Source organism: Hetaerina americana, unplaced genomic scaffold (genome assembly GCF_022747635.1).
Source record: "Hetaerina americana unplaced genomic scaffold, ioHetAmer1.1.p SCAF_1, whole genome shotgun sequence".
Classification (NCBI taxonomy): Eukaryota; Metazoa; Arthropoda; class Insecta; order Odonata; family Calopterygidae; genus Hetaerina; species Hetaerina americana.
This window is the reverse complement of record NW_027286069.1, coordinates 14,542,158-14,603,105: the sequence shown is the minus strand read 5'-3', so window position 1 is coordinate 14,603,105 and position 60,948 is coordinate 14,542,158. Positions and strand designations below refer to the sequence as shown.

Sequence of the window (60,948 nt, the reverse complement as noted above, 5' to 3'; positions counted from 1 at the left end):
AAATGCTAATTTTTATGGCAACTAACCCAGTAAGACCATGTTTTTATCTTAATTCGATACATTGCACTTTGGACTGCAAATACAGGAGGTTACGTATACTTGAAATCTCGATGCAGCCTCTTTAACTCCTTCGAGTGGGATGGGCTCTGTCACCTTTCTTTTGCACAGACACGCGAGAAAACGATCAGGTTAACGAAGATGAAAGGTTTATTAGAACAAAGCGTAGGAAAGCTCCTGAGGCAGTGGGGGGGGGGCATTCGAAATGAATGTTTCAGACGGCAGGGATACTGATCGGCGATGTTGTCCTTGCAGTGTTCGACTCGACCGGGAGGTACTCATCGCTCTTCCTCTTCGGCAACGACTACTTCCTCGGCTCGCAGTCCCTGTGCATGGAACTGGGGAGGAATGTCACGTCGCCGGAGCCGCCGTTCGACGACAGCAAGAGGGTGGGGGGCCCGTGGCGCGGCCCGCCCTCCTTCCTGAGATGGAGGGCCAACCCTCCGCCATTCGACCTCAGCTTTCACATCATCAAGCTGAGGGTTGCCCTGCCGCCGCAGAGGTTCCAGGGAAATGTGAGCACCCTGCGTGTCCCGGGGTCCCACTCGAAGCATCGCCGGGCACCGTCGATCCTCGTGGTAGCACTCATTAGGGGAGGGGGAAGTCGACGGATAGCTGAGGTCATATGCGCCATTAAAGAAATATGTTGGTAATTTGTTAGAGGTGCGATTTTCAGGTAATGTGGGAAATGTGGAGAGAAACCTGGCGAGGACCCACCTGACGGACGGCGTAACCCACTTGAAACACCCTCCGCAAGGCACCCCAAATAGGGATCGAGATACCTCTGAATGATCCTGCCACCTCTGGGATTTGAACCCGGTTTCAAGGAATGGGGAGCCATTACTACATTGGTCACCGTACCATTCTGATCCCTATCAGCCCGATCCCCATTCAATCGGAGCAAACACTTTCCTATTACAGTTGGAAATAAATTAGCATATCTACAAAATGTCAGTAATTCATAATCTAGGATTTATAAAGAAATGAAATCGATTACAGAAAATTCTGACACAACCTTCAACATCCAATTCTCAATTAAAATGTTCAGCATTCTGCATTTCCAGCCTCTTTCAGATTTCTCCCAATAATTCTCTCTCCTCCCCCACCATTGCTAGCACTTCATCATTTTTTTCCTTTCTCTCCATTTCACCTTCCCCATCCCTTTCCACATCCACATTTCAAAAGCCACTAATCAATGCCTATAGTCCTGCTGAAATGACCATGATTCCGCGCCGCACAAAAGTACACTCCATATCAAGGTTTTAACGAGCCATATCTTAACATCCTTTCTCAACGTCCCAGTCACCAACTTTCTCCTCAAGCTTCTTTGCCTGACACAATTTTTCTCCTTATATCTCCGCTACTTTGACCATTTTATTCCAAAACACCCCCAAGTTAGATAAACCATTCCACCTGCTCTAGTTTTTCCTCCCATTTTAACATGTAGCTTAAAATTTCTCTGTCTCGAGAACCGCATAACCTTTGTTTTATTAATATTGATTCTCATCCCATACCTGTCGCACTGAATTTCCAATTCACTCAGCAATGCTTGCAACCCCTTGGCTGACTGACAAACTAAAGCTTGGTTATCAGCAAATCTAACTGATTTTACGAATTCCCCGCCCACTTTCATTCCTACCTCCAGTTCTTCCCATGCCTCTTTAATCATTTCCTCCACATATAAGCGAAACAACACATGTGATAATGGACAACCCTGCCTCACACCTCTTCCTAACACTGCCCATCCGGACCCTCCACCCACCACTCGCACCTGAGCTGTCTGAGATATGTACAGGATATCCTATTTTCTGCAATATATTCATTAATTATACCCAATTTACTCTATCCAAAGCCTTTTCAAAATCTACGAAACAGACATATTCAACCCGATTGTGCTTTCTGTTAGTGACCTCATTATAAAACGTTTTGTCAACGGACGTTTTGCATTATTCAGTTTTCGGGAAAATAACAAATAATCGTTACGATGTGGGCTGGATACCTCAGTTTTGAATGAATGAAGGAAAATGGTAAGAATATTGAAAGAAGAATTACATAGGTAAAGAAGCATTGTGTTCAGACGAGGGAGTTGATGGCAAGGATCTTACTTCAGCATGTAAAGGAAAGATTTTCGACAATGATGATATTGAGTGTAGTAAATACGACGAGGAAACTTAGCCATTGAGGCATGAGGGTACTCGTCGATGGGGAGGCTATTAAGATGTGGTTGTGGAAGGGGGAAAATGAGGAACAATCCAATCGTCAGGGTGTGAAAACGGGCAAATTTTGATGAAAACCACCCCGTCTCTTTTTGTTTAATTTACTCTGAATTAAATGTATCATCATGCATCTTATGATAGTAATAACATTTATGCATCCTCATAATCATCGACGCTTAAAATTTTATCAACAAACAAACTAATGTTTTCGTTTGTTTCGGTAACTAAGCTGAACACGATAATTTGGTATTATGTTAAATCAAAATGTCTTCAAAACATGCTCAAACATATTTTCCTATCTACCATATTTTTTTATAAAAATTCCAGATTAGTGCAAAATTAGCATACTTTTTTGTATGATTTTTAATTTAAAAAATATACTCCCAAGTAAGTAATAATATAGGTAAATAATCTTCTTTTATTGCGTACGAATTATGTACCAGCCGGTTCTTGCAGGTGAAATAATTTATGAACAATCCAACTGCTAATAACCACTGGTGCTGACTTTCGATGTTTTACAGCAGGAAAATTTACAGGTGCAAGTAATGGCATTTTGCATGAATATCGTGTTCATGGGTATAAGTTTGAAGTCCGAATGAAAAAAATTCGTTTCTTTAATTATAATCACTTTGCACGCTCTTTATTCATTAAGTACTCTTTGACGTTCATGACCATTTAGAATTACCCCAAGGGCTAATTAACATTCAAAGTGCGCAGCTTGAATCTGCGCACTTTTCCAATGTCAGAAACTGAATATTAGAACTTGTAGGTTATTAACAATTTGAATGCTAATTAAATATAATACAACAGCAATCGGAATGCGCACACTTATACTACACGAGAATATTCTTTTTCCTCAGTGTGACCTTCAGTGGGTTATACTCTAAAAAATACAGAAATCTCAAGAAATAGGCTAATTTTACAATATTCTGAGACTTGTATGAAAAATATAATAGAGAGATAAACTAGCTAAAAAACATTTTGAAGTCAATTTGATCCAAACATTGTCTTCTAATTTAGCCGACCTGTGCGAACTATCTAAAACTGTTATTGATTTATAAATTTTTAAGCGATGTAAACTTTTTATGATGGCGAATATGATTCCGGGTATATTACGACCTCGTATGCCTACGTGCATAACTTACAGTCGATTTAAACAAGAATTGGGCTATATTTTCATTCGTAACCCCTGGCGACTGGACTAGAGGTTATAGGTCTAATAACAAAAGAGATAAGGTTGTACGTGTCAATTTAGAGAGCGTCGATGAAATGGATGTAGGGTATATTGAGTAGCAATGGAGTGATGAGGTTGTGAGAAGAATGTTGGGTAAGCGTGTACGAGTAGATGCGGGATAAGCTTACTAGGCGTGGTGAACGAAATGAAGGGAGTCAAAGAGAAAGAGGAGTTTTAGAATGGTTTATTCTAAGTCAGGAAATTAGAGCATTAGTACGGGGCCAATTACTTGGAAATGCTTATTCCCTGTATCCATCAAAAACCTACCTAGTTGTTACTCTAAAAAGTAATAACTTTTTCTGAAGCTTTAGGTGTAAAATATTTGAGTTTTTTGGATGCCTGAAATCATACTCATCTTTTATTTACAGACTGTCCGTAAATATGCCATCCAGCAGATGAACAGTGGTAGACAGTGGATCTATATTTAATACCACCTTGACCCGACTGCACCCAAGGTGTTCACCATTTAGTGGAGTTCAGTGTAATGGAGCAAACTTGAAGTGAAGTGAAGGGACACTGACACCCTGTCAAAATAGATATAATTCACCTTTCTGAGTAATTCACCTCTTTTGTCACTCAGCATCATAATGATGGGCAAATTGAAATGGAAATTAATTCAAGGCAATCGCTGTATCAAATGAGCACCCTTAACCCGCTTAGGGTTAACATCTCATTACCACCATTGTTTTAGACCTTGCAGGGTACGGGAGTCGGAGGTCTTCTCATCTTGACGTAATCGCGATAGATTTATCGGCGGTAAATGTGAGGTTGAACAGAGATAAATTAAAAAGTTTGGAAATTATAGAAGTATGTTGTAGGCTTTTCCGCTGCTTTTCATTAAAAACCATAAGTTTTTTTTCTTCTTTATCAAACATTTCATAAGCTTCACATTTAAAGCCATGACTGTGTAATACCTCGAAATACGTGAAAGTGGTAGTGAGAATGTGCCTTAAAATGGGAAAAATTTAATTAGCTAGTATATATTTTTTCCCGCTGGCGTTTTAGCTATGAGTGCGAGTGAACCACGACTCTCTTTGAACGCCTCATTCAGTCATCGATCTCTCTTCGTTGTTCACCCGTTAGCGTATTGCGATCTTAATCTATTCCCTCGGTATCGCATTTTATAATGATGAGTACCTTTCCAAAGATTTTAATGTAGAAAAAAAATCTTCTCGGTACAAACGTCTTGGTAATTTCCGTTCCCATATAAGAATGAATCACTAGGCCCTATTCTCCAAGCAGACCTGTGTTCAGAAAAGATTGGCGGCTACCATTAGAATAAAATTTATCTTGCGTTGATCAATCAAATACTTTTGCTGCTGTTAGCATTATTTTGCCGTGAAAGATTATTTTTAATCGGAGAAGACATATTACTCAATCATTCGGAGTTTTTACAGAGGCAAGATGAGACTGGATTTATGTATGCTACTCCAGTTGAGTGAAAATTAAAATTGTTCGTGAAGAGAATACACGAAAATGTAGCATTTTCATTTCACATTATTACACGAAGTATTCGATGAATTCGTGAATATAAAAAATGAAAATTATCGCATCGCCTAACAGGAATGCCAGATCAACAGAGGGTGGAGGGGAACTTTCTCTCGATGGCGACTTCCACCACCTTCACCCCGCACTCCACCCTACTCCACCCCCAACAAACCATATAAAGCCAAACGAAGCAAAAAGAGCAATAACTCAATTTTGATAATGTCTGTGGCAGAGCAGACGAAAGTTCGACGATTCGCCAAGGCGGCGCGGAGTAATCCCAAAAACTCAAGGCTCCATAAATGGACCGTGAAAGTTCCAATGAATTGAGTGATTGTACTCTAATAAATAAAAATGACTCAATAACATTAAAACATTTCGCTGAAGTATTATCGAATCATGGTGGTAATTACTGTTGGTACATATTAACTTAACCCAACACTGGTTTTAGACCGATCCACATCCAATATATTTGCGGATAACCTCTTCATATTCTTTTTATTCTCTTTGACCTCTGTCGTTATTTGGTTCATCCATCGTCTTCCACTCTTTTCTTTCATTTTCTCTCTCAGCGATTGCATCCGATAAGGACCCTAATCTCTGCCTCTTTTTACAGTTTTCATTCGCCTTATTTCTTCACCTACTCTTCGTCAAATCTATTCCTCAGCTTCTTTATCCTTTCGCTTGATCTTCATCAGCCTCCTGCAGTATCACATTTAAAGTGCTTCAAATCTTTTCTTTGCTCCTACTGTTGTTCTTTACCAAGACTCACCAGCATAGAGAAGCACGCTCCTATATAAACGAGGCTCCTGATATGACACTCCTTATATTTCAATTACGTGCTCCCCAAAGTCCGCATATGTAGTATCGCCGTTTCGTCTTTTCTTCCGGTTGAATCCTTCCTTTCTTGGCCTATGATGCTGTTTCCTTCACGCTTTTTCTGTTAACTCTGCCACCAAAAAAAAACATCCTTCCACTTCGGAGTGAACATAGCTGGGGTAAGTAGAAGTATTTAATGTTCATCATACCACGGCTAAATAAAACATACAATATAACTTGTCGGATAAATGGAGAAAGTTAAAATTAACTGCTCGTACTTTATTTAGCCATTGACAAATAAACTTCTTCCACTTCTTACACCATTAAATTACCCCTTTTATAAAATTTGCTGTCTCTGGCGTACCTTAATGGAATTTACAGAGCATATTAAAATTAAATGAAATTATTGACTTCGTAATTCCACACACTTTGTGTGTAATTACTAAGTCAGTAACCCTCAGTCAGTATTTCATTTCAATACCCCTTTTATTATCTATATTAGGTGACTTAATTAATTATTTAACCGAAAACTCAATTCAGTCACAATGTGACGGCATGTAAGCCATCAGTAATCTGCAATATTTGTTTATCCGATGTTTCTTTATGCAAATAGAAATTGGAAGTGTTTCGGTTGATCGTCAGGTTGTACTCATGAGGTTCCCTTTGAGAATATTGAACTTTCAGGATCAAATACCCTATATGCTCATCGTTAAAATATTTCCATTTTTGTTGATCGAACTCGTGAGTCTGTGAAAGCAGATAAATCCATAGGAACGGAACGGATAATGAAATCGTGATGTCAAAACCAAGTCGTGAATACACTTACTCTTTTTGGCAGAAATGGATGGTGTTAATTTAGTCTGAGCCACCTGCCGTAATTTACGCATGCGTGCCGTCCAGATCTTGCGATTCTATGATAATTTGACGCTATGACGAATTTATGAATGCGTTTTAATGCCGCTTTTTCACGTTGTGAGGTCGCGATCCACCTCGATAACCGCAAAAATATTTCAACGTGTCTGAAGAGTACGGTCTCGGGTGAATCTGCTTTTCGTGCCGGAAGCAAGATTCATATTCCTGTCATGCATACTTATAAGACGGTATCTAACAGTCGAGATCCCCTTTCCACTATTACTTCAAGGAACTTGCATCCAGGGAAGTGGTGTCTTTTTTGTTCAAACAAGAAAGTCCCGCTCTCCAGACTCGCTTTGTTGTTAGTCTATCTATCGAGAAAGTAGTGGCCTAGGTCTCCTTTCTTTAATAGGAGATTCTATAAAACGCCCTGTGAATTCAGTATTAATCATTAGTGACACGGGGAACAAGCAGAACGCGCGTGACGGAACACGCCAGTCACGCTCACAAAAAAAATAAAGAAAACCGTGGCAAGGTTCTTGATTTGGGATCAACTTTATCGTAGAAGCGTTATGCCATAAAAACGAGTTTTGAGAATGCGCTTAAAATCTAACACTGGAACCGCCTTGGAGAAGAAAACTTAGTGTATACCAAAAACGGAGATAAAATAACTGGTTTGAATACCAGTTGGACGAAAATTTTCATAACTTTATTTTCGTGACGTGAATGCAAATTCCCTCTGGGCTAAACAACACCTTCCAACTCATAATGTTTGATAGAAAGAAATCTCTTGGATCTCTGGTATACACGTTATTTCCTTTTCGTAATACCTACGGTTGATAATTTCGCATTTCTCTCGCAGGGTAGTCGCTCGTTGATGTATCATGTCCAATGGCAAACTATTATTATTTAGATGATAATCGGTGATACGGATGTATTCACTTCTAATTTAGCGTCCAAAAATCGGAACGAATGGGAAAATTCAACGGCAAATAGATACGCTCGAATTAAGGTCAAAAAATATTAAAAAAAGAGAAATTAAATTTTAACTTGGTTGATCGATCCCATGACATCATTACACATTTCTCAACTAAGCCATTTTTTGATAATCTAAAAATTCAATAAAATTTTGACTCCATTTGAAAGTAACGTTGGAAAAAATTGTCAAATGACATAAAAAAATATTTGTCCAAGAATGTGAAAAAAATAATCAAAGAACGCTAAAATATTGTCACATTACGAGAAAAAATTTGTCAAAAACGTTAAAAAATTGTTAAAGCACAGCAAAATATCGCCAAAGAACGTTTATAAAATTCGTCGAAAGGCTTTGAAAAAATTTGCCGACGGACGATGAACATTTTTTAAAAGAACGTAATATACCAAATGTGTAGTACTTCGGCGTAGAGTTACCGTACACTTGGCCAACTTTATATTTTAGTATTTGTACTCAATATGTAATTTATTTTTTGCTTAATATTATAATTATAATTTCAACATAAATAGGTAAATAAAGGATAACGCGCTTGATAGAGTTTTATGAGTCTAATTGGACTAAAATTAGATAATAGTCAAATATACTCTGTCTACCCTAAACTAGGGCTCATCAGATTCTGAAGAATTGTAATTGAATGAAACGAGTGACAATAGCCGCTCGATCTTCAAATTATTGAATACATCATTAATTCATATCCACTTCAATAATCATGAATAAATGAAAACTTTAAAGGCTCGTCTTATGAAAAGTCGAACGAGGAGCGCCAACTATAAAAGAGATCAGAATTAAAATATTTTCAAGTTAAAATAATTTTTTATGACCGACATGGATATTTTTAATGCGAAGCAAGAGTACGAGCGAGGAATCGCAGCGGAGTGTTCAATGCGATACGTGAAAGCATCGTTTCCATCTTGTTTTCAATTCAACTCACCAGTTCTCATTTGTTTAGCACAAGGTTTCACTTTGTGATTTGAAAACTGAAATGGTCTTCGCGGGTGGCGTCACTCCGTCTAATGGCTTGCTCCCCGACCCCCATCTGTGCTTCCATGCTGGGTGGCAGCCGCGGGAGGTGAGCTGGGGTCTCTGCTTGCCCGAGGGGTGCTCTCAGGAGGACAGCGCCATCATGGCCCGCCTCATGGCCGAGAGGCGGAAGGAGCGAGGCGTGGCGCCCACTTCCGCCGCCGTCGAAGTCATCTCCTCCAAGAGGGTCCCCGGGAAGTACTCCCTGTGGGCAGACCCCACCTTCCACGTCATGTTGTAAGTCGAAAGGGAAGAACATAGATCGAATCCTGAAGAATTTAGAAGACTGACGGAAGCGAAATCGTTTCCATTGTCGTCAATGAGTCGGTTTCCGCAACTTCCTTCAGAGGGATTTTGATTATAAGTAATAATGGGAGGTTCTATTTTACAATAACTAAGCAAATTTTAAAATAATAAAATTTTAATTGTTCACAGTGATTCATTCCGTGCATTTCACTGGCTATGCATCATCAATTGGAACAATACTGCGACAACAAGTATTGCACCTGATAATGGTGCCGCGATTTCCACGGATATCAACCCGAAGGTTGGTTTGAGAGACGAGGGTAGAGTTTACCTAGTACTGAGCCCAACGACGTGTTAAATTCACATATCAAGGTAATTAGGTGGTCCAGTTCATTACTCCCTGTGCCGCCTCTGGTTTCCTAGGAAGACGCGGTATCTGAAAAACCACAACTTGGAGAAGTAGAGGGTGCCCAGAGGCGCCATCCAGAATCGAACACGGGTTTTTCGGTCGGTATCCCAGCGTTCTACCTACTGATATGTCTCGTAACGATGATGGTGCATAAGCACAGACACGTTGTATGGAATAATTCAGAGTGGAATATGACATTTTTATCGCTGTACAACGCGGAAGTTTGACTGTTGACCGCATTTATAAGGATAAAAGCATAGACCAAATCCCTTGTGGCGACGCATATTTGAACAGAGAATTATATTACAGGGTTACCTCTAATTAGCGGACAATTTTGGCGGTATAATACTTGCCCGCAATTGAGAGAGGAACTTGGGTGCACCAATATTTTCCTGGAATTGAACGGATCATGTGTGACATATTAAGTGATAGCTATCGTTACATTCTAAGTTTCATTAATTTTATTTAAAAGGGGAACCTACCATCAGTGGGCACTCCTAGTGCAATAAAATTAGTTCGGTGTTGAGAGTAAGTCTTACGTGCTTTCCTCAAATGTTTCCTATCAGTTAAAAGATCAGACATTTTTAAAAGTATTTCTTATGTAGTACTTATTCCTACATTATATAGATTGTAAATTGTAATAAAAGGAGCAGAGGTGTCCATATGAACGACTAAACTTCAAGGGAATGAAGTACTCCTAATGAAAAGTAGTAATGTGAGTCTGTATATTTTAGCTAGAGTGTCCCCTTCTTACGAGTTAAGGATCCAAAAACATCCGTATTATGTTAACATACATGGCAATTAGGTTATAGTCTCCTTTATTGGTAGGTGTCTTCTACGTATTAGGTGGTGTACTTTTAAATCTTTATTTCCAATTTGTAATTATTCGTTGAGTCAATGTCTTCTGTAATCCCATAAGGGTGGCGAGCTGCATTGTGTTGATACTGACGGTGTTGGGCACGGCCTTGGACGTCATAGGCTCCCTGGGGGAGGGCTCGGAGAGGAGGGTGGGCTTCCTGAGTGCCCAGGGGGCGGAGGAAGCGGCTGAGGAGGGCTCTGGAGGTCGGAAAGTGCATGCCCCGCTGGCTGACGAGAGGAAGCGGTGCGGCTGCACTGGCCAGAGGACATTGTTCGAATCCAAGTGTGAGTATCGACGCCAGTAAAGAATGATTGCGTGCGAAAAGACAATGAGATGGATGTGACCGCCAAAAATTTAAAAGCACCTCTAACACCTGGTTTTTTTTGCACGGTTAACGATTATTGATTTTATGTGCGCCACGAAGGGGAGGACTTTAAGTGACGTCACGGTTTTTTTCCCCCTCACTGTCGTCGCTACCCTCCGTTATGGAAGAGATGACGACTCGTTCGGTAAGATCTTGTGCTTAGCATGCTTAGTACGCATGCATGGACACACATTGACGAGGATATCAGGGTGAGAGGTGTAACCGGAGATCGAAACTAACGATATAAACTCTTTAAAATTTTTAAATAATATGGAGGATACTCGAAAACTAAAGGTTGACATCAGAATAGCTTTTAAATAAATGTCAATTATACCAGAATGCAAGATGAAGTGCGCTTGAGATACTTCAAACCTTTTATCTAAATTGGCGAAAGTTTCAAACATTGAACAAATATTTTTGTGCGACCCCAGCTAAGTTCTTGAATAGGTTCTTCGGAGAAAATATCCTGATGATGTTTTTCACAAAGTTATAATGCCCTAAATCTAGGGAAAACTGTTGGAGTTGTGGTCAAAACTTGGAGAGGAAAAATACTCGACATTCCAGAATTTTGATGGACAGTAGTCTACACTTTTAGTATCTAATACGACAGTCAAGTGCGTTCCACTTGCGTTCTACACACTACTGCCTTGTGAGGATGAAACTTTTTTCTATGGACTTTAACTACTCTCAAAATATAACTAGTCAACCATATCAGCATGCACATTTTAAGTATTCATAGGACCGAAGCAAAACATTCTGGTTTCCATCGGTCTTAGAAAAACTCAGAAAACAACTCGGAAATTCTTGAAGGAAACGGAGACCCCAGCCATCGTCCATAACAGAGAAGAAAAGGAGAATGAATCCAGACTATATTCGTGAATTTGTAAGAGCCGTTGATGCCGTGTGATTTTCTTCTAGTTTCGATATTTTTGTAAACTTCTATCCTTTTTATCCTCTGAAGTAACAGCATATTTCCACTAGAGATTCATTTTTTTCGACCAATGTTCCGTAAACACTGCTTCATAATCAGATGAAGAGACCATGCATGAATGGACGGCAGCAGTAGCATCTCTTCCATTTCCACTATTTAACTCCTTATCCTTTTCAATTATTTCTCTAAGCTTCCCTTTCTTCATCTCTCCCATTTTCGCTCCTCAGTTTTTTTTTGGTGAAGACCTATTTCGATTTAGCTCAAACCTTAAAGATGGCCGCCAAGACGTTCGTGGGGCCAGACCACGAACTGTCCCCGGAAAATAAATAAAAAAATATGAAGGCTATCATATCCTGGAAGGGGGTTTCTGTGATGGCTCTTTAAATATAACTATATTCAAGCCAATATGTAGGAACTGGTTTTCGACTTGACGTAATGGAACTGCTTAATGATTATAAGAACTGTAAATACTTAGAAATAACACATTAAGATATGTATTGCGCCAATTGCTACTTCTTTAGATCTGCCGAAATCGTAATGATATTTAAAAATATGTCGTTGGCTAAAGCCACGTTGGAATCGTGATCAGGTGGGGCTGTAATTTATACGAAACTTTAAAATTGTTCAAATCACAATTAATAAGCGCACCTAGGGTCTAATAATTACATTTAAGTTAGTGAACCGGTCTATCAACTGTGTTATTCTTTCAGTGGCGTCCGTGTTGCACTGCTTCTCGCTGTCGAGGAACGCGAGAAAAATCCTGAGGGGGTCACGGGTCGTCATGCCGGACGGGCCGGGGGGCGAGGCTGGTCAGAAGGAGGACGCGTGCCGGCAAGGGAGGCAACCGCCCCTCGCCTGCCTTCACGGCCTCCGCTTCTTCTCGCTCGTCTGGGTGATCCTGGGCCACACATGCTACTTCTGCTTCCTCTACTCGGGTGAGTGGAACGAGACCCTGGCGCGCGCGCCACCGAGGGTCATCGGGATAAAGGATCCTAGGGTGGGGAGGCTGGGCTCGTGACGTCATCCTCTCCCCTTGAGCCACTCCCTCTATCCTCCCCTCCACGCACCCCCGTCCCGTCGCTCACATCGACCGACGCCGTGGGACTCCACCCCCACCCCCCCTCACCCCCCGCCCCTACGTTATTCATTCATCAATATGAACTCGGGCGCATCACCCCCAAAGCTCCCTCCACCGTCGCCCCTGGCAACGGGAGATTAACTTTCAATAACTGCGAAAGCATTTAACGCTACGTTATCCAATGACCTCACATGCATCTGGATTACCCGGTACTTAGATTTAATTAAAGGGGTTTGTGTATTTGCATTCCCTTAAGGAAGTTTTCGATGACAAAAAAGCGAGATTTTAGACAAATATTCTCCAGACCGCTGTCAATTAAAGTGGTTTTGTTAAATAAAAGTAATAATATATTTTAATTAATCGAAATAATTAAGTAGGAGGATTGCAAATGTTGCGAGCTTTTTTTGATCAAAATATATTAAAAGCTAAAGTGCAACTCAACAATACTCAGCAGTGTTCTTCTTGCATTAAAAAAATATTGCGTGACGGAGAGTACACGCCGTGAGTGACCTTGGTCATCTGGAAATATATATATCATACGAGCTTTCACTTCAATAGTTCTCACCGAGCAGAAATATGATCTAGCATTATATCCGTCTGAGAAAAGGGTGCCAGAGAAAAATATAGTAGTTTTTGAAATAAAATTAAAAAAGCCTTTCGGACTTCAAAAGCTTAATCAAAGAAAATGAGGACACATTCCGAGTCGAAAAAATGTCTGAGAATCTGGATGCAAAAATTCCAGACGACCGCGACAGGACTCGAACCTGCAATCTTCGGATCCGAAGTCCGACGCCTTATCCATTAGGCCACGCGGTCATGAATGCTTCAGGGGATGATATGGTCTATTGTGTTTATTTTGAACCCCTTCCCGCCCAAATTTAAAATTTAAGGTTTAGTATATTGTTGGCTGATACCGTGAAGTCTTTACTTACTGTGTCTTATTTCTCAACAGATAATAAACACTATCGCGGGGCGGTGGAGAGGGATTTTCTGTTCCACACGGTCGGCAATGGACCCTACGCCGTGGACACCTTCTTCTTCATAAGGTGAAATAATTTTTCTTCTTTCCTGTTGAGTTACATCAAACGCAATACCTTTTGAGCTCAATTACGGGGTATTTTCCACGCCATTATGTTCCATTGAACGGCGTATGATTTCCTTTGTATGTCTTACAACACTGCTCCTTTATTATAATAGTTATCCCCTCTTTACTTTTCTTTTCCATGAGCAAATTGTACCTAGATTCCATAAGTATTGATTGAACACATCCTGATAAAAAAATTATCTCCATGATTTTTCTCCCGGCCTGTCGTTAATGCTAATGCGAAATTTTCTAATTTCAATCCATATTTGAAATTGTGAGTTTATGAATATGAAATTTATTCATTCAAAACCAAAATTTACGTACTTGTCCATTAATGTTTGCTGACGGATATTCGTGTTTGTTTAGCAGTCGAGAAGAGAAAGGATTCTTATTTCTTCAAATCCCGAAATGATCTATGGTACTCTCCGCAGCCAGGGTACACTCGTAAGCGGCGAATTTGCTCAAATTCAATGACGTAACAGCGAGTACAATCTCATTTTCGTGCTGCGAGTCGGGGAAGGGGGAGACAAGTAGTAACCACCTGTGGCATAAGAAGTTGGCGCGAGTTATGCCCCGTCCGCTAGATTTTTTTTATCTTCTCAAATACGGCAGATTATTGGATTCCGGGATGGAATTATCATTACTTGATCTCATGCCGTTTAAGAGGTTTTGGATGGACAAAGACGAAACAACGATGAATTTCTTTGCCTCTCCTAATTAAGCACAACCTGAAATCCGAATCTATAATTAACCCTTCTTCAATTTCGCATAATTCCTTCCTCCCTCCATTCCGTCAAACGTGCATATCAAATTTCTACCCCTTTCTCGCCTGCCTAACGTTCTCACCTCCGTCATAATCTTCAACTTTCCATCCCCTATTAAAAGGCTCTGCAACCACCTTTCATGTCCCCTTTTTATTTATCTCAAAAATAAAAATTCCTCCCACCATAATTATCGCTTATTCATAGTAGGGGATGGAGTATGAAATGCACATTTTTCCCTCGTCTTCCTATCTTCCTCGCAATCACAATTGAGGATTAATGTTCCCCCTTGGATTCTGAAAATCCATTCAACTACAGGAGCGAAAAAATTTCCCACCAAAGACAAAAAAATTCCAAAAACATTAACCACTAGTCTCCGTTTCCTCGCTTCTCTCGGATATAATATTTTGTCATGGATGTCCCTTTACTTTTTTATAATAATTTTTCTTTTGAGATGTGGTTGTGGAGAAGTGTAGAAAAGATAAAATAGACGGAAGGGAAAACAAAAGCGGAAGCACTAGAAGCATGGCGGGAGAGAAGAGAACTTTGTTGGAAGAAATTCAAATGAGGCGGGAAATATGGGTACAGAGCATTTTGATTGACAATTTATGCTGCAGATTGTGAGAGTGGAGGGCATTAAGCAAGTAAGGTAGTGGGAGGAAGAGAATGGCCATGTTGGGCCGAATGAAGGGAGAAAGAAAGTATTTGACATTAAAAAAGAGATTATTTAAGTATGGAGTGTCAAGTTATGTCTCGCTAGGTGAGATTTATTAATATAGTGCAGATAATGCGTCCATCCAAAACCTACCTACAACGGTGATTTATAAATAATAGTAATAATATAATAATTTTCATAAATGCTTTCAGTTTCCCGCCCATAGTACCCCGAATTACTTTAAGTACCCAAGTCGGTAAAGAGAGACAAAAATTAGGTTTAAACCAGCATTGCTCATACATTCTACTCAATGTTTAACTAAATAACCCAAGGGGCATGCGATTGGAGATTTTATACGTTTTTTTTGTTTGGATTTATCTGGAGCTGATAAAAACGATACTTTTTTTGAAACTTCTAGTCTAATTTTTCTATACTCAGTTACGAAAAAATGAGTGAATGAGGACTTTCTTGTCATCACCTTCAAAAACTTGTGGAGATGGAAGACAAATTGATGATCAATTTAAATTTCGGGTTTTAACGTCTTCCGCGGAAAATTGATATGAAAGGTCGTCATAGATTTCAACTTTTTTCTCTACTAATTATTACCATAGCCGGTCAATTTTCCGCCACACTTGAGTTGTGCTCACATGGCAGAACTATTTGGAAATATACAGGACGTAAAAGAAATCATTGAATTCCAGGTCATAGAGTGAAATTCTGTAAAAGTTCACTTAGATTCTACGGATATCCATAAATATTTTACAAAAACTTTTGCAAAAAAAGCGCATTCAAAGAATGTTATCTTTCGAGTACCGATATGCAAATGTTAGTTGCAAAAAGAAACAGAAACCATGGTCTAAGGTCACTTTTTAACGGTTTCGTGAACCACTTTTTCATTTATATTCGTTGTTTATTGTTCAGAAATGCAAGAAATTGATGCAGTGGTATATTTTGCTTGGAGGGTAAAGGAAATGTATTATATGAAATCACACGAAAAATAATACATAATACTATAGTGAGTAAGACTCATTTGATAGCTCACCTGACACTTTCTGCTGTATTAGGTATTTGATTGTCAAAAAGAAATGACGGCTAAATAGCGAAGGACGTTGGAATTCGTATGATATTTTGGTGCTTTGGAGAATGTAATTTGTAGCAGTACTCGGCGGATGAGAAGTCAAAATCGGGTTATAAATGTCTTTTTCCTGAACGAACACCATGGGGATTATTCAAACCCTCTATGATGTCAGCAGTAAAGCTAAAGCTGCTAAGTTATATTTTCTGTCTGAGTAATGGTTTTATAATATGTTTTAGAGTATTTTTAGAGTATAACTAATTTATGAGCATAATTGAAGTTAAACGTATAACGTCGACTTGCCGGGCCGTTTGTGCGGACCACTACGCTAGTACTTTTCATGTGTAGTACCTTCCGTTCAAGAAGTTCCATTTCGGAACAGGCAAATTAAAAACATTCTTATCTATTACCAATATCCGGGACCTACTCCATACAATAACATCTATTCCCTCTTCTCCTAGCGTCCTCTGCTTCTTCTGTCCCTGTCTCGCTCATATTATTTCATGCATGCGCTTATGTTCCAGAGACTTCTGATATTCCTCGTCTCGACATTTATGCGTGAACAGAGGTTTTTTTCACATGGATAGATGAGCGATTATGTGCAAGGATCTTACTTTTTCTAAACCACAATGGATTTCATTGGCTTGGGAAAAAATGGAACAATTCCAGCGTCTGTATTGATTCATTCTCATTATATATCGTATATTATATCCATATCATGAACACCGAATCACTGTCCAAATCACCCTTCTCCGGTAAACTATGTTTTGCGTCATTCACTCTAAATAAAAAAGAAATGGAAGTTGAAGACGTCTATTAAGAACATAACATTATCAGAACATACAATCAAGATTTTATAATAAAACGTTTCTATTATATAGCAAAGCGTCGACCGTCTCACATAATTCACGACCATGAAACATGATTATCGGATCATTTCCTAATTCCAAAGCTATCTGCAGACAAATGAGCTTTTGGTTAAACAGGTTTAACTGTCGCTTCACAACATCACCCATCACTTTCTCGGTCGACCACTTCTTCTCAGTCCATTCAAACACCTTTTTTTTATAACTGTTTCGTGAATCAATTCTCATCAATCCCTCCCTTATGATGAAATCAGCGAGGTGTAATTCTTTCATATTTGTCATGTTTTCATATTACTGGTGAGTCTAATCCTCATTCTTTCATGACCCACTCATTCTTCGCTCTATCTTCCCTCTTTGTACCACAAATATTGCTCAAATACGTATAACCCACCTTATTTACTCGAAAAGTATGCTTACCCTTGAATTCCAAAGTTACGCTCCCATGCAATACGAATAGAATGAAAGGAATGGAGTCTTTAGACTGAGACTGCAATGTCAGATAAAAATTCGTAGCAGTAGTATTTGTACTAGGGGAGGTAACCTACCACTAAAGTCACTTGCGCATTGGGGATAAGTAGGTAATTCGGTAGGGTTACAGGATTTAGACGAAGGATGGAGAGGAATCCAGTGACGGAATTAGCCTACTGTTAATTATTTTAGCCCCATGACATCCACACGTTAACGTCCTCTCCAGCAGAGAGAGTGCTCCACTGGAACTGCTCTCCACATGACAACCCATATAGGGATTGGGATACCACTGAAAAATCTTGCCGCGTGCGGGATTCATACCCGAATTCCTTGGGTAGGAAGTGAGTACATTAGCCACTGCATAATATCAATCCTCTGAAAAAAATCCATTCGTGAATGCCTGTATAATTTCCTATCCAATCCAATTTTATTCCATTTTCTTCCTCATTGATGTGATATTTCCTGATATAATATATGCATTATTGAATTTTCCATTTTCAAAAATCATATTTATTTAATGACTCTCCAAACAGTAATAAAAAATTATATTATTAATCTGGAGTATGTTAGCCTTTTACCGACCCATTTATTTTAACATTCCTCAAGTCTCCTTTTCTTCGATTTTTGTTAACAGATATTCGATTAGTGTCCATTTCATTTGATTTCTGTCTCTTAGAAGCGCATTTAATTTCCTTAAGTATGAGTGAGATGGTTCATTTCTCCACCTCCTATCTAGGACACGGGAGACCACCAATCAAATTATAGCAATCCGTCCGTTGAAGTTCGCACTGCCGCCAAAATTTACTTAAGAATAGTCTCGATGCCAAAGGAAGTACAGTCTGTCCTACTCTGGTTCTTGTTCCTGATTCCTGCCTGGCCCCTAATTATCACCGAGTCTATGTTCTCTTGTTCAGCAGTCGTGCCCCTCCGCGAGCGATGTTCACGAGGGATCGGCCGAATTCGCAATACTTTCTAACAGCGTGAAAGCGCCGAGAGATTATCGTTTGGCCATTAATTTTAATAAATTTGCTGAGAGGCAATTTCGTATTCTCCTCCCTTCAGTGGCCTCCTGGTCTCTTTCCTCTACTTCCGGTCTGCAGCGGCGGCGGCTAGGGAGGTCGCCACCATAACTCCGACGATGACGATAACCAGCGTGACGCTACCCTTCAGCAAGCGGGCCAAGCAGTTCTTATACCTGATAGCCTATAGAGTGGTCAGGTGAGTCACCGAGTAATAAAAAATACTTCTCTTTAATTGTCCAATTGATTCTGGAGGCATTTCTGCCCGTGGGATGAGGTTTGATCTTCAGCTGTCTCCAAAGGGGATCCCAATGAACGAAATGAAAATATCAAACTCTTGAAAAATTGCTCTAAAAATTGGAAAAAATCCTTTGACATACTTAAAAAGCAGATTCGTCGAGAAAAAAGCCTTTAGAGACAAAGAAAATTTTAAGTGCAGGATATTGTCATTTAAATTGAAATTGTACAATATTTGCTTTCCCTGTTTTGACAAATCTTTGTGATAAAACAGCCATAAAGGTCACAGTGACCGCACAGACTTAGCTTCACTCATAATAGCAGCCTAAAATTAGTTTTCTTAGTCCCCTAAAATAATAACTCTATGCCCAGACGCAAATGAAGTAGAGTGAGGTATATGAATATTTATACATCTCCATGTACTTCATTCCTTTACATAATATAAATTATTCGAACGAACATAATATAAATTATATTATGAAATAAATATACATTTGAGTTTTTGCATGAGATAAACTCAGCATAATTGTTCAATGACCACATACCAAGCGATGAGGTGTGCTACTGATCTCATTATTTAAAAATTCCAACTCCGGTGTATTGAGAAGGATTTGGTGTTTTCCTGGCGTATGCTCACTATGGGTTCTTCTCGGAATTTTATCGGGTGATGTTCTGCGTTTTGTATTGATACGGACGTTTCAGCGTACGATTCATCCATCATCTTCAGGTCTGAATAAATATGATGGACCAGTCATCCGTTGAAACGTCGGTACCAATGCGGAACATAACCCAGTGGAAATCCCGAGAACAATGCATCATCCGACACCGGTGTTGTTTCAAATGATCAAATGCATCCCATTCGGCACAGGTTGACTCCGCCGTACCTCTTCGTCATCGGATTGGTGGAGTTGACGATGAAAAGTTTTCGTTCAGAGTCCGTTTTCGAGCCACCAACAGACGACGATTTCAACTGCCCCAATTATTGGTGGAGGAACGCCTTCTACGTCAACACGCTGTATCCAGTCAAGGAGATGGTGAGTGCTAAGATTACGACCTCCTATTCCATTGGTCTGCGAAGTAAGCTTATCGGTAGTCTGGCAAAATAAATTAATAAACATTCTGACAAGCTGGATCATTATGAGAAACTACATTGAAAAAACAGTGCCTGGCGGTTAAAGAAATCGGAAATATGCATGGATATAATATCCATGATTCTTGAAACGAGTGCAGTAACGAAAAGTGGTCCCAGTTACCGGAAGAGAATACTACTCGATACGAAGTAATTGACTCGTACACGTGATTGACATCATTACTTAGTATAATTGATGGTTTCTGGCGTAACTTTATGGAACCGATTCATTATAAATAAATGAAAGGACTAACTTTGTAATTCCACACGAACGATTTATTCACACGACCCGGGTTTCGAAGTAAAACTTCATCATCACTGCTCACCTGATGATGAAGTTTTACTTCGAAACCCGAGTCGTGTGAATAAATCGTTAGTGTGGAACTACAAAGTTAGTCCTTTCATTTATTTATAATCATTACTTAGCTTTAAAAAAAATTGCATAAATACGTTGACAGGATGTATGGGGGAAATTGATGAAATTTGATGGTGTACTCACTGTTTAATAGTCCTTGGTCGAGGAGCAACTGAGACGATTAAGTGATCCATTTTCAAAATCGAGTATTTAGTGACAGACAGATATGATTCCCAGTCACCAGAACGGCTGAATAATAACGTTCAGCGGCATAAATACCCCATTCCATTTGTTGGGACTGTTCTGAGCTCCTATATGGCATGAATAATATTTATTTCCATCCTAAACTAGACACCGACGAACGTTTTTTAATTGACTTGAAGCATGATGATAATTACTCCCAGCCAAAACCTCTCGCAATATACCAAAATGTATTTTATTTATTTATTTATTTATTTGGGATACATTGCTGTTAGGCGATAAGCCGGGTGGCAATGACATGATATAACAAACAGTAGTCATTCTTAAAACATATCACAGTGTCATTAAATAGTCGCCATTAAATAGTGTCATTTAACAATCCCATCATGTATACCTTTTACATTCACGCCTAAATGATTTAATGCTTTTGGGTAAGGGCTTAAAGAGTTCATCAGGCAGCTGGTTCCACTCTTTGATTCCCATATTTAGGAACGAAAACTTGGCGGTGTTTGTCCTTTGGGGCATGTATTTGATTTTAAGCGGGTGATCATTCCTGCCGAGATAACATGGCTTATTTACACTCTCGTTCAGTTCTTTCCAGCCTCCGTCAGCTTTCAATATTTTAAAAATGGCACACAGTCTATTCAGCTTCCGTCTGTTCTTTAGTGACCCCCATCCTAGTGAGCCTAGCATGTCACTTACACTGTCGGTCTGCCTATGTCGCCCTAAAACGTACCTGGCAGCCTTCCTTTGCACTGCTTCTAATTTTTTCACATGCCCTATTTCAAAGGGATCCCATACTGTGGTCGCATATTCGACAATAGGCCTTACAATTGTTTTGTAGGCCAATTCTTTAGTTGATTTAGTGCTTCCTTTGAGGCTCCGCATGACCCAGTGGAGCGATTTAAAGGCCTTGCCTACCACATAATCTGTGTGAAGTCCCCACCCTAAGTCTTTACTTAGGTGCACCCCTAGATATTTACAATTATCTTTTGTTACAATCGTTTCTCCCATTATTTTATATACCCTTCCCTCACCTGCCTTCCTTTTGGAGAATGAGATGTGGATAGTTTTTGCAATGTTTATCTCCATTTTGTTGATTTTGATCCAATTAGCCACGTTATCTATGTCACCCTGCAGAACGTCGCGATCACTGCTGCTGCTGATTTCCCTATAGAGTATACAGTCATCAGCGAACAATCGTATTTTGGAATTGACACATTCCGCAAGGTCATTCACGTAACAAAGAAACAGAGGAGGACCAAGCACGCTACCCTGAGGTACTCCGGATGTGACGCGGGTTTCTTCTGAGATTTTGTGCCCAACACGAACCTGCTGGGTTCTATCTTGTAGGAAGGCCTTCGTCCATAGTAGTACTCTTTTATCAATATTTAGTTTTCCAATTTTATCTAACAATCTGTCATGGGGAACCCTGTCGAAGGCTTTTGAGAAGTCGAGTATAACTGCATCTATTTCTTTACCTTTGTCTAAGCAGTCTGATATTTCCTGGCAGAGTCCAAGTAGTTGGGTTTCGCATGAGTACCCTTTGCGAAAGCCATGTTGGTATTTAAATAGCCAGTCCTTATCCTCCCAGAAGTCACGTAGATATTTTGCGACCTTCTTCTCCATTAGTTTACAGGTTACAGACGTTAGGCTAATCGGGCGATAGTTCTCTACACTGCTATTGGTCCCACCCTTAAAAATTGGTATTACATAAGCCTTCCTCCAATCATCGGGGATTTGATGATTATTTAACGTAATGTTAAAAATGGTGCGCAGATACGGTATCATTGCCTCTGACCCTAATTTGAGTGCGTCTCCAGAGATGTTGTCAGGGCCAATCGATTTGTTGACTTTAAGCTTTTTTACTTTGTCCATAACTTCGCGGTCACAGATCTTCATATACTTAGGAATAACAATATTACTCTTTGAAGGTGTGATGACTAGTTCACCCGGACATAATACGTTCTCCCCTTCACAAACATGAAAAACACGTGGGGGTAGGTTTCCACTGAAATCCTTGCTAAACACACTTCCATACCACTTGTTGAGCTCATTTGCTTTCCCTTCATCATCTGTTATAATGTCGCCCCCTTGGGTTTGGATCACGCCTACCTTCACCTGGCTGTTTTTTCGTCTTCTTAAGTATTTGTAAAATTTATTTGTATCGTTTTTAGTGAGAATGTTCACTAAGTATTCTTCTTTTGCTACCCTCTTTTCCCTATTCAGTTCTTTTACTATCGATTTATATTTGCACAGATATGGGTTCCCATACTTGATCATAGAGTGACTCCTCCTAGCCTTTCTCTTTAGTTTTTTTATTGCGCAGTTATAGTACTCGGGGTCGGTGTTACTTTTGAGAGTCATTTTTGGAACGAATTTTTCCAGCCCTTCGTTGACAATGTCTTTGAAACTGTTCCAGATGTCGTTTACAGTTCCCCCTGTACAAGCCCAGTCCTGAAAACGTTCCTTCAACAAGGTACGAAACCCATTGCTATCTCCTTTGCTGTATCTCCACACCGAATTTCTTACTACCCTATTCTCGGGTACCCGGAATTCCCATTGAATATTGATACATACCGCTGAGTGGTCGCTTATACCAGGAATTACCTCTCCTTCCGAGAACATATTGTATGGTCTAGCTAGAAACACATCAAGGATGTTCCCCTCCCTTGTGGGCTTGTTTACAACTTGGGTAAAACCCTCTCTTTGAATGAGACGATTAGCGAGCTCTTGGGCTTTGCCACCTCTTGCCGTGGGGCCACTCCAATGAACGTTGGGGAGGTTAAGGTCCCCCGCTATTAGGGTTCGACTACCTGGGTTTTCCGCGCACGAGGCGGCAAGGGCCTCTATTACCTGGAGGCCATCGGTGGGTTTTCTATAAACGGCAATGATGTTTAAGAAGTTTTTGTTATTCTCGCTTAATAATTTTACGCAGATCATTTCATGGTCCTTATCGGACCATTCTAGTACATTACGAAGGCCTTCCTTAACGCAGATAAAAACACCCCCTCCTCTCGTATCTCGGTCTCGGCGGTATATTGTAAAGCCTTTCGGAAAGATTTCATTCGAGAAGACGTCACTACTCAACCAAGATTCCGTTCCTATTACAATGTCAGCCTCGCTGACCTCAACCAAGGTCTGAAAATCATCCCGCTTATTGATTATGCTGCGACAGTTGACCTGAAGAACTTTTAAGCCCTTACCTTGCATGAACCCATTACTGCCTGGTATGTCACTTCCTGGGTCGGCATTTGGCTCAACTCCGCTCTCTTTGCAGGTCCGGTGAACATCTCTGGTTTCCTTTAGTAGTTTCCCCGTTTGGTGATCTTCTCTACAACTTCGTTTAACAATTCCGCGAATAAAAATGATCCTTTTCTATTCAACTGAATACCATCCCGTCCCAGGTGATAGTCACTTATTCGACAATTAGGATCAATGAAGGTAACCCCCATTTTGTCACACACCCATTCTATGCCTTCATTTACGTATCTGATTCTTTTGTAGTTCACGTCTCTTCTTTGAATAATACCTGTCACTACAATTTTTGCATTACTAAACTTTGATTTGGCAGCGGTACACAGGTCCCATATATAACCGGTTACGTGGTCATCAGATTTGGCACTTTTGATGTCTTTGGATCCAACATGTAAAATCACTACTTTTTCTTCTCCACGACTACTCATGTTATCGATTTGCCTCTCCAATTGTTCCGTTCCAATACCCGGAAAACACTGAACGGAGGCTCCCTTCCTTCTGCAATGGTCTCCGGCAAAACGTATAAGGGAATCCCCGATTATCATCGCCTGGGGTGCTCCCGAACGTCCGCCATTCGCCGGGCTGGCCGCCTCCTTCGCTCCGCCGTTGGCCCCTCCGCCGTCTCTCCTTTCTCGCTTGCTTCCACTCTTCGTACGCGGCGATCTCCACTCCGCCGCGGCGGCTCGTAACCTCTCATTTTCGGCAGTAAGAGATTTAATTCTCTTATTCGATTCCTCCGACTCGGCCCGCAGCTCAGCAATGGTGATTTCCCTCTCCTTCAAGAGTCTCCGGCCCCTCTGAATGTCGCAATCACAGCACTTCCATTCCTCTTTTACACAATCCTCCAGCTTGGATTTAGTACATTTAAAATGGTACCAGCAGCTGCATGCTTGGCACTGGACTCCATTTTTCAGTTTTTTACTGCACACTATGCATTTAACTTCAACAGCGCTTCCCTTACCCATTGCACCTCGCTCTGGGTCCCACGTACGGATGCTTTCACTACGGGAGGAGCGGTGAACACGACCTTTCTCCTCGGCTGACCAAGGAGGAATCCAAGAAGGGTATTCACGTTTCATTCTTGAAACGAAAATTCAAGAATTTAAAGATACATGATATTTTAAATCACAGATGAGAAATTTAAAAATATAAAAATGGGCAATCGCCTTTTTGTTTTTGGTGGTCACCAGCATTTTCGTCGATTGAAGTCTGCCATGCCCTTATGCCAATGAAAACTTTGGGCCCCATAAACTAAGAAAACAGTGAAAGTCTTCTTTTGTTACGTGTGTTATTCATGTGTAATGCGCTATTCAATAAGTACATAAAAAGTTAAAAGGCAGAGGTAAATAATTAGGCTAAATCATAAGAAGATATAATTACTATATCCTAAAAAAATCAGAAGAATATTTTTAAAATTAAAGTAAGAGGCATATTTATATGAGCACGCATAAGATATCCAATAAATGAGCAGTGTTTGAGATGAAAATTTTCCAAACAGTTAGGCAATCAAGAAGCGGATTTCCTTGGCAGAAAAATTATTCATAAAGAAGCGGGAATCGATTATAGGTACCTGAAAGATAGACTTACTGAAAATATTAAGACTTTGAGTTGAGTTTTTGATGTGGTGCTTAGCATTGTAAGGTTCTTAAACCCCCGACTGCGAAGAAAGAGTGAAAGGTGAATGGAGGTTTTTGAAATGCGTAATAAATTAAAGTGGAGAAAATATGCCTATAAAATATATGTCAACAAAGCTGTGTCATATATGCAATGGTGAGGGGGAAGTTGGGTAAAATTTAAAAGTCATGGAATAACTTGATGGGTGATTTATTTTAGCAGGGGAATTTTGAAAGTTGCGTCAGAGTCATGCCACTGTTTCTTTTAGTCCCGCACGTAATCACAGTCTCCATCACAACCCAGAATTCCGTCTCTCCATCTACAATCGATTTTCATTTCACAGAATTCCACCCATTTAAGTCCTTGGTCTCTCAACTTCCTTCATACACCGTTTTCAATTCCTTCCCTGAATTCATTTAAGCTAATAACTCACCCCTCTACGATGTCTCCTCGCTTAAATAGCCCCTTTCATTTCATGTATTTCATTTGACCTCAATAACTGTTGAATTGTTTTTCATCATTGTTGCAATGGATATTGATTTATTGAGTTCCAGCATAAGAAGCGAGCTTCTCCATGGGTTTTAACTAATCACCAATGCATTGAAAAATTCTGCGCATTTTGTTGCGGTTGCATTTACTAAAATTGTTGCACAATCACATTGCACCAGTCGGCCATCCTTCACCAATGTTTCAATGAAAATATCCTCTTGAGAGAATGATGTCACACCGTTATAAATGACGCATTGTATTACTCTAATGAGTTACACAGCCAATTAATTCACTGACCAAAAAGTCACAAAAGTCAATACTGCCTCTGAATAGAGATGAAACATATAGGTACGTTCAGGATTCAACCCAGCGGCCATAAGGTCAGAAGATGAGACGTATATGCCATCCAGGGAGGAAAGAGTTTTGGGAGACAGTTTAAGAGAAAAATAAATAAATTTTAGTGATCTTAAATGATATTTTTGACATATATTTCCGATATCTGGGGTCCTCAGAATTAATCAGCCGCAAGAGATGCCAGATTAGTAACTGCTCACTAATTAGTATTCTACCTGAGAAGTACGTCCAGATTTCAGGTGCATCCAGATACGAGTGTGCCGATTCCTTTAAAGGTACACCTATATGAAGGTATAAAAATTCCTCAATTGTAGGTTTATCCATATATGGGTGTACCGATTCCCCTAAAGGTGTACCAATCTATGGATGTGCCTGTAGATCTACCTAACTGTAGTTAGACGAGTTAGAATAACTAGACAAATTCAAAGAGCTGCGGAAGATGCCGCGAAAGTAACTTTTTAACAGAATAACCCACTAGTATGCTGTTAAGTACATAAATTTCAAAGTTTAAAAATCCTTCTGCTTGACCGGGATCCAAGTGAAGATGAACGAATTTAGCTCTTTGAATTACTTCATTTTAAGAATAACTCGAGTTGAGATGGATAGCTGTATCCGAATATACCTATTACAGAAAAGGGATTTTGAACAGGATTCGTGGGAGATAAAACTTGATGGGCATAATAAAATATTTATATTCTCATTATTCCCAAATATTTGCTCGGTCAGGGTAAAAGGAATTTGAGTTAAGAGTAATTTATTCAGAAGTCTAGAACTATACGTATAACGAGCTCGTAGCTTCAGGGACCCTACCGAACCCGGCAACTTATGCTAATTACCATTAACAGTAATATGCCTATAGATATTATTTACAGTAATCTACCTATAAAGGTAGATTTTGGATGGATCCAGGGAATGAGAATGATTGCGCTTTCATAAGCTCCGATTAACACGACACTAAATACCTTAACACCCCACATGACAATAAGCCATTTTATAACTTCTCATACTTTCTACTTCCTTACATTCCGTTCAACATTCAAAATCTTTCACCTACTCATCCTATCATGCTTCCCTCAACCGCAGTCTTCAACATATTCCATTACTCCTCAATACTCCCTTCATCCGCTTTTCCTGACTTCGATTTTCTCCCGAAAACTTTCTCACTTCCCCTATCATGACAAGCATTTCTTTGTTTTTTTTCCTGATAGCCTTTTTATTTTTTTCCATTCCTTTAGTCTACCCTTTCGATAAATTACTCATGAAAAAATCCATGAAATTAATGAAGGGCTTTCGTAAGGACATTCAGTTGGTAGAGACATCAATGAATCTGTGCATGTGCCAGCATCATCTTCCTTAACAGATTCAAACTTACCCTTCCCTCCTTGATTTTTATTCGCGTTAACCATGCTCGCATTGATGCTAGCATGTGGTCTACGAATGGATTATCATCAATCTTCCCAAAAAATAATACACCGTCCTGCGAATGAGGAGTGCCAATATGTCAAGCTCTCTCTATTCGTCGAAACGAAGGCCCCAACTCTTCCGCTCCAGGAACGAGTTCCGTTTGTTGCTGGTTGCATGCAAACAAGGATACAGTTTCTGTATGCCATTACAGTTACTTTCATTGCGACCGTCGCGTCATCTGGGTGACTTAAATTTATTTTGTCTGCCGTTTATAGGTGTGGACTATTTTTCTCATTCATATGAATGCGCAGATGAAATCTATTCGCTGAAATACATTACACCTTAACGGCCGCAATTTGATGGAATAAGTCGAAGTGTGCGATATTCATGTTCCAGTATCGGCCATCAAGATACGTTATAAAAATATTGAGGTGACGATGAAATCGGGCGTATAAAGCAAAATCGAACATTTCGCATTTCGATTATTTGATATCATCCCTTTTCCCGCTTAGGTACTGTCAGAAAATTCTTAAATTCTCGGTCCATGATATTTGTGGACTACAGTGTATCCTTCGTCGAGAGTTGTTTATTGGAAATATCGACTTTTTATTCGAGCCTTTCTTCCTTCACCTTACAAAATTGCTGTTCTTATTTTCTATCTTTATTAAACGACACACATGACCGCAGGAACTATTTACTTTGGTACTCAAACTACCAGCAATTAGTTTGACATGTCATACATTGTAAATTAATAAATCTGCATTAGGGTATGATGGGTAGCGGACCCAAAAAAACCTCTAAGGGAAGGGGGGAGGCATATTCATGTATCCTTTCCGTATTCATTGAACCGTTTTCTCCATCCTCCAACACGTTTATCGCCAATGCCGTCTTATCTCCCCAGAAAGTAAATGAAACTCTCAGATTCACCATTTGTTAATGTTTTACAAAACAATTTTACATTTTTTTAAATACAGTTGTTCTTGATGATTTTTGCATGCATACGTCTCTGATTCTGTTTTATTTTGTGTGTGCCACTATGTAGAGGCAATATTTGCATTGGGAAAATTGTTCTAAATAAATAAATGTAAAAATATAATGAAAACATTTTTTCTACACATAAAACTGAAATGCATGTAAACTTTTTAACTGATCGCACTAAATAAAAGACCGTATTGCACCCTTAATTACGAAAAACGTTCTATTTATGAGATCAACTATTTCATCTTTAGTACTGGGAGTGGGAGAAAGTTGTGGTTGAGCTTAAAATACGTGGTTACTCTTTATTAACGTAATACATAGATGGAATACATTCCATAAACGGTACACAGGTTTTGCATAGCTGCTGCTAGATTAAGTGCATTCTCATTACTTAAAATGGCGTTGTTTGGTGTAAAATAATAGCGTGTAATTATCCGTTTTCTCCATTCGTCTGGCTAAACACCCATCCAAAATCGTCGTTCCAATTGAGTGAGACAGTATAGTGATGGAGATGTGTATGAAATATGTGTTCGCGGGTGCGTCAGTTCAAAGAAAGCCGAACCTCGTGTGACAACGAACCCTAGAAGTCTCGGTCTAGGACCATCTGCCATTTGCCGTGGGCCAGAGGGACCCCTTTAAAAGCATCCTCGAAGGCCATCAGATTATGATATCGAACTCGTGAAAAATATGTTCCTCTTCATGGAGATTGTCTTGAGAATTCGCATAAATGTCAACTTTCCGGCATTGCTGTCGCTCAGAAAAAAACAAGACTTTGAAACGTGTACCACCTCGTAGATAATTTTAGGGTCTATAAATAGCAGGTATTCAAATTTAGTGTGGGGTGTATTAATGATATTAATTTTAAACTTTTCAAATGCCACAAATATTCCGTAATGTAATGACCATGGCTCCCAAACTCATCTGCCTCTGGGTACGATTGTGAGCATACGATAAACATTGACATTTAATGGATATAATAGGAAAGAAAATTGTTTATTGATTAATTCCAATCTTAAATAATTAAACATTTTATTTACGAGGCAACAAAGAGGACTTTTAATTTACATCTTGAAAACGTTTCATGCCCCCATAACCATACTTCCTCGCCTATTAGTATAATCACCAGGGTTTCATAGGACATTTTACCACTGTAACTGTAAAAATTTACGATACTTTACAAGTAAGTAAATTCGGAGAAATCATTAAGCCATTAAGTAATATGAGGGACTATACGTAATAAACAGATGGTGATTAATTTTCCCGACGAATGACGAAGAAAAACAATGACTTTTGATTTCAACCAAAACATTGAAGTTTTATTGTTATCCTACAGGTTATAAAGAAAGAAATATTTTCTGATGATATTATTTATCTCTATCTGGTATTCACTTGGAAATTTCATTCTCTTTTCTTGCAGTGCATGATGTGGAGTTGGTACATTTCGGATGACACTCAGTTCTTCATGATTGGCCTTTTCCTTGTGATGTTTGCCTCAAGGTAAAACCTGGAAATTTACTTTTCGACTATTTGAATTTTTTTTACTTTTTTAAATCTTAAACTATATAAATGTATACATACCATTAATTATATACACATGCATATATATATATATATATATATATATATATATATATATATATATATATATATTTATTTATTTATTTATTTATTTATTTATTTATTTATTTATTTATTTATTTATTTATTTATTTATTTATTTATTTATTTATTTATTTATTTATTTATTTATTTATTTATTTATTTATTTATTTATTTATTTATTTATTTATTTATTTATTTATTTATTTGCCATTAATGACGAGTACTCTTAAACGAAACGTCGAAGAAAATATTTTTAAACACTTAAATGCATTGCTTAGCGGTACAGAGTTCGAAAGCCCTGTCTGAGAGAAGGTGAGTAATACAGAAATTAGAGGCTTCGACGATGCGAACTTGGAGTACTTAGGAGAAAGTAATTTGAACCAAGAAGTAGAAAACCATGATTTTTAACATTATACTGACAAGTCGCAGGGCGGAAAAAAGGTCGCTTCTTCGCCTGTATTCATCCCAAGTTAAATATTTCATATTTATAGAGCACAAGTATTTTTTATCTCCACATCATACACTCCATGCATCATTCGGACTTGCCCTTAAATACGACTTCTTCAGTGAGTAATCGTCCAGCGCAAATCGAAGTAAAGAAAATAAATGGAAGTAGAGGTATGAGATAGGAATTGGGCTACTTAAGGCAATGATGAAACGGTTATGCTGGATAAGGGGGAAAGAGGGAGGCTGAGAATCATTCATTTTGAACAGCATGAAGGAAAGTAGAGCGTATTAGGAGCTGAAGAGGGAGAAATAATGTGTTGAAAATGGATTGCGCGCACTCCTTGGAGGCACGACCCTCTAACGGAGAAAGTCTTCTGGGGAAAAGTGAACGGGAGGAAGTACAGATCAGGTACATTGAAAAAGTAACGATAGACGTCAGAGAGAAGAAATATGTTGACATGAAGAGGTTAGTGAGTTAAATAATATGAAGAAGAGCTGCTTCGAAGCAATATTAGGATTGATGACCGGTAATGGTGATGATGATGAAGTGAATTGTAGGTCGGGAGGAAGGGTTTTAGGGGTCGCTCAAATTATACCCAAAATCGATGGGTCCCCTGAGATAATGAGTGTGTTAGAATGATGATGGCTATTTAAGAAAATCTGATCGCTGTTCTTGAAAATCGACGGGAGATGAATTGATAACTATCTGTTAACTGCTGATAATAAAAATTTACTTGAATTGTTAGTACGCGATAATATCAGAACAGAAACCTTTGAGTGTTCCTTATATTATCTACGTTTTAGGAACAATATAAAGAGTTGGCATGGATTTAACCCAATTTCATTTTTTCGTAAATTTATTGAGAATACCAGGGCCATAAAAATAGAAAAGATGTCGATGAGGACAAAAGGAAGTAGAATCTTACTAATGGAGAGGATCCTAATAATTTAAAAAACAGATTTTTTAACTAATACGGCTTTCATAAGAATTTAAAGTTTAATCTATTGAAAAATCATACTGAAATAATGGGAAACGTGGAAACCAGGCTACTCATTTCGTTATCTGCAAAATAAACAAAATGCAAATGTTCAATAGATCTTCATTTAAAATAGAATTACGATTGTGAAAATATCTCAATAAATTGAGAGCATCACATTTCTAGTTGTTAGTTCTGAAGTTGTTCGTTTCATTCTGCATTAGTAATTCTATATTCTAGCACAGAATATAACTAGGTTGGTCTATGCGCGCGAAAAAACGCATTCACTGCGGAGCATTCAGAATATATTGTGTACCAGATCAGCTACTTTCCCAGCTTTTCTTGGGATCTTCACTAGGATCGTCTTTCAGCCTTGAGGAAGATAGACGAATCTGCCCCCGGAACGTCGGCAGCAATGCGGAATAAATTGAACTGTCGTTCTTGCCGAACCCTATTTTTCATGTCTATGGGATGATTAGATTTGTCGAAACAAATTCTATGTAGAAGTCGCATATTCTCCGTAAATATGACCTAAATTGAACCTTATTTCACTTTTCGAGCACCATTAATTTTATTTACCTGTTGTGCGCTTTCAGAAACATGAATTCAGACTTAAAGTAAAATAAAAATTTTATCCCTCAACCCCTGGAAAGGTTTCATTTGGAACTTCGAAAAATAGGTTCAAGTGCATTATGTAGTAATAATCATAGAGTGATCGTTTAGATTTCTAACATTAAACTGGCAATTTATGTAATTGTCTTTCCGGTTACTGGTCATTCCGCTCCACTGGTCTCCTATACTTCATTTTAAACCTCTGAATAATTTTTACGCTGAACAAACAAAATCAGTGGGTTACTACCTCGAGAAAGGATACTCAGTTATAGCTTAAGTAATTAGCTTTCTAGGGAGAAATGATATTTTAATAAGGATGTATCAAAGAGTATAGTTTTCAGAACAAGAATATTCTTAAATGGTGCATTGACGCAATGCTCATTTTCATCTAAATATAACGATAGAAAACTCTCTGCCCCGACTGTCAGAGGGACTAGTAATTTGAATTTGCTCCTTATGCAATGTGAATGAAATCATATCGAACTGTGGAGAAAATGATCATATTCATTCTCCAAGAAACTTTTAACAAGCATAAAATGTATAAACCTTGTCAGTAAAATTAAGAATACAAAGTATCTTTCCACTGTCCTTTATTTGCGTACAACCGGTTTCAACGCTCAAGCGTCATCATCAGGTTTTAGAACTTGTGACCTCAAGCAATCACACTTCGCCAAACATCTATGGGAAGAAAACCATGGGAGTTATTTCAACCCGGAACTGTTACACAAGAGTGAAAAAGGAATGAGGATGGACAAAAATTCTTTTCTATCTTTAAGAAGATACTTTGTATTCTTAATTTTATTAAAATGAATTTCCACAAGGTTGAGCCGGGAACAATTGAATATATAAACCTTGTTATTATTTCCATGTATTTCATGTTATAATGGAGTTATACCAGCAACATGGAAATTGTTTTGTGTGAAGAAAAAATCATATTTTCACTTGACAAGAATAGCTACAACGATTAATGTGTTTAATGAACAGACATTTTTCATCACTGCATTCATCGGACCATGTAGATTAAACAAAAAAATTGAGTAGTAAAAAATAGTAAAAATAAATAATAATGAATAAAAATAATAGTGTTAGCAGTTAAAACAGAATAAGCTCGAGGTGGTTAGTTAAATGTCACTGGTTTCTTTAATTGCTGCTCCTGCTAAATTTAAGCGAATGAACGACGCTCTCGTGCTAACCAAACCTCGTGCTTTATTATTTTCTAACAAATGAAGATGAAAAAAAGCAACTCACTTATCAAGGAAGTAATAAAGCCATGATCATTTATATACCACTAGATGGGTACATCATGCTTCTCACATTAAAAAGAAACACGAAATCGGTTAAGATTAAGATCCTACTTAGAAAACTAACGGAAATCATTCAACTCTCTTCCAGTCATTTTAAATGGGCCGCCTTCACGGCCGGAAGTATTCTCCTCACCTCATGGTTAACAACTGCCTTCATCGCACTAGACTACGACTACATGCCTAGGTAAGCACATTTATTATATTTTTAATTTATCACGCAAACCTGTTAACAATGCCGGAGATTTTTTTCCTTAGGAAATAACCAGTAATGGCCGACAGTATCGTAAAGATTGTTGGCAGCTTTCCGAAGATTGTTGGCGTTGATTAAATGCTACATGCTGCATGAAATCGTGTAAAAGTGCGCAATAATAGCTCTCAAAAAATTTACATCAAGGCCGAGCCCATTCTCAGAGACTTTTTACCCGAAAAGGTTAACTTGCTCTGGGTCTCGCTGATGGGTTTGGCTTTGGATCTGCCATGAATTTGAATGAGCAGGTTATTTACTCGGGAGCTGGGCGTAATTTGGTCTGTTGCGGGATGTTACTACGCTTCGTACTATCCGAATGCATCAGAGATAATGTTTCAAGCTTTTTCTTCAAAAATGTCAGCTATTTCAATATACTTCTGCAGATACAAATATATTTTCTCGTCTCAATTGGATAGGTTGGTTTTGATGTATTAAATAACTGAACTATCATCTGATAACTCTTTTTTTTTAGTTTTTTGCGGTGTTTTCGTCTTTTACGGTGGAAACGGTAGCGCGGGCGATAAAAAAATATTGGAAGAGGCGTTTCTTCAGATACGCGCAAGCGGGAGTTCCCCCGAAAGCTGCCGGGAGCCTTTTGTCTCCCTGAAAAATGAGTTTACCACGTCGATTCGCTTTGCCCGTAGCCAGCTTTATCAAACCAAGTGCTTCCTTTTAACCTGCCTCAAGCTTCTTCCTACCAATTTTTTCGCTCCACCTACCTATTACGCATTGGGTAAATGATCGTTATCTTTACGGGAAAAGTCTGCTACATCCATGCACGCTTAGAGAGATCTAGGTGGTTGATAGAGTGGATGTCTCAAGCTAATCTTTTCGAAATTTGAGCATGAGATGGGCTCATATTTCGAGCGTTCAATTTTTTTATGGAATCACGTCGAATAAATAATTCTTTATAATCATTATTAGTTGAAATCACTTCGCACAATTTTAGACGGAATCAAAAATAATATTTCTTCTCTGTTGTCGCAATGGCGCTGTACTATTATTACGCTTGCTCCTTTCAACAGAGAAGTTTTGACGAGATGATGCTGACCAATGTGAATTTAAAGCGTACAAAACTGGTTACTTAATGCCACCTTGGTGTTATCGAAGTAAGAAATGAAAATATCATCAAGACTCGTTGTTTAAAAAAACTTCTAAAGTCATAAGGTTTCTAGGTCTTAAGGACATTTGTACTTCAGTATGAAATCAAATAAGTCAAGATTTCCTAATTTGACCCTCCCTTGTCACGGACTTTAGGAAAAGATATCCTTTTAACTCTTGTGTTCGCCTATTTATAATTCATAAATAACCAAAGTTATCAAACCGAATGTCGGTTTGATAGGTGAGGCTAGAGTTCATTCAACCTAAGCCCAATGGCGTTTGAAATTCACATATCAGGGTAGGAGATGCCAGTTCCTTTTCCTCAGCCGCCTTTGGTTTCCCAAAAAAGATCTGGTACCCGAAAAATCTTACAGCTTGGATGAAATTCAGGGGGCCCAGAAGCATCCCCGGGAATCGTACCCGGGCGCTCTGGTCGGTAGCTCAGCTCTCTACCACGTCCCTTATTCATAAATATAAGAGTAATGGAAAAAATAAAAATGCTAAACTTTACTTCGTTCACCGTTGCAGTATGCTGTACCAGAGGGAAGGGTCCATGGTGTCGGGCGCTTAGGACACGAATCAGGGAGTTTAGCCTGATGTTCCAAAGTAAGGGACGAAGAGGGGCGGGGGGATTAGGGTATCAATAAGTAGCATCAGTGTGGATAAAACTAAATTAGACTATACACACCCTCCCTCTTACAGGTATTTGCAATGAAACTATTAATTTGTGAAAAATGTGATATATCATTTCGCATTTCTAAATTATGCTTCAGTATTACATTCTCCATTCGATTCCGGAAATATTGTCCGGGGAGAAATTTCTTTTCAACATCTGTTTCGAGCGCTGACGACGCGCGACTTTTTTTTCGAAGGCCAAGCAAAACAAAATTAAGTAATTTCAACACTGTCGCGCCAAGTGAAGATATTCTTGAAAACTATTAAGAATACCGAGGGAACTCGGAGTGACGTGAAATCATTTGGGAGGAGTTCTCTGCCTTTCAGCGGGACTCTGCTGGACGTTATGGAGTGTTATGTTTTCAATGCTCCTCGTTTAGTTTACAATGACGAAGTTGAAGTTGAGTGAAAATATTTCCAGCTTTTGTAAAAAAATGTAAATCGTCTCTTGCTGAAGTGTGGATTTCCCCTTTTTTTTATTTTACCATTTCTCCAGCGGTTTTAATGGGAGAAGTTTCAGAACGGCTCTAGTTAAATCATTTTGATTGGCATTCTATAGATGTTTAATTTTCCCACAAGGTTATGTAGTAATTTTGATTATCCGTTATGTAAGTGCGCAATAGGTCATCGATGCAATCAATACCAAGACAGTTGGACCATATAGCCATGATGCCAGGAGACCATTGCCACTGATGTCCGCTGCCATTTAACTTGAAAAATTCGGGTTTTGGGTGGATCCACGATAGAAATTAATTCCTTATGCATTAAAACCCACAGATATCAGATTTATTTGATAGTTTTTGCGAATTATTTTACATTTTTCGTCGTATGTTTAATTTAGTGGGTCCCAGTGGATCGCGGTAGTCCAGCGGGTAGAGCGTTGGACTGCTGACCAGAGGGTCCCGGGTTCGATTCCCGGGCAAGGCACTCTGGGCACCTGCAGCTCCACCCAAGCTAAATTGATTTTTCGGGTACCAGGTGTTCCTGGGAAACCATAACCGGCACAGGGAAAGGAACTGGCCTCCCTACCCTGATGTGTGAATTTCACACGCCGTATAGGGCTTAGTACTGGGTGATCTCTACCATCACCTACTAAACCGACCTTCGGGTTGATTACTGTGTTTATGGTTAAGGGTTTAATTTAATTGACTGATTTCAAATGCTCATTGTTGTGATCTCAATTAGGCCAAATAACTTTTGTGAGAAATTTTGTATCGAGACTTTTCACTTATCATGACCCACATAATTTTCTGACTTCAAACGCAAGTGAAATATCTATCCTTTGATGAATACTGAAATTATGAGCCTTTTTTCTAGTTTTTGATTTATACCTATTGAGCTTTTATAAAAGCATATATTATAGAATGTTTTCAGTAAAACAAAAAAATTTTCAAAGGATTCTTTAACTGATGTGTACCAATGCTATAGTCATAGATGTCATAACCATACCCACTTTAGATTTGGTATTCAGTGTGTACGTGATTGAACTAAATATATTTTCTTATGTGCATTTCTCTTTTAGAATAACTGAACCACTGGCATTATTTGATGAGCTGTATGACAAACCATGGACACGCATAGGACCACATATCATTGGTTTAGTTGCTGGTTGGACACTTCACACCACAGACTGCAAGTTAAACTTAAGGAAGGTAGGCATGACATTTTGAAGTGAAACTGGCCAGCATTAGTAAATGAAGTGAAGCCTGAAAGTGTAAAGAATATCTAATAAGTTTCATTGTATACAGATGACTCCTTTATTACTTGTAGGTAGGCTTTTGTCAAAGTCATCTAGCTAACTCCCTGACTTTGTGCAGTTGAGACAGAGGCAATATTGTTAATAAATAGATATTTTTGCTCCTTAGACACTTCTGGTGCTCTGTGTGTCCCTTGGGATCCTGATAAGCCGATGGATTGGTGTCAGGTTTCTCAGGGGCCAAACTACCAGAGTTTACACAACACCCTTGCCTAAGGCAGAAATTCAATATGTGGCCTTTAGGTCAACAGGAGTGTTTTACCCGCCTGACTAAGCCAGCTATATTATATATTCTTTTTCATTGTATAGATTTTCAATGATCTTTTTATATCAAATGGCTTTCATTTCTAACTTAGGTAGGGCAGGAAATTCTTATTTCAAGTTGTTTTTGATCAACAAAGCTGCTGATCAGAAACAGTAAAATTCACCCTCAGTCAAACATGTCACTCAGCCAACTCTATATTTTACTTAGACTAATTGTCAATTAATAAACACAAGCTAATTTTTATTAGATAAGTTTATAAAAATTTCCAAATTTGTCACTGTTGTTTGCAAAGAACTGCAAAAGTAATAGGAAACTATCAAATAATAAATGGCAGAGTATAGGTAGCTCATTAATCACAGTGTATGCATTTATTTATTGCTTTATTCACCATAGGTCAGTTCAGCATGGTTTCACGTTAGAACAAAAATTGAAAATTAATTTTGTTAGCATATATTACATGAAAAAAGGTTATTTATATTATATAGGGATATTTAGCAAACAAAATTTTTGATTTTTCTTTACATAAGACACAAAATTCATCCACAGAGTACAGAGGTTTAATAAGCAATTATTCTTTGAGATTATGCTCGAAATTATTTGAAGGGCATGCTTTCAAATCTGGAGGAAGCAGGTTAAAAAATTTGGCTCCTTGGTGGTATGGTCCCCCACCACTCAAATTGCATGATCTTGCCTCAGTGTGTATGACAGGCTTAGTACATGTATCATGATGATGGATATTTAGGTTTTGTTCGTATAAATACAAGTTATTCTTAACAAATAAGATTAGATTGTAGACTCTAAGATCAGCCAGGGGCATAATTTGCAGCTCATGGAAATGAGGCCCTTAGGAGCATCTCAAATTTAAGATTAAGATAAAGGCTCTTATGGCCTGCTCCTGCACTTTAAAAATCTTTTTCTATGGCTTGAGCCATCCCAGAATATAATGCCCTACGATAGTTGAGATTAAAAATTTGAATGATGAATACATTTTTGGATATTTAAACTAGTACTAAAAAACGAATATCTCAGCAGAAAAAGAGTTTCATTAAGTTTAGATTGTAAGTTGTCAGTATGAAAGGACCATTTTAGGAATGATTCAATCTGAATACCCTAGAAATTTATGATGTTAACAAAGTTTAGGCTCTTATCATAGTGTTAAACTGTCAGTGAAGGATTTTTGCCTAAATGTATGCATACTGTTTTTTGTGCATTTATTGATAATAATTTGTTTTAAAACTAATTGCAAAAGCATATTACTGTAGAGTCTACTTTTTGTTGAAGCTCAGGACTGATTTTGGTATTCATTAGGATGGAAATTTAATCTGCAAAAAGAGAGGATTTGGTATTGAGGGTACAATCTGTCATATCATTTATTTAGAGTAGAAATAGCAAAAGACTCAGGATAGAGCCCTAAGGCTCACCTGTTTCAACTTCTTTTTCAGCTGATTGGTAGTTTGGTTTTTGATTTGTAGATTCATTAATATGGGATATTTTAACTAATTGATGTCTTCCCTGAAGATATGATCTGATCCATTTATTTGAAATGCCCAAACATATTTTTTATTTTTCTTACAAAATATAATGATTGTCCATAGCATCTCTTACACTTTACAGTTTATCAAGCAGGATCAAAAATTTCTCCCCCATTGATTATTCACCTTGGACAGAGCCTGTTTTGGTGCTAGGTGTGTTTTTTCATCATGAGAGAGATTACATTTACCCTCTCCCAGTCTCCATAATGGAGAATTCCCTCTCCCAGTCTCTTGGTGGAAGTTTTGGCAAAATTAAGTTGATTGTTTGCACAGTTCTTATACCTCTCCCATTGGGAGTAAGGTGATATGATGGAGTGCAGCAAGATCAAATGCAATAGGCTCTTAAAATGTTTTTTTACTCATTGGAAACAAAAGCAGAACAATTGTCAGTAACTTAAAATTCAGGCAACCCATAATTAGCAAACCAGAAATACAAATGAGAGATTAAATCGTATGAGAGAATATGGAACAGGTGCTATCTCCACCCATCATGACATTTCATCAATTAAACTCAATAGCATTTAATCATTAAAGGGTCCAATATATTCAAAATGTAAGCAAGGCCATGGTCAAACAGGTTCGGAGGGTGTTTTGTGAGGATGTAATAGGATAGGGCCACATTGAAAACTGTAATGGGTCATTTTCCCTGTGTCACTGTTGGCCATCACACATAATTACACGCCAAAATATTGGCGCTTTCCATTCCTTGGTGCTCCATACAGTGTAATTAACAATCAGCATTTCATAAAGTTAATGGAATAACCAGTTTAATACCCTCAAGGATACATTGCTTCAAAGATGGGAAAGTTACTGGATATGCATTGATGAATGTTCTCACTGCTGGATCACTCTTTGTGAAGTCATGGAGAAGGCTACAGAGGGTTTAAGAAATAATTAGATCTTTAGCATTAGCTGCAGAAATATATTCATCTACTAAAGGGGAGTCCTTGGGTACTTTTTCAAACAGGAGAATCCCCACAGGATCAGGGATATACTCAATCTGTTCTGTTTCAGCAGTTTGTAATCTACTAATAAGGTCACCAGTTGTAAGTGCAGGTTCCTGTTTATATATTCATAGTAGTAAAATTAAAATAATACTCATGGATACATGACTCATATAGGGCAGTGTGTTTTTGGTTAAAAATTTCAACCCCATTAGGCACCAGTCAGAATTGATGAAGAAGTTTTGTAATGGTGTCGTTTGACCAACTTGTGTTTAAAGGCCTGAGTTAAAAAATTATACATGAAAATGCAACGATACTTGTTGCTTTTCCTTCATAACCAATTTTGCGTGGCTGTAAAAATAAAGCACAGTTCCAAGCAACAAATTTATTCAGGAGACATCATGCAATAAACATGAGAATAACTCAAGAAAATTGACTTCCGGGGTGATTAGGTTGTAAGAGACCAAGAGCCTTGTGAACAAGACCTATACATGACTGACTAAAAATATATGAAATGCAAATATTAAATCAGCAAAAGAAGACACTCAGGACATGTATATAGAAATCGGAAAGAAGGAACACAACATGACAAATATACACAATAACTATTTCATAATGACCATAGAATTCAGTGCATAAAAATAATCAATTATTTTCAACCATCTTTAACTGAAGAGACTGAAAATATATATTTGTAGTGAGCGCATGTGAAAATTTTGTAAAGCCATGAAATCTGACCATGTAGATTCTAGGTACATTGAGGATGGCTCACTTTAAGCTGAATATTTTAATAAAAATACCTTTTGAGCCAATGGCTACCAACTGCCAGGGTTATGATGGACCTAAATTTAGATTCTCTGCAAAATACTATTTAGGGTTTGATGCACAGCATTATTTGCTCACTGTTAGAATCATTTTTCTAATTTTATATGAGAATTCTTTAAATGTGCTAGCTGTATTAAAGAGTTAAAAATAAAATGCTCAGCAAAAAGTAGAATTACAACATGCATTTTAAGTATATGAGATGCAACATAGAACAATAAGTGCAGTTTCAAAAAGGAGAAAATGCCATTTCCTAAAAAATGAAATGTTTTATATGATTAATTTTCAATTATCAATTCGCATAAGCGTAAAGAATTTGACAAAAAAACTTTTACATTTGACAGGAAAGCAATAAATAGTAGATAGACTTAAACAGATAAATCCTAATTATATATACCTACTTCCTTTCACCAAAATTATTATTTTTTTCTGCAGCACTATTTAGTTTTTGGCTGGCTGCTATCAACAATGCTGTGTTTAGCATTGGTTTATGGTCTATACAGCCAAATTTCTGATGCCATGGTATCAGCCTCCTATGCTGCTCTCTCGCACACTGCATGGGCTGTTGCACTATTATGGCTGGTGATAGCTTGTGCGGCAGGAAAAGCAGGTAAATATGCTTCTTATATATTTAATATTTGTGGAAAGATCAGCAAGACCAGATCCTAAATGTGTCTAGAATTATCTTAATATTTTAAATGCATGTTTAAATAAGGAAGCAAATCGATTGTAATGAGGTTGAAAAGATTCAAACTCAATTTCAATGAATTACAAATAAATAATTAATGCATGCATTATTTGGATGGAAAACTCAAATGGAGCAGCTAGGATTTCAGTTTACAATTGAAGAATGTAAGGCTCATTGAGGTTTTAAATTCAGCTGGCCGTTTGTTGTACAAAATGATACCCATGTTATGGGGCCCTAGATACAGTTAGTACGTACATTAAGAAATATGCAAGTTATTAACCTTAATAGTGCTATACAGAACAACTCATTACCACATGATAATTGAAAGTGACAGACAAACAAGAAATAATTTCTGTCATTACACATGCTTATGCCTGAAAGTGTAGTGGAAAAATTTTAAAAGGAAAACTTTTAAAAAATCAGAACTATACAGAATGCCGGTCAAACAAGGAAAAAACTATGCCTCCTCTCTCAATAAGTGCCCAATTGATCCCTGAAAAATCCCTAGTGAGGAACACTTCCTTGAACTCATAAATGTGTTGGGCAGGATTGTTAAGAGATTGAGTTGTCTTTATTTCCTTTACTTAGCCTTCCTCTTTCTCAAAAGCCTCATTAACTCTACTCCAATAACATTGATTCTCATCCCATACCTTCACACTGACTTTCTAATTTTCTCAGCAATGAGTGTAACACCTTAGCTGGCAGGCTAATTAATGGTTGACCATTCACGAATCTAAATGATTTTATGAATCTCTCAGCCTTTCCTATCTTCAGTATTTTGCATGCCACATTTACCATTTCCTCCCCATAAACACTGAAAAACAAGTGTAATAATTGATTGCATCACTCCTCTTACCAACATGAAATTGGTGATTTCAGACATGGCTTTGTAGAACTTATCCATAGTGGAAAGACAAATTGCAACTTTGTTAATTACACTTAATATTTAACTCTGACAACCCAGGTTCAAGGAATAGTATCATCCTCAGGTACATTTTCAAGCTTTACCTTCGAATATATGCCTTTTGGTTATGGGGCAAAGTTATGGGTGTGAAAGGAGGCATTTTGTGATTGCTTGATGTGTAGGGTAGGGGTATTTTCAGGGAAAAAATATTTTTTAGCATTATTACCTTATTTCACTTTAAGTTGAAAAAATATAATGCATTTCCCTCATGAATCTTTTTTCAAGTAGAAAATTTAATGTAGACTTCTTGAAGAAGAGAATGCAATATGTGATGTACAAAACCTTTTTCCTCTGGAACCTCCCCCCCCCCCCACCCTACCCCTGTCCAATCCCAAAATGCCTCCTTTTGCCCCCCATACCTTTGCCCCATGACCAAAATGTATATATCTGAAGGTAAAGTTTGGAAATGTAACTGAAGATGATTCTATGTATTGAAATCTATGTTGCAAGATTAAAAATTAAGTGGAATTAATAAAGTTGTAATTTTTAAAGGCACAAAGTTGCTTTTGAGTAAAAAAATCCAAATCTGTGGAAGCATTATCCCACTCTATGCCTAACCCTGATTTGATGTGAAATACATTAATAATAATTTTAATGGTGATTAAGTAGACACACAACAGATCTCACCATGCAAAACATATCAGACATATAACACATATCATCATATCAGACCCATAAAATAAAGTAGAACGTCATGTCACACCTTTGAAAATCACATCCATTTTTCTATGAGTAAAAAATTCACTCATAGAATACAGAGCTTAAGTGGTAAGCCATAAGTGCAAGTTTCTTTAAATTTGGCAGAGCTAGTTTCTCTAGCAGTCTACAGCGGTTGATTAAATAATTTTATTCCGAAGCTAGTCAAGTATTGCTGTGATTTGGTTTATCTGCAGTTAAACATAGAGAGGTGATTTTATTCTGGAATTATAATCATGTACTTTGCGTCTCTTGGGAAAAAAATCTTTTACATAAATTGATATTTCATTATAAACATACTATACACAGTCAAAATATTGATACTTATAATTAATGGTCAGCAGTGTTTAGTTGCAAAGATGGAGTAATTTTCCCAATGGCTTTTTTGTAGAATAAAGGCAAGTTTTAATCAGGAGCATAGGCCATAATTATGGAATAAAGCAGATAAAGCAAAGTAAATGGACCTAAGGGGATCTGCAGGGATTAACATACTAAGTTTTATTAGTAGCTATCCCAAAGAGTATCATGAATTGAAAATTCTACTTGACTAAATTTAATTTGAATATTTTATCAAGGTACCACATTTCCCTTTTGTATTTAAGGATGGATCAACTTAGTCCTCTCCTGTAAAATATTGGCCCCCCTGAGTCGTCTTACCTACTGTGCATATTTGGTGCATCCAGTAATAATCAGGGCAACAGTGGCCCATACTGACTCACCATTACATATATCAAGGGACACTTTTGTAAGTATACAAACTAATATAGTATCAGATCCATATTTTTTGCATGTAATCCATGTTTGTTTGCTATTCCTAAAGAAACATAAGTGTACCTTACCTCAGTGATTCAGATCATTTTTTGAAAATATAGGGAAGTAATTTATACAATCATTACTGAGGAAGAGATATAGTAGTTGCAGTCAAAAAACCTATCGCCCTCAACCCCAGGGCTTCTATGATAGGTAAGATCTGAGGTCTGTAATGTTCTTAGCTCTAAAATGCAGCATCATTCTTCAATTCTTTCCCCACAGCAATTTATCGGGGGCTTAACCCCCTCAAAATGGTGAGAGAATGATAGGTATTGTCTCTGTATACCTGTTTTTAGATGATATAATCCATAAATAAGTTCGGGTGCCAGATCTTCATTCAGAAACAACTGGTAGCACTTGAGGATGGAATCCTGATGTGTGAATTTCACGTACCATATTGGACTTAGTTTTAGGGGAGCTTTAGCCTCACATATCAAACCACCCTTCAGGTTAAGTACTATGATTTTGTTTAAAAATATTTATAAAAAATTAAAGACTTCCTTTGAGAGAATTGGAGGAAAAGGAAAAAAGATTCTTCTGCAGTTATCAGATGTGAATCTTTAAAAGTATGTCTGCAACAGTGCAGAGAGAGAACATACAAGTGCATATGTTCCGAGCAGTGAATGTGTTAAACATATATGAGAGCATTTCATGGCCCTCAAGTGGTTTGTAAGGTAAATCTGGATAAAGTCAGCAGAGGATCCCCATAAGCATTGCCTCTGGAGGAATTCTCTTAGTAATTTAGTGATGCTTCTAATTTTGCTTAAAATGATCATACTGTCATGTAATTTTGGAAACAATGTTATCTGTATATGCAACAGCGTAGAAGTGTAGAGAGAGAGCATGTGCCTTAATGCCATATGTTTGTTATGTAAACAGCTGTCCTATTGGTCAGTTCCCAAATATCATCTAATTCTCCAGTTACAATTGTATACACTTGCATTGCTAAATTTAAATAATTCTTAAACATACCATACATACATATGCCATACATTTGAATGTAGTCTTGGAGACACCAAAATACAACAGATAAAGATTTACACACGCTGATACCTCTCTTTTTTATCTTACAGGCTTTCCTTTTCATAGGCCATGTCATTTCTTCATATTTCCTGGCATTCATACTTTCCGTCACACTGGAGACTCCAATAATCTCCCTGCTCAAAATGTTTCTCTTCCCAAATAGAGGTGTCTTAGTCTGAAACATGCAGCTACATAAGAAGAAAAAGCTGAGTAAGAAAAATCCTTTTAGTAATTCATATAATTATACAATGTCATAATGATTCCCATGATCAATTGTGTTCGATAAACCTTACTATGTACAAAATCAGTATTTGGTAAAATACACTTCATGTGGTTAATCAATTTCTTTAACCTTTCCACAGCACATTCTTCTTTCACTTGCCCATTGTGAAATGTTATGTCATAAAAAACTACATTTCAATACCATACTGGACTGAAGCCATTCACGAGTATATGATTCACCACTTAGACTATTTACCATCTGGGTGATTGCAAGAGACATAAAATCATCTTTGCTGAGTGGTGTATTGTATTTCGGAAAACATGGAGTAAGTCACCAGTTGCTCTCTGGCAACATGAAATAAAAAATGGCCATATATGCTTCCTGCTGTGGAAGGATTCATGAGAATGGAATGATTTGGATGGAGTAAGCTATTACATTCCAGCTACAGTGAAGATATCAACTCCTGAGATACACAGCTGCTTAGCAGGACATTTTGAGTGTAGGCAGGGGAACCAAATAGAATGAAAACATTGCATAAGCACTCAAAAAATCATCCAACCATTCAGATTTCAATTGTTCTGTGTGGTTAAGAAATCCCAACTATCCAAAAGTTTCTGAATACTGAGTGAACAATTTTTCAAGATATAGGGGTAGGTTGAATAGGAATGGATGATGTTGCAAAGTACTGTGACACTTGACCCCATATCTTGGCATGTGAGCATTAATAATCTGGTCGGAGGAAAGGAAATGGAAACTAAGTAAAGCTTCTGTAAGCATGATAAATATATCACTGATATGCGTCATCAATCTGGATGAATGCAGTTTTGATTTTGTCAACTTAGTATAGATAATATCAAGGTTCAGATAATCTCATTAAAGTTGAATAATTTCCCAATGGCTGAAATAAGCATAAGTCAGAGATAATGATTGTACACCAATTAGCAGTATCTGCAAAAGTAAGCAAACATATATAAATTTGTTAACCAATAGTGATTGATTTACCTAAATAACTATGTAGTAGATTACCTCATTAGTTTATTCACATCCCCAAAGACCTAGTTTTACTGTATTGAATTGGTAAGAATTACCCTGCATATTCCATTACACCTATGTATTATGCATTAATTGTTGCTTTGCTTGACTGATTTAAGTCTAATGAGACCATTAATTAATAAAGTCAATTATTCATTTGAACAGTGATATCTCATATGATAACCTCTCATTTCTATACAAAATTATTTCTGGTCATGAAGAGAAGTAATCATCTAGATACAGCTAAACTGGATGACTTATTTTTTTGTAAGATGTACCTAATTTATGCACAATAAATACATAAAATGTTCAAAAGTAATACTAATTTATTAATGATTAAACCGTGAGTTAATAAGTACCTAGTATCCTTGAATAGTAAAAAGTTTTTATGAAACCATGATAACCCAAATTCCCTGTAAAAAATTGTACAAATGTAGTGTACATTTGTAAAAAAATAGAATAATGTGGTTGCACAGAAAACTCAAGACATTTTTTTTCAGTTTGGGCTTTACAATTAAATGATCCACCTAATGAATAAAATGGTTTTGGGATCATAGGTTAAATTGTGGCAATGGAAATATAATGTTTTTGGAATGGAAGCATGCTACTGGGGAGTGTGTAGGTGTGAGTGTATACATGTCAGAACCTTCCCAAGTCGGTCCCCTCTAATCTAGGTTAGTAGGTATCATCTTGTTTTTCTCCAAGATTCATTCTTAATGTTTTTTGTTATAAGTAAATACTTATGCCTTTTCAATGGTATGAGTATAGCAACAGTATCATAATTATGAATGATAGATAGAGAAAGGTTATATTTTTCATATTTCTCTTCAGGAGTAGGAACAATTTAATTAAAGCAAACAGTATGTAGACTGATAAGCTTGTGGCTCAGTGATCAAGGAGACATATCCTGCAGGATATAATGGAGAAAAGGCGGCATTGGGCGGGTGTTTAGGGGTGAAAGGTGGTGCTAATGGTTTGAGAGTGTTTGGTTTGTTGTGGTGAATGGTTAGCTGCCACAGTGGGTGGGTTGGCAGAGCAATGCACCACTGTTATGAGTAGAAGGGAAATTTAGTGATGTGGGTAAATGGTAAGTAGGAAAACTTGTTGATGTGAGAGGAAGAATGAGTTATATGCGGGCCTAGTCCAGCAGGAGGTCAATTAAAAGTTAGTGATATTATTATGCAATGGGAAGGCAAAGGAGAAATACAAAGGAAGAAGGCTTTAGAAAAAATAAGTCAGAGAAGATTGCCTGATCATCTAGGGCTGGTGTCCTAACACATGCTAGCACATGCCAACGAGGCAGCTACCAGAATGTTAAGTAAGTTTAGATGACAATATATACTAAAAAGAAGTCCAAGAGGAAGTTGAGCAGGGGTAAATGCAACCAATAGCCATAAAAATAAAAAAAAACATCCAAGATAATAATAGAGGGCATTTGCACAAGATGATGAATAAAAATCAGGTCTGATGATGCTGCACCACAATGAAACCTGGTTTGCATTATTTTATTTTTCATTTGGATTTACTAAGTTTTATTTTGACATCATTCATCATGGAACAATGCCACAAAGTTACACCTGAAATGATTAATATGCACTAAATACTGAAAAGAAAAAATCTGATGCTAATGCATGATGTACAAAGACTAATAAGTGCATGGGATTGATAGGGAGCATTTAAGCAGACACTAGCACAATCACAATACACACACCTTGAAGGAAATCACTTTTGAACACACCCAGAATCTCTAAACTCAACACTGAAGGTTAACTGATGCTTAGTTTTAACTAAAAGGAGCAGGAATAAACATAAACAGGGACGTGCAGTTAACTGAACTGGCAGGAATGAAGAGGCACAGTAGAAATTCTGGCATGTGGGTGCGCACTGGAGCAGGGGTGAGCAGGAACAGATTAGCGCAGGGATGAGGATGAATGTGCTCAAAATGATGATGAGTTAAGTAAAAAGTAAACCAGGATATTCAGGGGAGATAAAAATAGGTATTTATACTTGCTAGATAGTGAGCCTATCACACATATTAGCAACACCCATCACTTTCCGTGCCAAATTGTGGAAAATGATTGCTGCTTACATGCTCCATGTCCTTCTTTGTACCTATAAACAAACAGTCTACCCCTATTCACTTTTTTCATAAAAATTTTGCTATTTTGGGTCCCCACGTTCATCACTCCAGTTAATCTTCACCAACACTTGGTTTAGATACCACAAGAGGCATAGGTACACATGGAAAATGCTGGGGGATTCAGGAAGATATCAGTTAGCCTAGATTATGGTTAGGCATAGATTTAGGAGCAGCCTGATCCATGCGCACAGTTTCCCAGGAGCAGATGCAGACTCAGATCACAATTTAGTCATTATGAATTTTAGCATTTGATTCAGAAAGATAAAACAGGGAAGATGGAACATAGAGGCCCTAGTCAGATTAAAAAGGAAGGAATATTGGCTTTACAGAAAATTATAAGAGAGGAAAGAAAACTGTGAATGTATATAGAGGAATAATGGGAACATACAGGGTGTAGCAACATAACTTCCTTTTTTGAAATGCCCGCCAATCAGGCTGTAAAGGTCGTAGCTAGGTAAAAAATGCTCTCATTCGACAGCCGGGGTTCTAAATTTTTTTCCCAATTCAACGTCATCATGTGTTGGAATAGTGAGGAGCGTACGTTTGCCATCAAGGCCTACTTTTCAAATGGACATTCTGTGATTGCAACCGAGCGAGCCTTCCAAAATTGCTACAATGTAGCCCCGTTGGGTCCTGTCCCGAACTGGAAGTTAATTGTTACATGGGTCACTACATTCAGACAAACCACGAGGGCAAAAAAGATGAAGAACTGGAGTCCCTTGGCCCATCAGATCACCTAAGAACATTGAGGCAGTGAGAGCCACCATCTTGCAATCCCCATGGCATTCTCCGTGCAAACACGCGTCAGCCATTGGACTTTCTGATCATTGAATGAGGCGAATTCTTCACGATGACCTTCATTACCATCCTTACAAGTTGGCGATAGAGCAGGAACTCTCTGAATGTGACTTCAATTCTCAGAGGTACGTAGGTGAGGCTCTTCTCGAAAATGTTTCTGAGGATGCAATTGTGTATTTCAGTGATGAAGCCCATTTTCATGTGAGTGGATAAGTCAACAAACGGAACATGCACCACTGGGCTAACCCCAATCCCAGAAAATTGCATCAAATGTCTTTGCATTCACCTAAAGTCACAGTGCAGAGTGCAATTTCCTCAGTCAGCATTGTTGGTCACTGGTTTTTTGAAGAAAATGAGTTCACAGTGACAGTAAATTTAGACTGGTATTTAAACATGTTGGAGGAATTTTTTTTCCACAACTTGATGAACTGGACTTAGGGGACATTTGGTTCCAGCAGGACATAGCAATGCCTCACGCTTTAAGGGCATTGATGTCTGTATTGAGGGGACACTTCCCAGAGCGTCTCATCTCAATAAGGGCATTTGGGGGGTTTTGGAAATCCCATATTTATGTTGACCATTTAAGGATCCTATAAAACCTGAAGGACAACATCCAGGCAGAAATTGCCAACATACCTGCTCCTATGCTGATAAGGGTCATGACAAATCCAGTACTGTTGAGGAAAAATGGCATTATATCAAAAAAGGATATCAAAAGCCACAAAAGAAGCTATAGGGACCGTTAATGAGAAAAGGACAAGGAAACCATGGATGAGATGATTACAATGATAGATGAAAGAAGAAAATGGAAGATAGTTGGACAAAGGGACAAGAGGAAGTACAAAGAGTTAAATAATAAAGCAAGGTGGAAGATTCAGTGCAAGGCTATTGAAAGTTTGCAGAGGAAGGTTGAATTTGATACACTATACAAGAAGGTTAAAACAGTATCAGGAACTAAGAAGGGAAGATCTGTGATAAGAGTTACAGATAAGTAAGGTAAGATGGTCGTTGAAGCAGAAAAGATCCAATAGAGATGGAAGGAATATATAGAGGAACTGCATGGTAAAGAACTTTATACCATCAAGCTTAGACAGAGAAAGAGAACATGATGTAGATATCTTAGGTCCAGGCATAATCGATAATGAGATAGAAAGGGCATTAAGGGAGATGAAACTAAATAAGGCCGTAGGGGTAGATAACATCAGTCAGTCAAGGGGTTGCAAGCATTACTGAGTGCATTGGAAATTCAGTGCGATTGATATTGGATGATGATCAATAAAAATAAAAGATTATGCGATTTTCCAGATAGAGAAAGGCTAAGATTAGCATATAAATAGGAGGGCAGAAATTAGAGCAGGTGGAGCAGTTTATATATCTCGGAAGTGTTTTGGACCAAAATGGTCAAAGCAATATGGACATAAGGAGAAGAATTTCACTAGTCAAAGAGGCTTTTACAATAAGGGAGTTGATGAAATGGACGTTGTGTAAAGATTATAAGAAAAGGCTAGTCAAAACTTTGATATGGAGTGTAGTTTGATGCGGTGCGGAATTGTGGTCATTTCCGCAGGATTATAGGCATAGATAGATTAGTGGCTTTTGTAATGTGGGTGTGGAGAAGGATGGAGATGGGTAAATGGACAGAAAGGAAAACAAATGATTCCTATGAGACATCAAAAAGAGGCAGGAAAGATGAATGCAGAACATTTTGACTGGGAATGGGATGTTGAAGGCTGTGATAGAGGGCAGAATGATAGGCAAATGAGGATAGGGATGTTGGACCGGGTGAAGGAAGTACACAAAGATGAGGAGGGTCTTGTTGCATAGAAGGATGTGGGGTTGGTTCTTTTAGGAGATATTTATTTGATAGTTGTGTCCATTCAAAACCTACCTTAACCGGTACATTTCTTAAAGCAAAGCATCAAGGCCAACCTAATTGGTGCCAAAAGTCGAGACCAACTACCAGCCACCATCAGGGAGTAAAAGGGTATAAATGACATAAGAAAAAATAGAAGAATATAATATTGGCTTGCCCGAGATGTAATATCCATTTGCGTATAATGACTAATCAGAATAATTGACCAACAGTTAACTCTATTAATACTATGGGAGAAATGTAAATGAACAATAATACACAAAATGGCTTCATTAAGTTTGCTTATATTTCATGGTATTTATCAAGGAAATACATAGGCTCTTGCCTAAAATATAGAACTAATGAATATTTTCCATGCTAAGCATACATTGATTACAAATTGTGTAAAATTAAGTTTTTTGGACTAGTTTTTAATGGTAATACAATGCTCACCGAGAAGGTAAAGTTTCATGCCTGAAAGTCAATTATATATTTTTTCCCTGCAAATCCCTTAACAGAAAAACTTTGTTCAAGAGTCTCTTTATATTGGGCCAAAGGCATGAGAGTATGCGCAGGTGCGCGAAGCTGTCCCCGAGACACCATATCTGCCAACTCAAGAATCATATCCTCCCGCTTTTTTGAGGCCGAATTCAGCGAGCACCACCTCGTCATCCAAAAGCCTCGAAGACAAATGTCTTTGAAGATTAATGAGGACGTAGGAACGGTTATAGGCTCCCTGGACATACCACCATAAGTAATCATCCAACCCTGGAAATCTAGATGCCTCATCAGTTCCAAGGAACTTTTCCCGCCGACGCAATTAAAAGCAAGTTTTGGCTTGGGTACTTGACCAGACTTGAATATTTCCGTGGTTCGTATTTCACTTTCCGTGAGAACATGTGTAGCACCTATGGAATGCAGATATTTTTTTAAGTCATCAATGTCCGGTCTATCTCGCACAACATTGATGGAGTGTATCCCCCATGCCTTACACAACTGAATTACGCATTGACCAGCAGCACTATTGGCACCATTTTGTATCACTGTTTCACTCGGCTTGAGCGGTGCGAAATCTTTTAACATACGATAGGCGGTGCATGGATTTACCGCAAGAGTGGCAGCGTTCACGACTCCAATGGTACTTGGTATTTTGATGAAGTTTTTTTCTTTTGAAACAGCATGCGATCTCCATGTGCCCCAACCAGTATCCCTCGGTAGTACCCAGTCTCCTTTCTTCACTTTTTTAACTCCTTCTCCAACTTCCTCCACTACTCCAACACCCTCATTACCACCAATGGCAGGTAGTTTTGGTTTCACAGGATACACGCCTTGAATCGTATTAATATCAGCTGGGTTCACAGGTGCGGCTAACATTTTCACCAACACCTCACCCGATTGCGGAGGTGGTATACTTTCTTCCTCCAATTTGACAACTTTCGCGGGATCTCCATATTCAGAATAAATAAGCTTATAAGCCTTAGTACTCTGATGTCGGACGGTTTGAAGTTTGCTTTTCTGCCCTACGGACAAAACTTTAATGAAGAAATTCATTCTGGTTACGCCATTAGGGAAGACACCAACTCCAGGCAACACCAAAACATCAAATTACATTATCGTTATTCACGAAAAAATGACTGTGGTATTTCGTATGTTATATGTAAGATATTCTTCTTCTACAAATCGTCACTATCGTCACAATGACACACAGACGTGACATCTATGGTGTATTCCAAAACTATTGTAAAGGAGGGAAAGCGAACGGAAAACTTGTTAGTAGAAAATGTAATCATTCTCTTACAAACATCCAAAATTTCAATTGTTTACTGTGTGCATTATTAATTTTTATTAATCTATAATGTGGTGTTTTCAGAAGAGGAGGGTGAAGTTCTGGTATTAGTGTGGCATTTGAAGTACAAATCTTGGGTTGATACTTTTGCATAATTGTGAAGTGTGAAGATGCCGAATTACAATAGAAGGAGATAACTTTTTTTCTATATTCTAGTTTAATAAGTCAATGAAGCCCGTAGATAAATTTTCCTTCTTTGTTGTTGGTGATTTGTGGTACGAAATTCGCATTTTGAAATAATTGTCACTGTTATCTCCAGTTGAGTTAGTACGCATATCTTTGCTGCATGAACCGAATAAACCTGAAAAAAACCGAAATAAAGGGCAATGAAATACGTTGAAAATGCGGAATGGATTAATTGTTGTCTAAATTATATGGAAGTTTCAAATATCCCGTTTGAACTGAGGGATTAGTTAATGTGGTAATGTGTAGTTTTAAAAAACTTCTTGGCGGTAAAACTAACTTTTTTGTCAACTGATGCAATATGGCACTATTTTGGAGGAGAGAATAGTACCTATGGTACCAAGGTAACAAAATCTTACTCATTTCAGCTATTTGAAGTGAAATTCATGCATTAATTTTGATTATTTCCCAATTATTATAGAATTAATGAGTTGACTGATTCAAAATTTAAATTCTATCAAAGCCCTGTGTGTTTAGAGAAAAACTAGTAAAAGTATTCAATTCTAGAGCGAAATTATATTTTATATAGCAATAAGAATGTCTCCTAAAATATAGAATTTGGAATTCCAATTACTGCATCATGGGCAAAAACACTTTCCCTACAGTCGTTGTTTTATTAGTATTTATCATGAATGCTGCCGGCTCTATCCTTTTTTGGAGAGAATTTGTCAGGTAGATGTGTAGAAATACTATCATATACATAACATCTGAAAGCATATCATTCAATACTAAAATCAGTCATAAGGCTGGTTTTGGAGAGGGCTGTGCTAACTACAAAATAAGGCATATTGAGTTCATACTCAGAATAGGGGAACCAATTCCTTTTTCAGTGCCATATTGGGGTTTTAAATGGCATTGTTCAAAGGCATCACCCGGCAGTCCTGAACTTGTTTTTTAATGTACAAAGATCTAACATTGTGATACTCTGAAACTGCTCAACTAATAGGTTAAATCTTTTTAATATTTTCTATCCATGCGGATGCCGGTAGGGTATCTCTAAGGACTAAGCAGATGTTCTGGTTGTTGTGGCACTGAGGACCTCCTCTTGGTGAACTTTGGGTTTGTTCCCATGCAATTCCTTTTTTAATATATGTATTTCCTCAAAGTGTCTATCTGGCTGCTTTTCCTCAACTACGTTACTGAGAGGCTTGAACTGATACTGTCTTTCTGAGCTTTCCCAACTGAAGCACACTCATGGGAGCTCTGGGAAACTTTAATTCCATTCCTGCCCTCTTGATTGTTTCCTCACCCAGTTAGATTGGGTTATTACCACAATCTCTTTTCTCTCAGATTCTTCAATTTTGATTTTGTGTCATAACTTATGTGCTCCTGTCTAAGACTTTAATATGTGACATTTTTCTTGGATTCATTATGATGTGAACACAGCATCTAGGTTTTTTATGTTCAGATATAATTTACTACCATTTACGAATGGTTTATCTTGGAGCTTGGTAGATGTGTATGGCATATGATCAGGAAGCTAAATCCCAAAAAATGCTGAAATTTACCATCAGTTTAGTCATTTCTTGCTTCTAATCTATTGAACGCTAATTCAAGTAATGTCTTTTGCCCAACTAAAATCTACACAGTGCAATCCCTGCAATGAAATTATCTGAAAACAAGAAAAGAGATAGTAATAACAAAGGATTAATAATGAGTAAAACCAGTGGCACATTTTGCAATGGTTTGTACTTTGTGTGTTCTGCTCCTAGGCTCAAAGAAAATGTATTCCCCCACCCCCCTTTCAAAGTTCAGGATGGATAATCCTTGAATTTGAATAAATTGCTTGAGGAACGTGAATGACATGAATCATTTGGCAATGTTATGCTCATCAAACATTTTGATTATCACTTTCTTTTAGTATACAAAGTTTTGAGTTGCACACAAGATTGAGTTTATGAGGTAATCACTGGAGGGTAAAATGGATGATAATGAATGGGGCCATACGGAGAAATTTCTAACGCTTTCCAGGCATATGATATTGGTGAAAACCTAAGTTTTCCCCTGAGTTAGGTCCACCATCCCTACCAATGTGTCAATTAACAACTGGCTCATTGTCTTAAAAGAAATGGCAACTGTGCCCTCTCTCCTTCAGGGCAATGGGTGAGTCATTCATTAAATATTGGCAAAGATGGCGGACCTATCTTGGTGGGAAACATGAGAATAATTCACCAATGGGGCTTATCCATCAATTGAAGTTAATGTAGAATATGATACACCCTAATATTACCATTCATTTCGAAAGGAGCTACCTACTTCCATTCACATTCTATTCATCTTTTATGGCTAGTTAATTAAATGAGTAATACATAATCAAATGAGTGATTCTAAAGAGAATGGCAGTTTTGTAGAGAGACCAAATATGCTATAATGTTTTATGAGTACACTAGACACATAGTGCTTAAGTATTTTTTTGTGATTTACAGATATCAATGATAAAACTTCATCTGGATGATCATTTCACCACCAAGGAATAAAAAATTATGAATTAAAGGAAAAAAGAAGTATAATTAAATATATATGTTATATATATATATATATTCTGATTACAGTATGATGCAGAGTATCCCTTCCTTCATTGATTTTGGAGACTGAAGGTAAAGTATCTCTTGTTTCCATTTTACTGTACTTGTATTAGTTTCAAATTAATTATTCTTCATGTACCTCAAGTGTTCCATCACTTTACAAGTGAAGAGTGTCAATTAACTTTCACATTCATTTGTTGAAAGAAGATTGCGGCTTTAAAAAAAAATAATTTATGAATTTCCCAGAAAATCCTCAGTTTAGATATGTTGTGGGTACCAAGTTTTGCCAGTCCAGTTGTATGGGAACAGGCAGAGCAAAAGGTGCTTTCCCACCCTTACTCTCCAACCACTAGCATGGCTAGGAGGGTTAGAGAGGGTAGCCAACCCTGGGTGACGTTTAATGGTACACTACAGTGGTTGAGAGTTAATTACCACAAATGGGATGAGTATTAAATCTTGTTGGGACTAGGGGGAGGTCTGTGGAAAACTAGGGGATCTCCCAATGTGACATATCATTATAGAACTAGATTATAAATAATTAACAATGATGAAAAACATATTACATTATATCCCCTTAATCTAGTTACTGATTTATTTTAAGAATATACACATTTATCTCAATTTTATAAGCAAAAGTTCACTGCATTGAAGACAATTAAAACTCCTTCACAAATTTATTAGTTTTGTGTCCATTAAGGATCTTAGCGAGCAAATCTGCAACCATATGCATTGTTGATAGATACTCATGTTCAATTTTCTCAGCTCTATGGCTTCCCTCACGAAATGATATAGCACATCAATGTTTCAAACCACTATGATATTCTGTTATTTCCAAATTTTTTGGCAGACTGACTATCGTAATATGTTAAATAGTCACTGGAGAGATTGACCACATTACATTATTCCAGCAATAAATTACACAGCTAAATTGCTTCTTTGGTACCTAGGGATTAACCTGATTTATTCAGCAGCAGTGCTTGAAGTTGCTACAGAATTTTACTTTTTACTTTCCCAGGATATAGCGTTATTTCCAAATTTGTTTACATATCCTGTACATCACCCCCTGCATATACAGCCAACTCTTCAGTCTGTATCTACAAAATGGTGCAAATTAGACCTATAGATTCAGTAAATGAAAGGCAGTAATCTTTGGTTCCCTTTAAATATTGTACTTCTTTAATACATCACCAGTGCTTCTGTTAATAGCATGCATTGTACCAAGATCATACATTGAGTACATGAGTAGTATCAGGTCTTGTAATTACAGCTTGGCACGTGAGAGAACCAATTATATTATGTTCTTATAAATTCTTTTTCTGTTTGTTTTGTGAGCTCACCTAATACAGTGCATATCAGTATGTGAAATTTACTTCTTGACAGAATAGGAGAACCAATCCTCAACTGTAATCTTTGTGCACCTTTAGTTCCTTAGGAAGATCTGGTGATCAAAAAATTCATCTTATTGGTGAATTTGAGAGTACCCATAGCCATCACCCAACCCTCCAAGCCCAGGGCTATAACCACTAGACTATCATGCCTAAATTGACTCTTATATCTATTATGAAGCTGCATTTCACGGAAATTCTATAGGCATTTCCCCGGATATTTATTTCATGAAATTTGATTTGAAAGTGTCGGAGGATAAGAAAATTATGCATTTAGAGGGCATCATTAGTTTTAAAAACAGAATTAATTTGTTTTCTAACATTTTGCATTCATTAAGGGATAATGGGTACATTATTTTGTGTTTGTGCTAAGCATGCTGACAGATAGTCAAATTACTACTTTTTTAAAGTAATTGTTCTGTCAATAGTGAAAATTAAACTGGAAATTCTGATTTTCAAAAGCTAAACATAAATCATAGCTCATCTAATTCTGTCAAAAATAGGAAAAAAATATTACATAATTTGGAGTATGCATGCAAAATAACTGGGATAATATTCATAATTTTATTAGTCATTAAGTAGGCTTACAATAGACCTTGTCAAACAACACATCAGACATATGACACATGTCAGCACATCAGACATAACTCAAGGCAGCACCTCAGTCATGTAACTCATCAGAATATTACATCTGTTTTTCTACGAATAAAAATTTGATTACTTTATGCAAATCATTAGAGGGCAGCCATGAATAACAAATACTATGTGGAATTAAATTGTTTAATTTCCTGTAAAATGGCTTGGACCACCAATTATAGCATCATATTTTGGCCAACAGGATGTGTCATCTGTCTGTACTTGATTCTTGGATCATGAAAATGATGAAAGAAATTCATATAATGAGGCAGTAAATTTATCCATTAGGGGATTTTGTTGGAAAAAGGTGGTCTGTTCTCCAACATCACACTTTTTTCCTTGCACATCGGGAGCAAAGGACGCTCCAGCACATGCCTTGCATATGACGTGTTCATTTGCTATCATCCTTTAATGTTTAACTTCATTTACCTATTCTTTATCTCTCAACTTTGCTCCTCCTTGCACTAGCCCTCGAGACAGCCCCTGTGTCTGCCTCTAGTTTCAGTCAGTGAATCAATTTCTTATAATTCATGTTATTTTCATTAATAGAAAATCTTGCTAAGTATTTCGGTTTTTTAAAATGTAAAATATACCTATTGAAATCTGTATGAACCTTGTTATGACATTTCTAAGCAACATGGAGGTAAATGAGTATAAAATATACCATTACTTGTTGCAATATATTTAAAAAAATATTTGGGATTCACATTTTTTTGGATGATTCCAAAAAATTATTTGGATGGACATATTATTGTATGATTCCATTGTACATATGTGTAAACTTCTAAGGGTGAAAGCTGAATATTTCTTTTAAATCAAGTCACCTCTTTGAGGGAATCAAGAAAAAAGTCAATGCTTTCATATCTCAGCAGGACATGATGACCCTGCAAGATAGCAAATTAAATGTCTTATACCATACATTTGCTGATGTGGTCTTTGCTTCTCAAGGTCAAAGTAAAGAATGTTCCTGTGACTGATTTCCTGTTTGTTTACATTGAAAAGCCTATCTCATTATTATTTGTTTGAATTTCTCATATCACTGATTTGATGCAAGAATCAAGAACAAATAAGTGAAAAGTTTTCTCCTTTATGATCAGAAGTGGTTCCACTTACTTTACCAGAAACTTTCCTGTTTCATAGTTTTGTTTGAAGCTACTTTGATATTCACTTGGCATTGATTCCCTAATGAGATAGGATTTGCAAAAGGGGTAATCTTAAAGTGTGAGCATCCTGCTTCATTAAACTTCACAAAATAGTATTGCGTTAAGTAATTAAAAAAATATATACGTAATATTAATAAGTCACCATTACTCAAGTCAACATACAGGAGAGCCATGAAAAAAATACCATAATGGGGCTCCAAGCAATGAAACATACCATTGCGTGTTGTCGAATTTATTCTTTATTTGCATGTTTCAATTAGTGACCAAGTTAGTTTCATGTGTAGGGAGGAGAGGTTTTCCACCCTTTAAAAGATAAAATAACAAAAATCAAGTGCTTAACACAAATTGGAAGGAACTTAGAGTATATAAATTTTAAAGCCTTGTTCTACATAGTGAGTAGTAAATTTATTTGTATCACAAAGACATCAAATTATTTTGCAATAGACTATTTAATCCATGTTTTTCGAAATTTATGGATTTAGTCCTTAAAACTGATACAACAAAAAGCATTATGGTCGAGAATTTATCTCGTAGATGCCAACGGCTCTGTTCTTTGCGGTAAATACCTCAACAAAACGTGCCCAGTTTTTTTTTAAAGTTATGTTTCTCTTCATAATTCATATTGTTCGTTTTTCATTGTGTTGGTGTTGAATAATATATTTATCTAGCTTTGGACTTTCAAACAAGGCGTCAAAAGCTATGTAATAATAAATAATTAATTTTTAAATGTGCATATTTTAGGAATTACGCAGCCAAAATGAAGATCAGTTCTAAATATTTGATTTTTGAGGTGATGAGGCAATGGAAATGCTGAAAGCTCAATGATCACTTATTATAACTCGATAGTTAATCTGAAAGTTACTGGCCCCAAGGTTTTATAAATTTTGGAACAGCATTTAACAGTAGGTAGTCCGTTTGCCTTATGGATATTCCTACGATTCTGGTGCCTAAGCTACATATTATCTATTCTAAAATGCGCAAACCTTGGGAAATACCCAACTTTCCTCAAATTTCGTTACTATATTTTACTATTTTCTCACAGGTTTACTAAACCTCGCGCAGTTTCCTACGCGTATCAAATCACTCTCGTAGGCGCCAAGCAGTCACCCTTGGCCGTGTAGATTTTCATACCACTGGCCCTAAGTGAATGACGATTTCTCGGGACCAAGCCCGCCAAATTCATAGACCTCTAGGGCCAAGTTTCACCGATCGGTAAATATATGCACTACCAAGTATAAAGAACAAACATAACTCTGTTATATAGAAAAATATAACCTTCCCTTGTGATAATATGTCTTCAAATGAAGTAACATACCGCAAATTGAGTTTAATATTGCCTGAGACTAATCGCGATAGTGGCAAAAACTACAATGACCTTGGCCTGATGGAATTAATAAAATTATAAGTATTTCAATGCTCACCCAGGGTTTGCCATATCCTTCATGATCAGAGAATATTGTCATTTTTTCTTTTGATTACAAACGGGATAATATTTTTGATTTTTTGGAAATAAAATGAATGAATTTACCTGTAAAATAGGTGAGAACATTTGATTTGGGCCAAAGGTGTGTAGATCACACGCCTTGGTAGCGGCATGAAGGGAATTATGTAGCATTAATTTTCTAAGAAATAACGCAAATTTAACTGAGCACCTCAATATGCTGAGGATTAAAGCAAAGTATCCTTCGATACTAGTATTATGCTGTCATTAACAGAATAATATTTCTAAGGAACAAATGTTTAGCCTACATAAGTAACACTCTTATATGTTGAGGAATGTTTGTCCACGCGCTGGCTTTCGGACATTTCTTATTCTAACGGTTTTCATCATGTTTATCTCACGAAATTTGGCATCTCAAAGATGACATCACAAGTGCTGAAGCCCCTACCCCCCTTTTATGACCCTCACCTTCGCATGTTGCCGGACACTTATCCCTTTCCCTTTTGTGTGGGACATACCATATGTGAACCCGAACTTGAAGTGTTTTCGTACCTAATATCTCATTCTTAGATGTCTCTTTGCTTGCCTGTATTTTACGGAACAGTAATGCCATTTCCATAGACTGAGGCACTATGCGATACACGGATTTTGCGTTCCTGGCCAATGTTATAAACATAAATATGTATCGCGACGTAGGGTTTGGAGTTCGGATAGAATGAAAAGCAGTTCACAACGCACTCGAGGATAG

At 37.6% G+C, this 60,948-nt stretch overlaps 2 protein-coding genes and 1 non-coding gene across 3 annotated transcripts; 1 reads left to right on the top strand and 2 right to left on the bottom strand.

The window, feature by feature from the left end:
- The first annotated feature begins 266 nt into the window (after positions 1-266).
- On the top strand, positions 267-45,438 carry LOC139696775 (nose resistant to fluoxetine protein 6-like). Its single transcript, XM_071595612.1, has 14 exons — positions 267-572; positions 8,607-8,914; positions 10,252-10,475; positions 12,197-12,421; positions 13,517-13,610; positions 18,536-18,691; positions 19,598-19,763; positions 29,929-30,008; positions 33,542-33,637; positions 36,999-37,128; positions 41,231-41,405; positions 43,746-43,888; positions 45,027-45,186; positions 45,339-45,438. The coding sequence occupies exons 1-13, from the start codon at positions 267-269 to the stop codon at positions 45,153-45,155; spliced, it is 2,232 nt and encodes a 743-aa protein (XP_071451713.1). The 3' UTR covers positions 45,156-45,186; positions 45,339-45,438.
- TRNAR-UCG (transfer RNA arginine (anticodon UCG)) lies at positions 13,308-13,380 on the bottom strand. Its single transcript has one exon. It is a non-coding gene; the product is annotated as a tRNA-Arg (tRNA).
- Positions 45,439-51,308: 5,870 nt separating the features above from the next.
- Positions 51,309-52,602, bottom strand: LOC139700201 (enoyl-[acyl-carrier-protein] reductase, mitochondrial). Its single transcript, XM_071598794.1, has one exon. The coding sequence runs from the start codon at positions 52,570-52,572 to the stop codon at positions 51,490-51,492; it is 1,083 nt and encodes a 360-aa protein (XP_071454895.1). The 5' UTR covers positions 52,573-52,602; the 3' UTR covers positions 51,309-51,489.
- Positions 52,603-60,948: the final 8,346 nt, after the last annotated feature.

Bases quoted from the DNA above. Each gene is read 5' to 3' on its own strand.
- LOC139696775 (XM_071595612.1), top strand. From the start codon at position 267: ATGTTTCAGACGGCAGGGATACTGATCGGCGATGTTGTCCTTGCAGTG. The intron at 573-8,606 runs GTGAGCACCCTG...TCATTTGTTTAG, and splicing joins CGCAGAGGTTCCAGGGAAAT to CACAAGGTTTCACTTTGTGA. The intron at 37,129-41,230 runs GTAGGCATGACA...TTTTTTCTGCAG, and splicing joins GCAAGTTAAACTTAAGGAAG to CACTATTTAGTTTTTGGCTG.
- LOC139700201 (XM_071598794.1), bottom strand. From the start codon at position 52,572: ATGAATTTCTTCATTAAAGTTTTGTCCGTAGGGCAGAAAAGCAAACTT.